Source organism: Synchiropus splendidus, chromosome 18 (assembly GCF_027744825.2).
Source record: "Synchiropus splendidus isolate RoL2022-P1 chromosome 18, RoL_Sspl_1.0, whole genome shotgun sequence".
Taxonomy (NCBI): domain Eukaryota; kingdom Metazoa; phylum Chordata; class Actinopteri; order Syngnathiformes; family Callionymidae; genus Synchiropus; species Synchiropus splendidus.
In genome coordinates this window covers 210,955-271,902 of record NC_071351.1, presented here as the reverse complement: position 1 = coordinate 271,902, position 60,948 = coordinate 210,955, and the positions used below count along the sequence as shown (strand labels likewise).

Genomic DNA, 60,948 nt, shown 5'->3' with positions numbered 1-60,948 from the left:
ACGGAGCTGGCCCTCAGCTGATGAGTTGAGGTCAGGCGTCACTTCCTGCTTGAGGGAATCCAGAGAATGTCAGTTCTGAGAACTCTGTTGTGGCACGGGAGACCATGCAGCCGCGGTTCTGACGGCGTGGGTCACGGCCAGAGACACACTCACGATCAGGAAGGACTCCAAGTTGAACTGAAGCCCTGCTGAACTCCACGGCTTGTGGTGGGCCTGCCACGGAGGTCCCACCATCACTGAGCCGCGATCGTCCCGCCTTGCAGTGTCACGGCTTTGAATGAGTCCCAGAGAAGGGACTGGAGGAGACCCCGGAGAGGAGATCTTCTCTGAGTGAGGTGATGATTGAACCCACATGAGAAGGTCCCGAGAGGCCAGGTGACCAGACAGCTGGTCACTCCAGCAACGTCTGGAGAGTGACAGATCACCAGCGAGCTGCGAGGACCACCCTCTCCTGGGCCCTGGGGCTGGGGCGTCTGAGTGCCCAGCGTTACATCTGAATGTGGAGACGCTGAAGGCTGAGCATGGAGGTCAGAACAGCAAGTGGTGGAAACCTCTGTCACGTTCTTGATCAACACAAAGGTTGGACCGTCCCTGGACTGATGTGGCTCCCACCTGCTCGGCTCCGCTCACAAACTGTGGTTGCTGAACCTCTATTTTGAGGTGTTTCACGATGCCAGTGGGGGAAATGCTCAAAGCAGAGAACACCAGGATGAGCTCCTCCAAGGTGAACCTGTCCTAGTCTGGGCCTCTGGTCTTCTGTGCCTCAGCTGTGTGAGTGTTAGCAGTCACCATGCCGGGAGCCGGGAGCCCCTCGGAAGTCCCTTCAGCTGAAGCCTTTGATGGCACAGCAGTGGGTTCGGACCTCTGACCTGAGCGACATGGCGGGATCCTCATCTCAAGTGTCACAGCGTCCTCACAAGGGTCTCTGATCAGAGCCCAGGTGGGTTTGATCTCTGAAGCGGGCCGCCACGTGTGATTGGGTTTCAGCTGTGTCGGGGTCACCAGACTCCTCCCCAGAGCTTCGGACACCCGCCCATGAGAGACATCCATCCTCCTCGGAAATGAAGTCCTCACTGGCCGCGGCGGGACACTTTGATGTGACGGTCCGATTGTTGCTCCGCTGAGCTGGAACCCCCCACGTGACCCTCCCCAGACCCTGGCGCTTTGAAGGGCCGTATTGTCGTGGCGGAGGTGAAATGCTTCTTTATTCTGTTGAAGATGAAGGACAGAGCCCCACGAGCCTGGACACAAAGGCCGTCTGTGAGAAGTGGAGGAGAGTCGTGAAACGCTCTCTGGAGGAGCAGCCAGGCATTTCAGGGAGAGAAGCGACGCAGCGCGCCTTTAAACCATGATCTGTGTGTGTGTGTGTCTGAGCCGCCTCCCAAACCAAAGCGGGACCCTGAAGTGTGACAGACACACGGGGAGAATGTCAGAGACACCAGTCACGTGATTGGCCCAGAGGATCTGTCGGGGAAGTCTGGAGGGCGTGGAGTCTCCCCGGCCCGCATCAGTGGAGAGTCCAGACTCGGAGGGGCAGCATGAGTGCTTCTGTGGCCGTCTACCGGAACATCTACACCGAGGATCGCTTCAAGCAGACCTACGGTGCCGCTGATGACGGCGCCGGGGAAAGGCTGCGGCTGCGGGACAGAGTGGCCGGGAGGTGCAGGTGCTCACGGAGAGCCTGGCTTCACTCGTTGAGGGACAGAATGCCCATCTTGGACTGGATGCCGAGGTACAGACTAAGGAAGTGGATTTTAGGAGACACAGTCGCGGGAGTGACGGTCGGGATTCTGCACATTCCTCAAGGTGAGTGGCACAGGTGAGGAGCACCGCCCCCCCCCTTTACATAACTGGGCTGTTTTGCTCTGGCGGTGTCCAGTCATGAGTGATTTCCAGAGGACCGGCTCGCATCAGAAATGGCTGTGAATGTTTGGCGACTCGATGAGTGACGGCTCACTCACCTGCAGGTATGGCCTTCGCTCTGCTCACGTCTGTCGCTCCCATCTTCGGCCTCTACACCTCCTTCTTCCCCGTCCTGCTCTACATGCTCTTCGGCACCGGGCGTCACGTGTCCACAGGTGAGCGCCACATATGGGCAGAACAGTGGGTGTGGAGCTCGGACTCAGGGTTGGGACCGCTTCGTCCATCAGTCACGACACCTTGAGAGAAGATCCGGTCCAGTTAGGGCACATTGGAAACTGTAACTGTCGTAAAAGACATGGATAACTACAAAACGTGACGGGGAAAAATCCAAAATACACACTTAAGTGACAAGGACAAAATGCCCCTAAAAAGATTCAATGTAAGCGAGGATATTAAGAAGTGTAAATATGCCATGAAAATATTTCATTTCATGTGCATTTAACTTGAATATAAATCGACATCACTGTGGACCAGATGTTCAAGATACACAAGGCAATTTATTTCAAGATATACTTTCAGTATTCCTTCAACGCATTTTGAGGAACAACATCACAAACACATCCGTTATGGTTTTAGTCTGACGCGAAACGGGCCATGAAAATACAGTCATCAGGCCGCATATAGCCCCCGGGCCGCACTTTGAGAAATCTGAGGCCCCGCCTCACCTGCGGCGCTCCTCTGACTCATGTGGAGATCTGGACCAGGCTCCTGGGCCGTGAGCACTGAGCTGGTTTCTCCACATGTGCTGCAGGGACCTTTGCAGTGCTCAGCCTGATGACGGGCTCGGTGGTGGAGCGGGTGGTTCCCATGCCAGCGGAAATGAACGCCAGTTCTCCTGAAGCCGCTGAACTGGAGGGCCAACGGATCGGCGTGGCCTCGGCAGTTGCTCTGCTCTCAGGGATCGTCATGGTGAGTCAGCTGCTCCGGTTCTGGGGATGTTCGGAGCCGACCTCGCTGTCTCCGTCTTCTCCAGCTCTGCATGTTCGGCCTCCAGCTGGGCTTCCTCTCCACTTACTTGTCAGAACCCATCGTCAAGGCTTTCACCAGCGCTGCCGCCTTCCACGTCACCATCTCTCAGCTCCAGAGCATGCTGGGATTGCGACTCCCTCGCCACACCGGCGCCTTCTCGCTCTTCAAGGTAGGGATCGAAGAAGACGCCTCGCCGCAGAGCCGCTGACCTGCTCACGTCTCTCGGCCAGACTCTGGCGTCCGTGATGGAGAATCTGTCTCACGCTAACATGGCTGAGCTGATGATTTCCTCGGTGTGTCTGGCGCTTCTGGTGCCAGTGAAGGAGGTCAACACGCGCTATCGGCGCCGGCTACGAACCCCGATCCCAGTTGAGATCCTCACGGTCAGTTCAGTGCAGTGGGGTGAGGGAGTCGCGATTCTGTCATGGTGAGAAAAGGTTCAGCTCGCTGAGGTCCGCCGGAGCCAGGAGCTCTTCTGAGTGCAGGACGTCGTTCTGAGCCAAGGCCTGAGTCCAGTCTCCTGGTGTCTGGCTTCCAGGTGATCATCGCCACCGGCGTCACGTACGCCTCCTCGCTGGACTCCTGCTACGACGTCGCCATCGTGGGACACATCCCGGCTGGGTTGGTTCGGAGTGCGAAAACCATCTGAGGAGGGCCTGACCCGCAGCAATGTCCTCTGTCCAGGTTTCCGACGCCTCGCCTTCCCGCCCTGAGTGTGGTCCCTGACATCGCTGGAGACACGGTCGCCATCACGTTTGTGGGTTACGCCGTTTCCGTCTCTCTGGCCATGATCTACGCCGACAAGCACGGTTACTCCATCCATCCCAACCAGGTCCAGCTCTAAACGTCAGGACAGGTCTTGATCCATGTCTTCTGAAATTGATACTCTGGTTCCAGGAGCTACTGGCTCATGGCATCTCCAACACCGTGTCGTCCTTCTTCACCTGCTTCCCGAGCTCGGCGACGCTGGCGACCACCAACATCCTGGAGAGCGCCGGCGGGCACACGCAGGTGAAGCTTCAGGAGGACCTCCAGAAAACATTCACGACATAAAGAGAGACTGAAATCTGTGTGGTGCTGTCACATCCTCAGTTGTCTGGCTTGTTCACCAGTCTGGTGGTTCTGGTCGTCTTGCTGCTGATCGGACCACTGTTCTACTTCCTTCCTAAGGTATGTTCTGAGGCAGCGCCTGAAGTGCAGCCTCAAACCTCAGCGGCTGTTTCATGTCCCCTACAGGCCGTCCTGGCGTGCATCAACGTCACCAGCCTGCGTCAGATGTTCCTGCAGTTCCAGGACCTGCCGGATCTCTGGAGGATCAGCAGGATGGACTTTGTGAGCGAGCCACACTCTGCGATTCTGCGTCCGCGAGAATCTCACCAGGTCTGCTGCAGATGGTCTGGGCGGTCACCTGGCTGTCGGTGGTGGTCCTCAACGTGGATCTGGGCCTGGCCATAGGAGTGGTCTTCTCCATGATGACAGTGGTCTGCAGAACTCAGAGGTGACTTGATGACTTGGCCAGATCAGTTTGGTTTGCAGCTGACTTCTGTGGCGACACCAGGGCCGGGTGTTCGGTTTTGGGCCGTGCCAGCAACACTGAGATCTACAGACCAGTGGAGAAGCACAGCAAGGTGAGGAACCACCAGCTCCCCATGAGTGAAGTCATGGTGGTGAGGACCGGCGACACCTCAAGGCTCTGACCTTGGCGCCCAACAGCTGGCAGATGTTCAGAGGTCTCCATGGAAACAGTCAGGAGCGTGAGACCGTCTCACTTTGGTCTCTGGGCTTGTAGTGCTACGAGGTTCCCGGGGTGAAGATCCTCATGTACCACGGCCCCATCTACTATGGCAACCGCGGATTCTTCAGGGAGGAGATGAGCCGCGTGCTTGGTCTGACGCCGGAGAAGATCTGCAGACGGGAGAAGACCCGCAGAGCCCTGCAGAAGCGGGAGCGAGAGTCAGCTGTCACCACAGTGGTAGGAATGGTAATGCAGGCCAGGTGACCCGCCGCTCTCACTCATGCGCTGGCTTCTCCTCAGGAGCGCGGCCTCGCCGACACGGCCCTCTCCTCAGGCCACCAGTTCTACAAGTCAGGTCTGTGGTCAGAAGGTTGGAGAAGCTGGCCCTGGTGACAGCATGACCTCTGCTCTTCCAGAACCGTCCGAGAGTGACGTCCCTATCGTGGTGATGGACTGCAGCAGCGTGATCTTTGTGGACGTGGCTGGAGCGCGACTCTTCATCCAGGTGAGCCACATCACGTGTCCACGTTGCTCAGGCTAATCCCGGGTTTGTGGTGTGGCTGCCGCAGATGTGCACCGAGTGTCAGAAAGTCGGCGTCCACGTCTACCTGGCCAACTGCAACGGTGACTCTCCTCCACTCCTCCGCTCTTTCTCTTGGTTCTCCACTAACACAAACCTGTGGCGACTCCTCCAGAGAGCGTCCTGAAGATCCTCACGTCCAGCGGCCTGATGCGCTGCATGAAGCCTCAGCACATCTTCGTCACGGTCCATGACGCCGTCGTGTTCATCCAGCAGCAGAAGGTGGCCAGCTTCCCGCAGCTGTGAGGCGTCGGTGAGTGACGCTGGTGTTTTCTGTGTTGCAGGAGAAGCTTCCGGAACAAACCGCTGTCTGGGTCTGATGCTGCCGCAGTGCCCATGAGCCAGCTGACACAACACTGGCTTCACTTCTGGCTTTGTAAATATGTGGTTCTCTTCAGCCCTGGTGCCTCCTCACACTTTGGTGTGATGATTATTGTTATTTAAACCAGTGTTTTCCAACCTCTCTCTGGCCACGGCGCCTTGGTTGACAGCACCACAGGAGCCTGGGCCAAAGCTCACTGGTGCTTCAAGTCCTGTAGAAACTCCCTGTTGACTGGTGAAACACTGCAGCTACTGACACTGGCTTGTTCTGTTGCCAGGCTGTTTGCACAAACACATGGCAGAAGATGTCTTTGTTTCCCATGTGTCCAGAAAGAGGCGGCAATATGGCTCAATAGATCATGCTTCATTGATGTGTTGACTGACTTGAAATCACTGTTTGGATGGGATCACTTCTCTTTTGCATGATGTGACTGTAGTTTCCAGACAAATCCTTGGCTTCTCTGCCTGAACTTGCTTCATAACAACAGTGATTCTTCCTCTCTTCTCATGGAGAGAAAGAATCATCTCCTCAACACCTTCTCACTGTCATGACTTCATGGCGTCATATCGCCGCCTCTGTCTCCGGACACATGAGGTGACGCCCCACACCTGACTCTCTCTCACCAGTTGGAAAACACTGGTTTAAACAGCTGTTTACAACAGCTGTTGCTTGAACCCAGAATAATAAAGAAAACCAGCCTAATCCTTGTCTTTCCTCTCAACATTCATTTCAAGTGCATTATTTGGATTTCAGTTTGAAATCACTGTTTCCATGGCTTCCCTTGAGAAGAATTCAAACACCTGTTGTTTCTCAGGTTGGAGGTTTGTCACATGACCCGGGGGTGCAGCAGTGTCCAGGTCTTCCCACCTCGACCTGCTAAATGTGGAGTGGGGTTCACAAGCAGGACAGCCCAGACAAAATCTCATTATTTCTCCGCTTATTCATTTCTGCGGCTCATGTTTCAAAGAGGCCTCCAGACGCTGGACCCTGAGGGGTTAGCTCTTTAAAGCTCCACCAGTGTTTCGCTAATTGGCAGGAAGTAGTCCACTTCAATTAGCAGATGATACCAAAGACTCTGGCCAAATGTTTACCACACACACACACACACGCGTGAACACACACTCCGAGGCCTACATTCCAAAAGTAAAGTCAGCAGCTCTGACTCACAGCCCTCCAGAAGTGGATCACGTCAGTCTGTGGGAGAAGGAGAAGGTTCACGGTGGAGCGCAGCCCAGGGAGCAGGACGCCGCCTCACACGCGTGGCCACAGTGATCTTCTCATGAAGGTCGACACTTCTTCTCCGTCCCTTTTCCTGCACACCATTCAGCCTCAGCGACCATCGTGATATATCTCACATGCTCCAGGACTGTTTTCTCCCTGGAGAACCCACACCTCCGCTGACATCTTTCACTCAGTCCTTCTTGCGCAGCGTCGGTTCATCCACGCATGTTTGGCTGTTTGATGCCCCCCTGTGGTTCAGCTGTGCAACAACAACAACAGCGTGTGTTCTCGAGTGTCAAGTCGGAAGTTCTCGCAGACGAGGGACATTTTTGGTATTTGGAGCAGGTGCTCGTGACATCACGTGATGACCTAGATTTGCCTTCATCTTCACTTCCACATATCTGTCTGACACCCGGTCAGCGTCAGGCCGCTTGCTTTCCGGCGCAGTGGTCGTTCGCGCCAGGAGCAAACACGTGACTGAGTCAGAAACGACGATATGAATATTGTTGGCTGCAGAACAACAGAGTACAAACCGGTCATAAACATCAAACTAAATCACCAGGCTATTTCCTGCGTTTTTAACAACCAGTTAATTATCCCAAAAGATTGTAATAAAACGGTTTCCATTCGTTATTTTCAGTCAGAGTGACAGAGACATCACTAGGGGGCAGCACCACACCTGCTCAAGTGTCAGTGGTCACTTGCACAGCTGGGATCCTGGTCCTCCTCCTCTTCCTCCTCCTCCTCTCCTCCTCCTCCTTCTCCTCTTCCTCCTTCTCCTCCTCCTCCTCTTCTTCCTCCTCCTCCTCGTCCTCTTCTTCCTCCTCCTCTCCTCCTCCTCTTCCTCCTCTTCTTCCTCTTCTCCTCTCCTCCTCCTCCTCTTCCTCTTCTTCCTCCTCCTCCTCCTCCTCCTCTTCCTCCTCCTCTTCCTCCTTCTCCTCCTCCTCTTCTTCCTCCTCCTCCTCGTCCTCTTCTTCCTCCTCCTCTCCTCCTCCTCTTCCTCCTCTCCTTCTCTTCTTCCTCTTCTCCTCTCCTCCTCCTCCTCTTCCTCTTCTTCCTCCTCCTCCTCCTCCTCTTCTTCCTCCTCCTCCTCTTCTTCCTCCTCTTCCTCCTCCTCCTCTTCTTCCTCCTCCTCCTTCTCCTCTTCCTCCTCCTCCTCTTCTTCCTCCTCCTCCTCCTCCTCTCCTCCTCTTCCTCCCCCTCCTCCCCCCCTTCCTCCTGTTCTTCCTCCTCCTCCTCCTCCTCTCCTCCTCCTCTTCCTCTTCCTCCTCCTCCTCCCCCTCTTCCTCCTGTTCTTCCTCCTCTCCTCCTCCTCCTCCTCCTCCTCTTCCTCTTCCTCCTCCTCCTCTTCCTCCTCCTCTTCTTCCTCCTCTTCCTCCTCCTCCTCTTCTTCCTCCTCCTCCTTCTCCTCTTCCTCCTCCTCCTCTTCTTCCTCCTCCTCCTCCTCCTCTCCTCCTCTTCCTCCTCCTCCTCCCCCCCTTCCTCCTGTTCTTCCTCCTCCTCCTCCTCCTCTTCCTCCTCCTCCTCCCCCTCTTCCTCCTGTTCTTCCTCCTCTCCTCCTCCTCTTCCTCCTCCTCCTCCTCCTCCTCCCCCTCTTCCTCCTGTTCTTCCTCCTCCTCCTCCTCTTCCTCCTCTCCTCCTCCTCTTCCTCTTCCTCCTCTCCTCCTCCTCTTCCTCTTCCTCCTCCTCTTCCTCCTCTCCTCCTCCTCTTCCTCTTCCTCCTCCTCCTCCTCCTCCTCACCAGCAGTTTCTCAGATGAACAATCTTTCCAAAGTAGTTCACTCATGCTTTCTTTTCCTTTTCTGTTAATTTGCTCAGCAAAGACAAAAATCGCGCTCATAGCAATAACGCTCTCTTGTTTATTTTTGTCACTCCTTCGGTACCTGTCAGTCGGATGATCAACAGAGATGGAGCCACTGAAGTGACACACAGAGGAAGGAGCTTTGCATCAGCAGTGTTTGTGCGGTAAACACAACTGAGCCGTCGACACACACACTCGTGATCACACACCTGACACACACACAGTCATGCAAACACACGCTCACACTGGACTCCCAGCTGCTGAGCGATTTCAGCCTGTGTCGGGTTCCTCCAGTGGCTCGGCCCTGGGTCCCAGCCGGTCCTTCCCCACACCTCCCTCCAATCCTGAGTTCAGGCTCAGTCAGGCGCCCTCTGCTGGTCAGTGTCTGGTCATGCACTTGAATCTGTTCTTGAAGTAGAAGACCTCATTGTGAAGGTCCCGGTCCGATTCGGAGGAGGAGTAGCGGAAAGAATCGTAGGCTCTCTGTGACTTGCTTTTGGTCCACGGCAGCTGGATCTTAGACGCGTGGTCGACGACGACGTCGCTGCAGGAGCCCACGTGGAGCGAGCCGAGCCCATCCACGAAGAACTCTGCAGAACCGGACCAGTCAGTTACAAGACAGTTTTGGATTCAGAACCCGCAGATCACTGAGCAGACATCTGGAGAGCAAGGTCTAGGCCACTGGAGGCCCGAGGCTGGCTCCGACCAGGGACCTGGAGAGTCACCATCACATGGCTGGTTTGCTCAGAACATGAAGGTGTGGAGGTGGAGACAGGTGACAAACAAGGCTCCTGTCTCTGAGGAGCTCTCACATCAACCCATCACCGCCAGAACAAGAACTCAGTGCTTCAGACACTCGGAGCTCCAAGTCACCGTCCATTCCAGCACTGAGAGGGAGCAGTTGGCCGGCTTTCATCTGAAACGGTGGCGACCAGTGTGCACCTACCGAGGTGGCCCCGGCGGGCCAGGCGAGGGTCAAAGCCCACCTGCTGCACCTTGTCCGTCCTGGCCATGAAGAAGTTGACGACGGCGTCGGCGACCACACAGTTGGGGAATCCATCGATGAGGTGGTGGTAACCCCTGCGGACGTGAAGACAGTCGCCCTCCAAGCCACCCTCCTCCACAGAGATGGTGTGACGGAAAGTTGTGGCGTAGCCAGTCACCTCTCGCACGGCGCCACCGACCTGCAGCGCCCCGAGACACAGGCAGTCGTCTCTGGAACACAGGAGGAGAAACGTGTCCGGACGTGCCGCTCACCAGGTCCAGCGAGGTCCTCTCCAGGATGTCCACCATCTTCTCCAGCTTGGTCTTGGCAGTGAAGAGGAAGTCGTCATCCACCCACAGAACATACTTGGTGGTTACCTGGGACACGGCCAAGTTTCTCCCGGCGAACCAGCCCTGCAGGCAGAAGATGGCATACCAGACATGATGAATCTGCAAGCCCGGGCAGAGTCCAGTCACAAGCAGGTTCTTGAGTGGAAGTGGAGATCGCTGGCTCTACAGAGAAGGAGCTCAGCAGCCCACTCCCACTCCCGTCGGCGTCTGCAGGTGGCCTTCCAGACTGACGCTGCATGTTGAGGCATTCGCCTTTGGGGTTCCAGGAGGTTGGGGGGTCATGTGTCACGATATAGAGCCTCAGTCACGGTCACCTGGACCGCGGAACTGTCAGGGGGCTGAGCTAAGAGAGCTGCTGATGCGCTCTCCCTGCGGGTGTCCCGGAACATTCCACCCTCCCAGCACCCAGATCTGGCGCCATGGGAGTGAGAACGGTTGCATGAAGACGTGAGCCAAAAACCCCACCATGACCCCTGGTGGTCTAAATGCCAGCTCCACTAGTGGGAAGTGAGACGCCACGGACTGCCGGACCCACACCGTCTGCGTCTCATCACCTTCCTGGGAGGCATGAAGAACTGCTCCACGCCGGCGCCACCCACTGGCTGCGGGTGCTCGTTGTCGTCTGCGATCACGATGCCGATGTGAGGGTAGAAGCGCCGCACGCTGGCGATCAGGCCGGCGAGTCTGTCGTAGCGCAGGAAGGTCTTGGTGGCGATGGTGACCAGAGCGCTGACGTTAGCCTCTGCAGGCGACACCCCACCCACAGTGACCTCACAAGTCTCGGAGCTCTGAGGCGTGCTGCTGTCAGACCTGGGTGGAGTCCAGAGTTGTAGAGTCTCGGGACCGCGTGGTGCCCCACTTTGATGGTGAAGAAGGAGCGGTGCCCTCTGCTGGAGAATTGCACTGCAGACAGAGAGCACAAGGTTGACACGAGCTGAGCCTCTGTCGCCCACCAACCTCCCCAAAACTGCCATGGAGCGTCTCTTTGATGCCGGAGAGCAACGCAATCCAGCAGGTCGCCTGACCTGCAGCAGATTTGCATGGTCGCAGATTTGACTGACGCCAGCGACACGACACATTTGCTTCTCAGCGCCATGCAAAACCCTCTCCTGCTTCTAAACAAACGACCGACCACATGTTGCCGTCTGGACCTCAACACAGCGCAGCTCCGCTCCAAGTGCCTGCGGGATGCCCCCACACAGCTCCACCGACCCTCGGCCAGAGCCCTGACCTTCCAAGTGGCCTCCTCACCAGTGTCGGCTGTGCGGGGATGGAACTGCGTGTTGGTGTAGGCCACAAACTGGAGCTGCCTGTTCAGAGCCTCCTGAGAAGAACTTGAGACGGTGATGGACTTCTGCCCGAGTCCTTCGAGCGAGACCCCGTCCACCGTGGCTGCCACATCAAAGGTCCCCAAGGACGCCGTCAGAGACACCTGTCCACAGGGCACCTCAATCACTTCTTCTGAGAAGGCTTCAGTCCAGAGCTAGGATTACCGAGTGGTTGGAGCCGGTCTTCTCCTGAAGGCCCAGACCTGCCCGGATCACAGAGTCAGTCCGAGCAGAGATGACGAGCCGCATTGGAGGTGCTCACCTGGCACCAGGATGGTTTTCAGGGGCCGCACCTCCACGCCCTGGGTGGGGAACTGAAGGGGGCTGTTGGCCTGGGCCACCAGCAGCAGGTCAGCTGGACTGAAGCCCCTGCTCAGACAGACAGACAGACAGGTGTGTCGCTTCTGAGGGGAACGCCTCAGTGATTCAGGGCGGGGTGGGATGCTTGAGTGAGATGGCTGCGCCCCCTACCTCCTCCGGAAACTGCTGTGCTCCTGAGCCCGGAGCCTCTCCACACTCTCGGGGTCGGGATGCGACTCCAGGAAGGCCAGCCTGAAGTCCTTCACTGTCAGGCGCGGGAAGACCAGGTTGGAGAGCGGCAGGCGGAAGCTGTCCTGCTCAGCCAGACACTCACACCTGTTGGTCGCCAGGCGACTGCAGAAACACACACGCTGGCTCTCTCTCTCTCTGGGGAAACTGGGGGGGCGCAACTCACCAGGAGACCTCCTTCCTCAGCCGATACGGGACGTGCTCCACTGCACGGATGCTCTGGAGCAGGCTCCCCAGCTGCACGCTCTCCTCCACAGTCCTCGGCGTCAGGTCAACCGGCGGGCCGGGCGGCGGACTCCGTCTTGTGCAGAGAGCCAGCAGGAGCAGGGCGCTCGCCACCATCAGGACCAGCCGCGTCTTGTAGGGAACACGCATCTGGGCAGGGAGGGAGCGTCTGATGAAACAGGCCAGGCTTTAGCAAACACAGCAGCTTCAGAGGAAGCCGCTGGCGCAGAGCACCAAACGTTTTTCCCCAGGAACAAAAGTGAACGCAGAAAGAAACTACGCCACCCGAGGTGCTTGCAACATGGCGCAGAATGAAAAGTTCCAGACCCACAAAGACACAGCCCCCTCTGTTCAGGGTGTCATCGATGTGTGAAGGAGAAGCCCTGGAACATCTGCTCAGCTCTGACAACTCAAGACGACCGAGGCTGCACCGCCGGAGGAGCAGGAAGTTGAACCTTTAAAAACCCGCCGACCCAAACTACCCCAGGAGTCAGGTTCAGTAGGACAGCACTTCATCAGCACCTTCTTCAGAAGCTTCATCTCAAGTCAGTCCTTGTCACCTGCCAAACCTTCAGCTCCCTTCCTTCAGGAAGCCTGGCTCTGCTTTGAAAGTATCCAGGGTCACTGGAGGCCAAAGATTTGCCCAGACGTGCTGTGATCCTGCTGCTCACCCGGGTCACAAGAGGAGCCTCCGAGAGCTTCAGAGACAGGGCGTCTCACCCGGCGCGGCAGAGAGGTGAGTCGCGCTGGAGGTGCAGCTGCTTCCTGCTGAGCTCCTCTGTTTACTCTGCTGATGTGGGAATGGGGAGGAGGAACCCAGGGGCACCGGAGCCAGGAAACGTCTTCTCACAAAGCTATGGATCCATGAAGACTTGCCTTTTGGCCAGTCACAACTTGCTTCTGGAGCATGGCCAGCTTCACGTCACCCTCAGCTGCTGCTCTCAGGTGAAGTAGGGAGCGCGTCGACAGCTGCCCCCCTCGAGCGTCCACCGCTGCGGCCAGGGTCCCACGGCACGCCAAGCTTCAGGGGGAGGAGAAGAAGAGAGGGGAGGAGACGCAGTGATGCATGCGCAGAGACTCAGGAGTCAGCAAGGTCTGGAGACTGAAGGTGTCATTGGGAGGAAGGTGCGAAAGGAGTGGCTCAGCGTTCGGGAGGACAGATGCCAGGACAGGTGTGCCAGCTTCACATTCCATCGCAGCAAACCCTCCATCCTGGTCATTCAGTGTGGAGAGCCAGTGTACACACCTCAACATGGCACGTGCGTGGGTATGAACGGCCTCTGTGACGTCACGATGACGGACTGAGCCGTGAGAGCCGGATCAGATGACGTCATCGAACAGAGGGAAACCTCCATCTGCAGTGTAAGGCTGACACCTAGCGGCTGGGTTGGGTGGTGCAACGCTCCTCTTCCGGAACACACACGGATCGAGATAAGAACCACAACCACATTGTTTCAACAACATTCCCAGCGACAGCAGAAATTAGAATGAATCATTCACGTTCATCGATCGCTGCGCATCAGGTGTCGCTGACGTCACCGGCCACCCGCCAATCAGTGAGGCGGATTTCCGGTGTCCTGCGGTCCACCTGATGACCGGATCATCTCCACCTGCCGGCCTCCGCCTCGGCTCACACTCAGACGGGAGTCGGACCCGCGCGCTCGTGCTGTCCAGCCGCGTCGGCGCAGAGCAGGTGAGAGAGACGGAGCCACCTGTCTGCAGACGGGAGACGCTGAAGTGCTCAGTCCTGGTCTGACCAGCCTTCGCTCGTCTCTTCCTCCTCTGACGGGCCGTGTGCTTCTGGTGCAGCGGCATGGCGGGCCTGACCTCCAGCTGGGCTTTCTGTCTGGGCTTTGTTTGCGGCCTCTGCTGCCTCCGCATCCTGCTGAACCAGCTGTGGTTCGAGAGGAGCTACTCTCTTCCGACCGAGGCGCAGGGGAGGGTCGCCGGGGCAACGGCTTCACCGGCCGCCTGGAGGCGCCACGGAGCCGCGCTCCTCAACACGCGGCGTCCTCACCGTGCAGGTACCTGACCGCTCCTCCTCCTCCTCCTCCTCGGGTGTTAAGGCCGTGCAGATACGCTCCTCGACCTGTTTGATCTCGGGGCCCACCTTTCCCAGAACAAAACTGAAGGAATTGAACTGATTCATGGCTCTTGGTTTCATTGGTCAACAACAACCATATTTAATCCACTCGCATGGAAACAAAGCCAAACCTCGTGAAATGACATGAAACCGTGTGATATTTGTCATGGAAAAGTCCAACCCGCAACAGAACCAGGTGCCAGTCATGTTCGTCAAATTGACTGAAGAAAAACACAGTTGAAGGTTGCAAACTGCTGAGAAAATTGGAAAAACGGAATCAAATTCTCAATAAATATATCACAAAATCCGAATATTTTACACCAAAGGAGGTATAAGTAAAGTGTCAATCAAAGTTTTTCAAAACTGCATCAACAGCTGCTTTCATAAACAGTTTTTACTGTTTGGTGGGTGGGGGGCATCACTTTCTTTATCAGGAACATCTCCATAGTTGATCACAGATTTGCAGCTGTCCTTTCAATGCAGTGACACCCGACTGCCTCCATTCGTGCCGCACCTGAGTGTCTCACGGGGGCCGAAGGTGACAAACAAAAGAACTCTCACAGACCCTGTAGGAGGCGTTGTTCGTGATTTTTACTGAAGCTCAGCTGCTCCAAGCCGTCGTCATGGAGACCAGATGGGTGTGTTCCCGGAGGTCGGCCCTCTCCTCGTCACACTTACTTCTCCCCCGATGGTCGAGCCCAGTCCGTCGCCGCCGCTCTGACAGTCGATGCACATGTTCTGGCCCTGAGTGACAGCTGGGTGGATTGGTGTCGCTGGGTCCCCAAAGAGGGTGTGGAGGTGGAGACGTGTGGCTTCCTGACAGACGCTAATGACGGGAGAGTCATTACCACCAGGGAGAAAATGAGAGGCTTCATTGGTGGAAATTCAGGAGAGCAATAATCCAATCAAGTCAGCAGGACGACAGCAGCTCGCCTCAAGCGGCGCCGCAACACGGACAGCCGTATGAGAACAGGCTGGCACAGGCACAGATGCAGTTCACAGTGTCACGCTCACCTGTCAATCATCCACAGACCCACGCTGGTCGCCATGGTTACTGATGATGATGATGGTGTTTGTTCTGCACCTGAAGAGCTCAGGTTTATGATTCCATCTGCGCTCTGTCGCGGACCACTAGCCCTGCTAGCTAAACGCCACCCCTGGGTTCAGCAGAGAAGCCTCCAGCCCTTGTGCTCTCTGTCCAGGCGAGGACAGTCGGCTCGCGGACGCCCTGTACCAGAAGGTCCGCGTCCTGTGCTGGGTGATGACCGGGCCCTATAACCTCAACACCAAAGCCCGGCACGTCAGGGCCACCTGGACCCGACATTGCAACCTGGTGGTTTTCATGAGCTCGGTGGAGGACCCAGACTTCCCCGCGGTGGGTCTGGGCACGAAGGAGGGCCGTGACCAACTCTACTGGAAGACCATCCGGGCCTTCCACTACGTCCACCAGCACCACCTCAACCAAGCCGACTGGTTCCTGAAGGCGGACGATGACACTTTTGTGGTGGTGGACAACCTGCGCTGGCTGCTGTCCAACCACACGCCGGAGGAAGCGCTTTACTTTGGCAAGCGCTTCAGGCCGTACACCAAGCAGGGCTTCATGAGCGGAGGGGCCGGCTACGTGCTCAGCAAGGAAGCCCTGCGGAGGTTCGTGGAAGGTTTCCGGACCCAAGTCTGCACTCACACCAGCCCCGTGGAGGACCTGGCCCTCGGCCAGTGTCTGGAGAAGATGGGCGTTCTGGCTGGAGACTCCAGAGACACGCTGCAGAGAGAGACCTTCCACCCGTTTGTTCCAGAGCACCATCTGACGGGGAGGTTCCTCAAGAGCTTCTGGTACTGGAGCTACTGCTACTACCCCATCGTGGAGGTGAGTTGAATGTGCCAGGATGACTGGAAGGGCGGGCGGGCCAGTTGTAGTGTGGGACGCAGAGAGGCTCCTGGTGGACGTCTGCGTTGAGAACCTCGTGACGTCTCTCGTCCAAAATCAGCCGCTGCTCTGGCATTAGCATGCAGACGCTACACGGCCGTTCCCTCCACGCCGAGCGTTCACGAAGCGTCCTGAAGGGGATGATTGCCCCCCCGACAGTCTTCCGCCAACAAAGGGAAAATTGGTCCATTTGTCTCGATGCGAACGCGTGTAGTGTTTTGCAATTAAAATGAGACGGCTTCATTAGCGATGCCGTTCCTCTTTGGAAGGCGGAAAACAACGCGACGGCAAAAGTCCAGCCTCCATCCATGTTTCCACGTGCAGGTCAGGGGGGCGGCTGACTCCTCGTAGACCCGGGAAAGGTCGAGGCGATGGGGTCGGGAGCGGTCGGTGCCAACCGGAACCTTCAGGCCACCGGGGCTCGGTCGGTCGGTCGGGCCGGGCCGCCGCTCAGGGACGAGCTGACGCCACGTCTGACATTGTCCCCCTCCCTCAGGGTCCGCAGTGCTGCTCCGACCTGGCTGTGTCCTTCCACTACGTGGAGCCAGAACTCATGTACACGCTCCAGTACCTCACCTACCACCTGAGGGCGTATGGGTATCGGCCTCGGTACCGCCCGCCTCTGCGCCGTGACCTCGACCCTCAACCCACTGCGCGGCGTCCAAACCTAGCTGGGACGGTCTCCGACCTGACAGAAAGGCAGAACCCTGTCGAGAACACAACCAGAGGAGCTGCAGTTCAGATCAGGTCCGGCCGGGATTAAACCTTTAATCCCCAGCTGGATTTAGCTGCAGATTTCTCCGGATCAGCCCTGCGCCAGGAGGCCGGGACCCCATGACAGAAGGTTGGACCGATGAAGTCCCTTTGTGAACCTTATTCCATCCAGAACTGCTCGGAGCTTCTCCTTTGCTCATTCATTCCAATAAACCTTCCTGCTGCTTTCATTTGTCTCACGTGAGGTGGGTCTGTGTCAGCTGAGAAACGGAGGCAAGCTTCACAATCAGAGCCATGTTTCTAGAAAATGGTTTATTTTCAACGACGACGCACAACAAGGTGAGAGAGCAACGGGCGGCTTCTGGCAGTCGGGAGGCTCTTCTAGAGGCCCTGCAGGAACCTGGAGCAGAGCGGAGGCTTGAGCGAGGCCCTGCTGTGGTCAGGGCTGCCTCACCTGAGTCGGCACCTGTTGAGGTAGACGCTTGGCCTCTGGGCCGCCTGGCTCCTCCAGGAGGCTTGGTCTGGGGACGGTCGCACCATGACACGCGGGTCACCTGCGTCGGAGCTCCTCCTCCCCATCAGGCCCACGAAGATGTCGTGCATTTCCCCTGAACACCAGAAACACGCTTGTTTTGTTTGTCATGTCACTGCTGTTGGGGAGGAAAAGAGCCTCACGTTTCTCTGGGGTCTCCACGTCCTCGGCGTCTGTCAACACAAGCGTGAGAAGTGAGCTGCTCGTGCGTGCGCGCGCGCGCGCGAGCGAGCGGGGTGTGGCTCAGCTGTGTGTGTGCGTGTCACGGTGGCACCTCCCGCTCCAGTGTTGCCCTGTGAGCACCACTGACCTGAGCTTCTTCGTCCCATCAGACCCACGAAGCTGTCGTAGTCCAGGTCGCTGTACCTCTTCAGGATGAGCCGCTGCAGCGGGTTCAGGCGCTCCTGCCACACACACACACACACGCGCGCGCTCGTGTTTATGGCCGTCCTTGTGGGGACGTGGTGAGGACCTCTCATTGCCATCAGCCTCTCCCTCTCAGCCTAACCCTCCAAAACACATGGCTGACCTGAACCAGGACTCTGGACTTATCATGAACCCTCAGACTGTGGCTTGAGCTGGTGGGCTCCAGGTTGCGGGGTCACCTACGTCTGAGGAGGCTCTGCGTGGCTCCTCACATCTGCTCCAGACGCTCCCGAGTGTCACCTGCAGCAGCAGCAGCAGCAGCAGCAGCGGCGGCGAGCTCTTCATGGTGTCTGCAGACACACAGCCGTCAGTCTCCTGCTCGCCACCAACAGGACGGGTGACCTTTGACCTCCCTCTTGGTCTCTCGCCTCTGAATCTGAACAATCGTTTGAAAAAATACCTCCTCATTGAAGTTCAATTCCGTGACTTAATATTGTGTTTTGGTGGCCGGCTGTGAGTTTACGGGCGGCTCCTGTAACAAGGTTGAGCACAGCCGCCGTCATTTCTCCACCAAACACCAGCGATGACATCAACCTGAGGCGGAGCAGCGCCGCCCGCCCGCCTGCCCGGCTCTCATGGAGGGAAGGAGTCCCAGCACGGCCAGTGGAGCATGTCACCTTTGGTCACCCTGGGCAGGCCAGCAGGTGTCAGCAGAGAGCAGCGATAGCCGCTGCTTCTGCAGCGCAACAAAGATGGTGTCTGTGCAACCCGACCATACTGAATTGTTGGGTCTCGGATAAATGATCCGACCGCCACACAGCTTGTCTGAATGAACACATGGAGGCGCTGTCAGGGATGTTCAGCTGATGTTTGCCGGAGCGCTGTGGCCCCCGTGCTGCCGCGGCGACCCACGCACGGCAGCGAAGAGTCAACCTGGTCTTCACCACACGCAGATGAAGAGATGGTGGAAGCACAGAAGCTCTGTGGGTCAAACACTGTGCCGACACTCCTGAGTGGTGCAGCACACACGAGCGGGCGAGCAGAGGCTGTCATCACCTACCTGGTGGCTGTGCGTCCGGCGCTCTCTCTGACGCTTCCTCTGGTTCTGCCGCTCCGGTTCAGAGTGTGTGGGGGGGTGGAGGCTGCCAATAAATAACTGCTGGAGAGGTAGCAGACGCCAATCAGCTGCTGGATCGTAGGAGGAGACTGTGGAGACTCATCTCTGATGGAGCCTTTCAGCCCTCCTCCACTTCACTGACATCACACACACACACACACACAGTTGTTTGGCTATTTTGGTGAGGATGTGTCGCTGTCATCACCCTTTCCCCAGCCTCTAAACCCTCACCTTCACCAGGACCCAGATGTTTCGACACCTTCAAACGTGTGTGAGAGAGAGAGAGAGAGAGCGTGGAGCTGGTCACTGTCAGCACTGACCTTCTGTCTCACTCACCATGTGCACGGTGCCATCTCATCTCTCTCATCCCGGGGCAGTACCCTGCAGATGTGGGCCTCAGAACCAACAGCTGATACAGGAGGGGGAGGTGGGGGGGGAGTCATGTGACGGAGCTGGAGACGCCACATAAATCACATCGCTACATTATTGATGAGTGTTTTTTAATCAAAGCCTGGAGTGAAGGGAGGGGGAAGGAGGGAGGAGGGGGGCGCTGGCCAGTCCTCACCTGACGACAGATGAGTCGTGACAGAGACCTGCTGCCTCAAGTGCTTCAGTGTGACAGCAGCAGGGTGAGATGTGCCCCCCCCCATCACTCCCAACACCACATCATCCTTCCATCATCCACATTGTAACTCAAAGTTGATCTGTCCTTCTCCCCACCTCCCTATCAGAACCCTCCCCACCTCCCCACCCTCCCTATCAGAACCCTCCCCACCTCCCCACCTCCCTATCAGACCCCTCCCCACCTCCCCACCCTCCCTATCAGAACCCTCCCCACCTCCCCACCTCCCTATCAGAACCCTCCCCACCTCCCCACCCTCCCTATCAGAACCCTCCCCACCTCCCCACCTCCCTATCAGACCCCTCCCCACCCTCCCTATCAGACCCCTCCCCACCCTCCCTATCAGACCCCTCCCCACCCTCCCCACCTCCCTATCAGAACCCTCCCCACCTCCCCACCCTCCCTATCAGAACCCTCCCCACCTCCCCACCTCCCTATCAGACCCCTCCCCACCCTCCCTATCAGACCCCTCCCCACCCTCCCTATCAGACCCCTCCCCACCCTCCCTATCAGACCCCTCCCCACCTCCCCACCTCCCTATCAGACCCCTCCCCACCTCCATATCAGACCCCTCCCCACCCTCCCTATCAGACCCCTCCCCACCCTCCCTATCAGACCCCTCCCCACCCTCCCTATCAGACCCCTCCCCACCCTCCCTATCAGACCCCTCCCCACCTCCCCACCTCCTTATCAGACCCCTCCCCACCTCCATATCAGACCCCTCCCCACCCTCCCTATCAGACCCCTCCCCACCCTCCCCACCTCCCTATCAGAACCCTCCCCACCTCCCCACCCTCCCTATCAGACCCCTCCCCACCTCCCCACCTCCCTATCAGACCCCTCCCCACCTCCCTATCAGAACCCTCCCCACCTCCCTATCAGACCCCTCCCACCTCCCTATCAGACCCCTCCCCACCTCCCTATCAGACCCCTCCCACCTCCCTATCAGACCCCTCCCACCTCCCTATCAGACCCCTCCCCACCCTCCCCACCCTCCCTATCAGACCCCTCCCCACCTCCCTATCAGACCCCTCCCCACCTCCCTATCAGACCCCTCCCCACCTCCCTATCAGACCCCTCCCCACCTCCCTATCAGAACCCTCCCCACCTCCCCACCTCCCTATCAGACCCCTCCCCACCTCCCTATCAGACCCCTCCCCACCTCCCTATCAGACCCCTCCCACCTCCCTATCAGACCCCTCCCACCTCCCTATCAGACCCCTCCCCACCCTCCCCACCCTCCCTATCAGACCCCTCCCCACCCTCCCGATCAGACCCCTCCCCCCCTCCCCACCCTCCCTATCAGACCCCTCCCCACCTCCCTATCAGACCCCTCCCCACCTCCCTATTAGCCCCTCCCCACCTCCCTATCAGACCCCTCCCCACCCTCCCCACCTCCCTATCAGAACCCTCCCCACCTCCCCACCCTCCCGATCAGACCCCTCCCCCCCTCCCCACCCTCCCTATCAGACCCCTCCCCACCTCCCTATCAGACCCCTCCCCACCTCCCTATTAGCCCCTCCCCACCTCCCTATCAGACCCCTCCCCACCCTCCCTATCAGACCCCTCCCCACCCTCCCTATCAGACCCCTCCCCACCTCCCTATTAGCCCCTCCCCACCTCCCTATCAGACCCCTCCCCACCCTCCCCACCTCCCTATCAGAACCCTCCCCACCTCCCTATCAGACCCCTCCCACCTCCCTATCAGACCCCTCCCCACCCTCCCCACCCTCCCTATCAGAACCCTCCCCACCCTCCCTATCAGACCCCTCCCCACCTCCCTATCAGACCCCTCCCCACCTCCCTATCAGAACCCTCCCCACCTCCCCACCCTCCCTATCAGACCCCTCCCCACCTCCCCACCTCCCTATCAGACCCCTCCCCACCTCCCTATCAGAACCCTCCCCACCTCCCTATCAGACCCCTCCCACCTCCCTATCAGACCCCTCCCCACCTCCCTATCAGACCCCTCCCACCTCCCTATCAGACCCCTCCCACCTCCCTATCAGACCCCTCCCCACCCTCCCCACCCTCCCTATCAGACCCCTCCCCACCTCCCTATCAGACCCCTCCCCACCTCCCTATCAGACCCCTCCCCACCTCCCTATCAGACCCCTCCCCACCTCCCTATCAGAACCCTCCCCACCTCCCCACCTCCCTATCAGACCCCTCCCCACCTCCCTATCAGACCCCTCCCACCTCCCTATCAGACCCCTCCCACCTCCCTATCAGACCCCTCCCCACCCTCCCCACCCTCCCTATCAGACCCCTCCCCACCCTCCCGATCAGACCCCTCCCCCCCTCCCCACCCTCCCTATCAGACCCCTCCCCACCTCCCTATCAGACCCCTCCCCACCTCCCTATTAGCCCCTCCCCACCTCCCTATCAGACCCCTCCCCACCCTCCCCACCTCCCTATCAGAACCCTCCCCACCTCCCCACCCTCCCGATCAGACCCCTCCCCCCCTCCCCACCCTCCCTATCAGACCCCTCCCCACCTCCCTATCAGACCCCTCCCCACCTCCCTATTAGCCCCTCCCCACCTCCCTATCAGACCCCTCCCCACCCTCCCTATCAGACCCCTCCCCACCCTCCCTATCAGACCCCTCCCCACCTCCCTATTAGCCCCTCCCCACCTCCCTATCAGACCCCTCCCCACCCTCCCCACCTCCCTATCAGAACCCTCCCCACCTCCCTATCAGACCCCTCCCACCTCCCTATCAGACCCCTCCCCACCCTCCCCACCCTCCCTATCAGAACCCTCCCCACCCTCCCTATCAGACCCCTCCCCACCTCCCTATCAGACCCCTCCCCACCCTCCCTATCAGAACCCTCCCCACCTCCCCACCTCCCTATCAGACCCCTCCCCACCTCCCTATCAGACCCCTCCCCACCTCCCCACCTCCCTATCAGACCCCTCCCACGTCCCTATCAGACCCCTCCCACCTCCCTATCAGACCCCTCCCCACCCTCCCCACCCTCCCTATCAGACCCCTCCCCACCCTCCCGATCAGACCCCTCCCCCCCTCCCCACCCTCCCTATCAGACCCCTCCCCACCTCCCTATCAGACCCCTCCCCACCCTCCCTATCAGACCCCTCCCCACCCTCCCCACCTCCCTATCAGACCCCTCCCCACCCTCCCCACCTCCCTATCAGACCCCTCCCCACCTCCCTATCAGACCCCTCCCCACCCTCCCTATCAGACCCCTCCCCACCCTCCCCACCTCCCTATTAGCCCCTCCCCACCTCCCTATCAGAACCCTCCCCACCTCCCTATTAGCCCCTCCCCACCTCCCTATCAGAACCCTCCCCACCTCCCTATCAGACCCCTCCCCACCCTCCCTATCAGAACCCTCCCCACCTCCCTATCAGACCCCTCCCCACCTCCCTATCAGAACCCTCCCCACCTCCCCACCTCCCTATCAGACCCCTCCCCACCTCCCTATCAGACCCCTCCCCGCCTCCCTATCAGACCCCTCCCCGCCTCCCTATCAGACCCCTCCCCGCCTCCCTATCAGACCCCTCCCCACCCTCCCTATCAGACCCCTCCCCGCCTCCCTATCAGACCCCTCCCCACCTCCCTATCAGACCCCTCCCCACCTCCCTATCAGAACCCTCCCCACCCTCCCTATCAGACCCCTCCCCACCTCCCTATTAGCCCCTCCCCACCTCCCTATCAGACCCCTCCCCACCTCCCTATCAGAACCCTCCCCACCTCCCCACCTCCCTATCAGAACCCTCCCCACCTCCCCACCTCCCTATCAGAACCCTCCCCACCTCCCTATCAGACCCCTCCCACCTCCCTATCAGACCCCTCCCCACCCTCCCTATCAGACCCCTCCCCACCTCCCTATCAGACCCCTCCCCACCCTCCCTATCAGACCCCTCCCCACCTCCCCACCCTCCCTATCAGACCCCTCCCCACCCTCCCGATCAGACCCCTCCCCCCCTCCCCACCCTCCCTATCAGACCCCTCCCCACCCTCCCGATCAGACCCCTCCCCCCCTCCCCACCCTCCCTATCAGACCCCTCCCCACCTCCCTATCAGACCCCTCCCCACCTCCCTATCAGAACCCTCCCCACCTCCCCACCTCCCTATCAGACCCCTCCCCACCTCCCTATCAGACCCCTCCCCGCCTCCCTATCAGACCCCTCCCCGCCTCCCTATCAGACCCCTCCCCACCCTCCCTATCAGAACCCTCCCCGCCTCCCTATCAGACCCCTCCCCACCTCCCTATCAGACCCCTCCCCACCCTCCCTATCAGACCCCTCCCCGCCTCCCTATCAGACCCCTCCCCACCTCCCTATCAGACCCCTCCCCACCCTCCCTATCAGACCCCTCCCCGCCTCCCTATCAGACCCCTCCCCACCTCCCTATCAGACCCCTCCCCACCTCCCTATCAGAACCCTCCCCGCCTCCCTATCAGACCCCTCCCCACCTCCCTATCAGACCCCTCCCCGCCTCCCTATCAGACCCCTCCCCACCTCCCTATCAGAACCCTCCCCACCTCCCCACCTCCCTATCAGAACCCTCCCCACCTCCCCACCTCCCTATCAGAACCCTCCCCACCTCCCTATCAGACCCCTCCCACCTCCCTATCAGACCCCTCCCCACCCTCCCTATCAGACCCCTCCCCACCTCCCTATCAGACCCCTCCCACCTCCCTATCAGACCCCTCCCCACCCTCCCTATCAGAACCCTCCCCACCTCCCTATCAGACCCCTCCCACCTCCCTATCAGACCCCTCCCCACCCTCCCCACCCTCCCTATCAGAACCCTCCCCACCTCCCCACCTCCCTATCAGACCCCTCCCCACCCTCCCCACCCTCCCTATCAGAACCCTCCCCACCTCCCCACCTCCCTATCAGACCCCTCCCCACCCTCCCTATCAGACCCCTCCCCACCTCCCTATCAGACCCCTCCCCACCTCCCCACCTCCCTATCAGAACCCTCCCCACCTCCCTATCAGACCCCTCCCACCTCCCTATCAGACCCCTCCCCACCCTCCCCACCCTCCCTATCAGAACCCTCCCCACCTCCCCACCTCCCTATCAGACCCCTCCCCACCCTCCCTATCACACCCCTCCCCACCTCCCTATCAGACCCCTCCCCACCTCCCTATCAGAACCCCCACACCTCCCCATCATCATCCCTCCATCCTCCCTCTATCCTGCATCTTCCAACATCCCCCATCTTCCCATCACACCCAACACCACACTATCTATCCATGGTCTATTTGTCTCTCCACCTGTCTGTCTCTATCTGTCCCCATCTTCCCATCACGCCCAACATCACTATCCATCCATCCATCCATCCATCTCTTATCCATCCATTATCCATAGATCTCTTATCCATCCATCCATCTCTTATCTATCCATCCGTCCATCCTCTGGTCGCCTGTCTGAGACATGCAGCATAGCTTCTTCATTTCAGAGAGAGAGGTATAGGAGGAGGTGGGGGCACTCTGCCTCAGACCCTGATCTTCTCAGCCTCTCTCTCGTGACCATATTGACTCAGGAGAGCAGATTTGTTTTTTGGAGAACACAGATCACTTTGTGGCGCCATGTTGGCGCGATGAGTCCCATCAGACGCTGAGTGCTGAGTGACTGCTGGAGTCCTGAGTCACTCCAATCTGCATGATGTTGGACGATTGTGCTGCGCTCGGCTGCTCGGCTCTTCACGCTGCGTTTGTCTTCACTCTTGGACTCCACAGTGTGTCATTAGCCTTCTCAGCTCGCACTCATCGCCGTCTGAATCCTGATCGCAACATCAATCCAGTCGGACCGCTTTTAACTGTGAATTTTTGAGCTGTGTCATTCTTCCTACGTCTCATCTCTCTGGTGTGAGGCTGCTCTGCGGGGTCAGAGGAGTCGCCTCCTGGCTCAGTGAAAGAGCTCACGTCTTCAACGTTGCAACTCAATCAGGAGAATCAAAAGCACACACGCAAAAGATAAGAGTGGCAGGGGGCCCAGGAGGACGTGGACGGTGAAGAGGCGTGGTGACAGATGAAAACAGCCAACAGAACACTGGCAGTGTCGCCTCATAACAGGGGTGCCAGCCATGACTGATGGCTGCCTGCCACCATGGAAGCAATATAGGACATTTCTTGGAGGGGATGCAAGCGTCGAGTTGGTCGCGCTGCCGTGAATAATGAGTTTCATTTACTCGTCTCTGGTGACTCAAGTGGTCACAACGCCAGCAGAAGCCTTTGGCTTCCGCTCTCAAGTGGAGGATGATGATGGACCAGTGTGTGTGTGTTAATATACTTGTGTCTTTGACTAGACGCTGATCTTATGAGTGTGATCCAAAGAGAAAGCCATGAGAAGAACTGGATCACCATCAGTGGGTTTGGTTCAGCGGTGTTGAAGTTGCCGCCTGGTGGTGCGAGGATGTCAGCCGCCTCCCTCTCCTCTGATGGCGGTCATGAGCGACTCTGACACCTGCTTGCCATGGTTACCAGCCGCCCATGACGCTGAGCAGAGTGCAAAGCAGCGCGAGCCGGCGTCCCGTCAGAGTTGGCCCCCAGCTCCAGCACTTCCCCCACCTGTGAGAGAGTCCGGGCCGACAGACGGCCAGCGCTAACCTGGTTAGCGTCGACAATCTCTCGATTACGGGCAGCAGAGTGGATTACAAATGTGGCGAGCGGGTGAAAGGAGCGCCTTATCTGGCGCTGTGACGGCTTTATTAGCGTGATCTGGTTATCGCCGCGGACGGACAGGAAGCGGAGTTTCTCTGGAGAAACGCCTGGTTGTGTTGGACGGAGCGGCCGCGCGCTGCGAGTCAGAGCCGCGGCGCCGTCACTCCCTGCTAATGAATAACCCCCGACTGGCCCTGGAGAGAGCTGTCACCGGCCGCGCTTCCTTCCGTCCCAGCCTCCGAGCCTAATGAGAGGTGGCAGCCATCTTTCACATCCGCGTCCCAGCATCAAACATCAGCGCCGCCTTCCCCGCATGTCGGCGTTTTCGTCACGTCCCGGAGCGCCGGCGGCCTCCTGCTGCAGACTGAAATAGAAGGAGTCCGTGGCGGAGCTCAGCCCAGCGGGCGGCCACGCCAGAGAGGAGCGCTCGCTGCTCGCATGACCAGGACTGAGCCAAGTTGGTCACAAACCAGAGCCCTTTGACACTCCTGTCTGTGGACATTTGTTGTTCTTGTGAGGACATTTTGGCTTGTCCTCACAATGTTGAAACGTCAGGAGTTGATTTATAATTGGGTGCAAGTGTGGTCCAGAGTCCGGGTTCAGCTTGGCCATGTCTTTTGGAGGGTTGAGTAAAGGGTGAGAGGCTGGGGAAAGGGCATGAGGCAGTGAGAGACCTCACAATGTCCCCACAGGGACAGCAACAGTAACGCGTGTGTGTGTCAGTTCAAGTGCTCCTCTGCTGAAGTGTGGGGCGGACACGGACCCGGAGACACGGAGGTGAGTCAGCACGGGACCTGTCCTGGGAAGAGGATGGGCTTCTCTGCCGCTAAAGCAGCGAGTCTGAGGGAGCGGTGCAGGTCACCACCTTCTCCTCACTCCACCTTCACTTCATGTGTCATTCGGCTCAGGCCTCCGGCAGACCTGGAGGACGTCACTGCCGAGCTGTTTGCAGTCTGAGGTCATGACCTCTGATGACCTGGCCGGCCGTCCGTCATGTGCTGGAGCGGTTGTGCCAGGCCCCGCCCCCTCGCTGATCTCCACAGTGTTGCAGGACGTTTAAAAGCTCTCAAAGCTCCAGCACGTGAATATTAAACAGATGATTCTTGTTTTGCTTTCAAACTTCAACCTGCCAATTCCGCCCCGCTGCAGCGCGCCGGTCAACGCTTTTAGTCAAAAGGAGGAGGGAGTGGTAGAATTGGAAGTGTGGAGCCCACAGTCGGACGTGCTGCGAACACCAACTGGAGCGGTGGCGCTGGCGTGTGGACGCTGTGGACGGAGCTCCGCGCTCAGCTCAGCCATCCGTGTGTGTGTCTTGTTTCCACTGCTTGTTTAACTTCTTCCATCAGCGACTGGTGGACTCCAAGGTTTCAATCTCCTGGAGTGCGAAAATGCTGCGCGGCGTTCACAACACTCTCCTCCTCTTCAGATTCCATTTGCAGACATGAGTCCCACACTCACTGCTGGCTCTCCTCACGAGAGGCTCCTGGCGGCTGGGCTCGGCTCTGTGGCGGAATTGAAGGTATTTGGAGGGAAGACTGAAAACCCATTTGAGCAGCAAAGAAAACGATTTTTTTTCTGAGAGATTAAGGGCGAGCGCGCCGTGACCCCGGTGGTCAGAACTGGGGAGAACTGTGGGAGCGTCCACTCTGAACCCCGGACCACCTGGAGGCCTGACAAGAACCTGACGCTCAGACTCGGAGTCATGACGTCCACCCGGGTCTCAACTGCTCTGACTCAACCGGCCCGACTCACCAGTCCACAGTGGAACAAACATGCCGTGATGTAATTCTGCATATCAACGAAGTGATGATGCTCCTCCTCAAATATTTATCAGCGTGAACGTTTCATGCCCTCAGGGGGCCGCAGCAGCGCTTCCTCTCCGTGTCATGAACTGAGCTGGGAATCCAGACTGACGTGAGGGTTCGGCTCAGAACTGCATGTTCCGGATCAGTCGTCCGCTGGCGGCGCTGATGCGCGTGCAGAGACGACTTGTGAAGGCTTCTTCCGCTCATGAAGCCCCAGACCTGAACCGACAGAGTCCAGTCCAGGTCCGCTCATGAAGCCCCAGACCTGAACCGACAGAGTCCAGTCCAGGTCCAAGGTCCGCTCATGAAGCCCCAGACCTGAACCAACAGAGTCCAGTCCAGGTCCAAGGTCCGCTCATGAAGCCCCAGACCTGAACCGACAGAGTCCAGTCCAGGTCCGCTCATGAAGCCCCAGACCTGAACCAACAGAGTCCAGTCCAGGTCCAAGGTCCGCTCATGAAGCCCCAGACCTGAACCGACAGAGTCCAGTCCAGGTCCGCTCATGAAGCCCCAGACCTGAACCAACAGAGTCCAGTCCAGGTCCAAGGTCCGCTCATGAAGCCCCAGACCTGAACCGACAGAGTCCAGTCCAGGTCCGCTCATGAAGCCCCAGACCTGAACCAACAGAGTCCAGTCCAGGTCCAAGGTCCGCTCATGAAGCCCCAGACCTGAACCGACAGAGTCCAGTCCAGGTCCGCTCATGAAGCCCCAGACCTGAACCAACAGAGTCCAGTCCAGGTCCAAGGTCCGCTCATGAAGCCCCAGACCTGAACCGACAGAGTCCAGTCCAGGTCCAAGGTCCGCTCATGAAGCCCCAGACCTGAACCAACAGAGTCCAGTCCAGGTCCAAGGTCCGCTCATGAAGCCCCAGACCTGAACCGACAGAGTCCAGTCCAGGTCCGCTCATGAAGCCCCAGACCTGAACCAACAGAGTCCAGTCCAGGTCCGCTCATGATGGGAAGCCTGGCAGACCAGACCGTGTTCAGAGGGGAATAAAAGTGAATGAAGGAACCGCGGGAAAGTTCTGTCCTTCTGAGATGGCACCTGCTCCGTGAGTCATTCAGCCTTCCGATAGTTTGTTCAGCATTCGCTGGCACAGAGCGACTGTTCTCAAGCCATCGCTGGTGAGCGGATACAGAGCAAAGAATCTGATCTCAACTGCATGTTTTAGTCTCCACTCAGCGCCAGCTCTTTCATCTGGCTTCTGCTTTCTAATTTAAAAATGTAGAGGGCGAGCGACGCATGGGATTTAGCATCAGATATAACACACACACACACACACACACACACATATATCATTGAATGAGATCAAAATGAAGGTTGACGTCATGACCAGGGCCAGTGGGAGCAAGTGTGGCCCCGGACACAAGACTGCAGTCATTGAAGATTTCAAGTCTTACACCAAAAAACAACAACACAGCAAGAAAGTGTCGAAACACAAACTCTTGAATCTGCAACTGTCCATGCACCGCAGCCCAGCGCACCCCTCCGGAACATGAGCTCAGCATTTGTCCCTGCTGCAGACCTGGAGGCACATATGTGCAAAACAGTCTTCAGCCCAAGAGGGAGCGGGTGATCTGGCCGTCCTTTTCTGAGAGACAGTTGTGCGCCTCAGCCGCCTGGGTGCCTGACTGCAGAGCTGCGTCTGAGGCTGTGTTTGACGAGAGCGCCACCCAGCGGCCAGCACAGTCAGGTTTTGCTCGTGCGCATGAGACTTGAGTTGCAACGAGGCCGACACCGCGGAGGCTGTGCGCTACAGTTGGGAGTGATGTCCCGTCCTCCTCTGTGACGCCTCAGCGTCAGAAGCACTTGACTCATCCCGAGGGCCGACTCATGACAAGTTAGAGCAAACAATCAAATAAAAGCGCCTGAGTGAGGCAGTTCAAGATGTGATGAGGGTGAGACGGGGGGCGCCGTTGAACTGCAGGGTGAAGAACGTGGGAGGGCTCCTTCATGAGCTTGGCTTCCGTCTGAACACGTGAGCCAGGGTTCTGACAGGCCAGCCAAAGAACACACCGGCGCTCCTTTTGTTTTTCATGTGTGGAACCAGCAGGTCAAAGAGAAGGTCACAAGGTGCTTTCCAAGAAGGTGTTCAGTTTTCTGAGCAGATAGATCCGCCGGTGGCACCTCCTGAGGCAGAAGATGGTGCCCAGATATCTGTGCTCCTCAACCACCTCCACTGGCTTCCCACGGATGGTGGTGGTGACAGCAGCAGCCAGCTCCCTCCGCCTGTTGGAGAAGCTCACCACCATCATCTCCTTGGTTTTGCTGAGGTTCAACTCCAGTTTGGAGCTGTCACACCATTCCACGAACCACTGCAGAACGGGGCCATGATGCTGCGACGGGCCAGACAGCAGTGACAGGAGGACCGTATCGTCAGCAGCGTGGACACTGGGGTGAGCCAGTGGAGGTGGAGCGGAGCACGGAGAGGATGTTGTTGACTTGAACCTTCTGGGTCCTGTTGGTCAGGATCCGCGGGATCAGCTGGTCATCCAGGTGGAAGTGGACGCTCAGCTTGGCGGCCAGGAGGTGAGGCTGCAGCGTGTTGAAGGCCCATGAGAAGTCAGCCGGGCGGAGGAGTCAGGAAGCTCTGGGTGTTTGTGGAGCAGGTCCATGGTGAAGACCTTTGCGTCAGGGGGTCTGTGACTCTGATGATGTGCTGTTCAGTGCCCACCACTAGAGGTCAGTGAAGCGCGCCTGGTCGTGCCCTTCAATGAGAAGCCACAGGGATTTCGCTTGGTTTTATTGACATTTATTTCTTCCATTCGCAGTCTTCTCCAGGAACAGCATTGTGAACCATGAAGTGTTTTGTTTTTTCTTTTAAATGACATTGATAATGTTCACGTACATCTTATTGCAGTCAACAAGAACAGCCAGGATGTGCCGGGTATTGCTACGGTTCACCCCACAAACTCTTTGTACCCCGGCACGGAAATTGAAAAATAACTTTATTGGCAAGACGAAATAACCTGTCCGCCTCTCCAGAGGCTGAGGGTAGAATAAGGCTAAAGGCCTGTGGCCCAAACACAGCTAGCATGACTCCTGGGACCCTCACGTGGGCCTCCTGTGTGTGTGTGTGTGTGTGTGTGTCTGGGAAGAACCACAGTGAGTGAGGACGACGGCTGCTGACGGCACCACATCAGGTCGGGAGGTGGATGGACCCACACCCAAGTCTCCAACACACAGCTCCATCCTTGAGTCAGGCCACTTGAAATCCGCCCCCTGTCAGGAAGACGCGGGCGACACACACCAACACAGAACCAAAGAACAGCACAGAAACAAGGAACGCACGCTGGTGAGAAGGTCGGCCGACAGTCGCTCCGCCGGAACACAAAGAGACGGACCGGACTGAACCCTGATCCCCAAAATGACATTGCTTTAATGGTTCAGCCCACGCATCGTCCTCGACCCTCTGCTGAGAGGACTGGAAGCAGCCCACCCCCCGGCACCGGCTGGGCGAGCAAGAACATGAGGTACTGAGGACCGGGGCCCGGTGAGAGGGAGGCCCTGGAAGAAGTGTGGACTGAGCTCTCCTTCAACTCCCCATGGAAGAACAGAAAAGTGCAGACCACATGAGGGCGCTGTGACGCCGAGCCACCTGCACACGGAGTACTCGAAAGAAACCGAAGACATTTTAGCGAGTTGCGTCTCCGTGAGAGGAGACGCCGGACGTCCGTTCAAAGTGACTGTTTCAAGTTGCGAGCGAGTTGGTTCTGCTGCTGGTCCAGGTCCACTTCTCAGTGTCCGCGTCAAACAAAGTGCTCACCAGACTTGGTGGAGGAAAACAAATCCTGGTGTGTTACATGGCTTTCAGTTGAGGAAGAGGAAGTGACTGACGACGACTCGTCCCTGTTTCTCTCCCAACACTGCTGTCTGTCTTCAGCCGCCCTGAGCTCCTCCAGGACGACACATCCGGGTGCTCGAAGTCCAACTCCCGTCTGCCCGCTCCACGTGAACGATAGCAGGAGCCGGGACTGAAGCCAGTCTGTGTTGAGGTTCTGCTGACTCATCACATCTGCCGAACTGAGCTCGTGAAATCCCATGAGCCCCAGGACCTGTGACGTCCACGAGGAGAGCGTTTCATGGGGAAGTGCGCTGAAGAAGCGCCGCCACCCTCAGGAGTGACGGCCCAGCTCCACCTCATGATTTAACTTTGACCTTTCAACCCGCCAGCTGGACGTGTATCTCTCCTTCACCGGCAGCTACAGACCCGCCGCCTCCTTTGATGGTGATGGAGGCGGGCACGCTCGCCTCAGGCGTTGTCCCCATGTGTCTGCTCGCCGCCCACCTGTTCACCCAGCCACGTTGGCGCTGGCCTCACCTCTCGGGGACTGATGAGAGAACACCATCCCCCCAGGTCTTTGTGTTGTGCCAGCAGCCTCCATCTTGTTCCTGTCAGCAGAAGTTCCAGCAAGAACTTCCACCGCTGGCCACGTCTGTCACGGAGGTGGGGAACGCAGCGTGGCGGCGGAGCGGCTTGTGCCCACGTTGGGTTGGAGATTCAGGATGAGAGGAAGATCGATCCACGCTGACAGGAGGAGAAAAGCACGCTGGCTGAGAAGGTTCTGCCGAGGCCCCCCTTGAGACAATGCATAAAGATCCTCCACCCGCGACCTGGTCTGGAGATGGAGGGAGAGTCTCATGTAAAGGGACAAACGACACGCACATATTCTACTGGTCTCAGTCTTCAGATGCCAACGTTTGCTTCACAGTGTGCTTCTGCAGCAGTGTCAGTATGGGGAGAAGAGGATGGGACCATGTGTGGTGCGGATGGGCCCGGGGGCAGGCCTCAGGATGGCGTGGCTGAGGGGGGGCCCCGTCAGCAGGTGCGGGTGCGGGTGGTGCGCTGGAGCTGCAGCCCGCAGGGCCAGCTGGTTGGAGGACGCTGCGGCCGCCATCGCCGCGGCGACGGCCAGCGGGCTGGGCAGCAGGCCGGCGCCCAGAGCTTTGGTCAGGTCCTTGGAGAAGGTCAAGGTGGACTACAAGAGAGCGGAGACAGGGTTGGAACCAGAAGGAGAGCCGGGAGTTCAGATCCAGAGAGGACTGGCTTCAAGGCAGGCAGCACCTGATGTCAGACTTACCGCCAGGTCGGCGCTTCTGTGCTTCTTGTGTCTGCTCAGGAGGGGGTTGGGTTTTCCCGCCACGCCATCCCGGTGCCTGCGACTTGATATGTGCTGGAGGACAAGGGCCAAACATGAGCTGGGCGCAGAAGGTCACCCCACACCACAAGACTGCTGCCCCACCTGTTTGAGTTGCTGCTCAGAGTTGACCCGCACGTTGCAGATCTCACAGTGGAAGGTTCTTTCCTGAGTGTTGGGGTCCAGTGGGCCCCCTCCCTGCTCCCCGCTGGGTTTGGGGCCCAGTCGGGGGTAAGCCTTGATGGGGCCGAGTCCGCTCCGGGCCTCCAGGATGGTCTTGTGTTTGGTCCCTGCACACACACGCACGCACACACACGCAGGCGTCAGCGACGTGGTTCCACCCGTTCAGAGACCCAGTGCGTTTGACATGTTTCGCTTTGATATCATATGCAGAGTGACTCATGCGGCCAGTTTGACTGAGACGAGCCACATGAAGCGATACTCCTGACTGAGCTTGTGCCGGTCCAGGACCTTGAGTCTGGCGCCCAGAGTGCTCTCTGTCTGAAAGGCGCCTTCACGTCATCGGGACACTCGGGCCAGTGCGTTGTTGTTGTAGTTCCCCTGCTGACCAGCAGAGGTCAGCCCTTCGCTTCCTGCGTGGCAGGATAACGGTCGATGGGCAGCTGTCAGTCAGGATGACGACGTCACCATCTGGAAAGCGAGCTTCCGTCCTCCACACCATCATTGACAGATGATGGACCTGAACAAATGGAGGCAAGACCAGGAGCGCAAGCAGCTCTGTGGGACGCGTTTGAGTCACAGACAGAAGAGCTGGCTGTGAGCGGTTTGTCCCGCAGGGGCCCGTCTGCTGCTCTGGTGACGCTGTGACTCAACCTTGACTCCTTCTGCTGGAAGCCAAGGGCGGCGAGTGAGGACTTGAGGTCCAGACCAGCCCGCCTCGTGTCAGTGGAAGCCTGCTCCTCACCAGCGGGAGGCATTGCGTAACCAAGCCGGGGCGCCACGCCGCTCGCGTCTGAGCCGCACATGCTGCTGATTCTGGAAGCCTCTCGCATGCACAGCTCGCCTCCTGACACAGATTCAAACTGATGGATTTCATCTGCCGACCCGGGGAGCCGAGTGTTGTGTTGCAGAGGTGCGCGCTTCTGTGTGTACCCACCTTTGTTATGGGCCTCCAGCTGGGACAAGGAGTTGACGGCCACCTTGCACAGCGAGCAGTACAGCAGCTTCTTGGCTTTGTCCTCCTCAGTCTCGGCGGTAGAGGAGCCACTGGAGGCTGCTGGAGGGGCATTGCTTCCTGACTGTTCGGAGCTGCCGCCGCCCGGAGAGGCGGGTGCTGGGGGGACCACTGTGGACAACACGGAGGGAGCGGGCGAGTCCATGGGTGGGGTGGGCGGCGTGGTCAGAGATGGGAGGGGCCCCGGGGCCAGCAGCGTGTCGTTCAACTGTGACAGAGGGGGCAGATCATCTGCAGAGGAAAACGGAGAGAATGAATGTTCAATACAATGTGGAAAAGGAGAAACAGATTTCAGCCGTCAGGGAGGAGCCAGAAGCAGAACTTTGCACAGATGCTGACAGCAGATGTGCTGACCGTCCACTCGCCATCAATGAAAGAACAGCAAGATAAAAGCCGAACCACAGGCTCTGAACGTCAGTCAGCTCAACACAAGCCAGAAGGTCTGCTCCTCGGGCTCCTTACACTCGGCGCTTCCGTGGTGGAGCCGCCTTTCGTTTGCTTCTGCCAGTGAAAGGTCGGGCTGCCACGAGTTGACGTGTGGACGGTTTGAACTGGTGTGGTGTGGGCTGCTCCCGGGCCGGAGCTTCTCTCCAGGCACCTGCTGCTGCTGCTCCGGCCTCTTTTGGCCCAAACGTCCACGCTCCCCCAGCCCCCTCGCTCTCTCTCTCTGTGCGTGTGCAACATGCTCCGACATATAAACACACATGTTCCCGATTAGCCGCTCGCGCACAACTCTGGTATTCGCCAACAGAGGGAGTGTCTGAATCAGACATTTGGGTGGGGAACCCCCGGCCCGCCCATGACCTCCTCTGCAGACCTTGCTCTTCACTTTCATCCACAGTTTCCCACTTTCAAGGTCCAGATCTGAAGAAACGTTCTTCGACATCTCAACCGGACAGTGATGTAATAAAGTGATCAGCGTTTCCACTCCTCTTTCTGGGCCAAAATAAAATTCCAGTCTTCCTCTGCTGCGGAGCCAAACAGATGTTGCTCGCGAGGCGAGTGGATTTTGCTCACACTGGGCTGGCACAGCGGCTCGCGCTCGGAGCAGCTGCTGAAACCAGAGCGCTTGGACCCGGCGACACGTGGCACTGAGTAGTGACACCTGCCGGACATGAAAGGTCCCTGCAGGCCACCCACTGGGCTGACGCTCACTTGACATGAACGTGAAGAGGAGGTGACTGAGGATCCTTGAGGACTTGTTTTTACAAATTGTATTTAAAAAAAAGTTTTTTTTCCAGTGTTTTTCAATGATCTAAGCGCAATGATAGCTTGACATTGATTTGAATTGGAGTGGAAGAAGACTGAAATACATGACACACCAAGACATTGACAAGGAGCCGTGACATCACATTGTTTCAGCAGTTGCGCTTCCTCAGAAACGCGGTGGCGTGACTGTCTTAAAGCAGTAGGCGCACCCATATTGTGGGACCCCTCCCTCGCACTGACCGTGCTCACTAGCATGAGCCATTTTGGAATGTTTGAGCTCTGCTCAAGACCCGCCGCAGTTCCTGCAGCTAGTCCCCTCAGACTGTGGCGACGACCGGGTCAGCAATGGGACGATAACTGGATCCAGATGTCGTAGTGGTCCAGTGTTGCAGCAGCGCGGCCCATGATCCTCCTCAGGATATTAAAGCTATGTGCGATACGCAGCTGGAGAGGGAGCGCTCCACCAGAGCGGCTGTCTGAGAGGCAGCAAAGTTCTGGCCAAACGTCCGGCCCGTTGTTGGCATTGTGTGGCTGAAGCACGTGACTCTTGCCTCTGGAGTCCTGTCGGCTGCTGCGATCTGGAGCGTTTACAGGAGGAAGAGCTCGCGGCAACAGCTGCAGCTTCCTCCTCAAGACTCTCAATATCTCTCTTGTACAAGTCTGTCGCTCATGTATCAGGGCAGTATCAAGACGAGCCAACTTCTGATTCCAACTCAGAAAAGTGAGACCGTGGCGGGGCGCTCTCCTGACTGTGCTGCTGAGCAGGTCAGTGTAGCGCCCAGCCTTGAAAGATTCATGGGCCGCGAGACTCAGCCAAACCTCATTCATAATGCAGACGGGCTTCTCCTCTCATCCAGTCTGGCCCGGATCCCAACTCTGAGTCACAGAAACATGAGGGCTGTTTTCCTCAGAAATGCTGTGTTTTCCTGACCTCAGGCTGCAAACATTTCCTCGGGAAATTTCATTTACTGTTCGGCAGGGAGTAAAACCGAAATGACGACAACCACAAGGGTCAGCTGGCACTCGTGCAACACACCTGTCTTAGTGAGGACTGTCATGGACAGAACCCTCTCCCCAGCCTCTCACCCAAAAACTAGCCATCTAAAACATAACCTTTACGCTGCGACAAACCACAACCCCAACATAACAACCCACTGATTTCATACTTTAACCCTCGAATGAGGCTTAACAAAGGGAAAAACGTCCATTAAAAATCCATCCAGGTTCTCAGACAAATGGAAACAGGAGAACACACACAGAAACCGAGAGCCATGGGTGCAGTTGGCCCCTTGTGTCTCAAGGGAGGGGGTGGTGTCACGGCGGGGCGAGAGGAGAGGGCGTGTCCAGCAGCAAACCGTCTGAGCCACCCACATTCCAGGCCAAGAGCCCATCTCTAATCCCGACACGCTAAAAGGCCAGCGAGCCCACACCACAGATACATAAAACCCCACCACCCGCCAGGTGGGTGAGCCATGAAAGAGGCTTAGACGGATGACCTTTGCTGTTTGAGACTGCCGTCTTTATGACCACCACCGCAGCTGGGTGCATCTGATCGTTGGATGAGAGGCGATCAGAGCTAAGCTGCAGCAACGCTGCATCCCACCCAACATCCCTCCAACTCTCCGTGACTCCGGCGTCACTATAAAAAGACCCGTAAAGTCACTGCCTCTGCGCAGGTCAGTCCGGGGTCGTGACAGTCCTGTCATCGCCTGGAAAGAGAAGACCTGTTGCTGAGAGTGAACTGGACTGCAAGTTCATTTAAATAGGATTTTTTCACATTTGATCTCATCACAAGAAAAACCTGAATCCAGTTGTTGTTTCCACTTGGCTTTGCTTGAAATGTCCCCGGAACAGGGCAGTGCGGGTCGGCCTGGTGTTTCAGACTTGACTCTGAGGGAGAGCTGCAGTGCAGGGAGCAAGAAGAAGCGCAGCCTCCTTCCTCCACAACAGACTCAGCCGGAAGTGAAGTGAAAGGACGATGTGCTCGCCATGAGTGGTCAACACAACCAAGTGTGACTGAGGAAAAACTGAGCTCATCACGCCCAGGATTATTGTCGGATCCAAAGCGGCTCAGACTGGCACGGTCGCTCAAAACCACCTTCATCAGAGGTGATCCCTCGCAGGGACATCCAGTCATCTGCACCACAGTCACGGAGGATGGAGAGAAAATCTTCAGCGTTGTGTGTCCAGAGTGGTCTGGATGTGGCGCCTGTGCTTTCCTGAGTGACTGTGTCCCTGTGGAGACTGGTTCACTCCATGGTGCTGCCTGACTCCAGAGTGTTACACTGCGTGTGACATGTTCGCTCAGGTCACGCGTAAAGACGGCGTGTCACTGGCTCGCGTGCTGTGTTTTGGTTCCTGCACATCCAGTGTTGGAGCCTATGTTGCGGTGACAGATGTGTCAGAGGTGTGAGGATGCTAACGTTAGCCTGGATGCTAGCCCACTGTTGTTTGTTCAGGAGAAATCCAAACCTACTGTTGAACACCCATGTTGTATTGTTCATGTTGTGGGACACGGTGGAGCATGTGGCTGGCTGACGTGTGACACCAGAGAAAGGGAAGAGTGGTCCTGGCTACTAACATGCCCCTGTTGTCCTGTCCAACATTGTCAAGTCCTGTGGTCTCCTGGACATCTCTCCACACTTCATCTTCCCACTTGGTTTCAAGTCAGCTCCGGAGCTCCCTGGGTTTGAAGGGGTCATGTGATCAAGTGGTGAACGGCCAGTGAGGAGACACGCCACACTGAGCCCAGTGTCGGGGGAGAGATGGGACACAGCCTTCTAAACCTTCTATTCTAAAGTCATCAGGACTAATGTACCAGGCCAGATGGCTCAGAACAAAAACCAGAACCAAATAAAGCTATTGTCCTCTGAGATCATCTGTGTTATTTCCACAATTTTACATCTCATTTCCTCTCATCCCAGAAAAACATGGCACTGATTGTTTGTCTGACCAGCGAAAGCTCTTCCCTGCCGTCTCACCTTTGCTGGGTTCACAGTCAGAACCAGAACCAGGAGCAGCAGGAGGGGACGGCGAGGCGGCGGGGGTGACCGTCGGAGGCCTGTCCCCCTCCTGCGGGCGACTCTTGGACGTCTCCATGCCTTTCACTCGCCGGGCGTGACGGTTCCCTTTGTAGTGGGCTTCAGCCTGACTCTGAGGAGGAGTGGCAGAGGAGACATGTTTACAGCACGCCGCGCTCACACACGTTGCTCTCATCACATCTTACATATCTCGGGAGAGCGGCGCCACAGACAGCCGGGAGCTTACTCTGGACGGATCAATGGATCACGCCAATGGGACTCATTCTTCCAGAAAGAAGCGTCCCCCTATATTTAAATAATGACCCCTCCGCTGTGACAGGCGCCGCTAACCTAGCGTCCCGCCGGAAGGTTCTCCTCTCCTCAGTCAGATTTGAGGAGTTCCCCATCTATGGCGGGAAGCTGCTCATTCAAACCAGCAGAGCTCCGACTTTATCTGGCTCCAGCCTTCCTCAGTCATTGAGCCTGGACGACATGCAGACAGGAGGTAAACTGAGGATCAGGGCTGGCTCAACCACACATGACCGCTAAGCCTTTGTCACACATGCCGTGGCCGTGTGCGCCGCGCTCCTCAGGAGACCCTTTTCCTCCGTCAGCAAACCTCCACAGTCTGCTGTGATCGTGACGCTCCACCAGAAGGCTCATGAGGCAAAATGCATTCCACATTCCTTCTGGCAAGTATGGAGGCCATTTATCGCAGTGTTTGTTGAGGAGTAAACAACAGTGGCCAGTGGCTAACTGCTGGGTGAGTGACTGGCCAAACATCCGTGTGTGGCGTGAGTCTTTCTTTCGGCTTCTTTCCTCCCGCCTCGCTGCTGCTGATCATCCAGGACCTCTGGTGCATCTCCATGTGGTGGAGCAGTGTAGCCCTCCGCCAGACTGTGAGGGACGAGGGCACCGGCCTGCACCGGTTGTCAGGTGCGTCTCATGCCGAGGACAAGCCCCAAATGTCACTGACAACCTGCGTAACGTCAGGTCTCACTGAATTACAGCTTCAGTGTTTCTCTTCGGCATGAGGGCCCCTCACAACAGTCACAGTTTATAATGTGGCCCTTCGGGAACCTGAAGTGACAAACCCACTCCAGGGTCCAGCAGGAATCTGTGCTTTGAAACATTTGGACAAATGGTGTGGTGGTACGGAGGTCATGTGATGCACTGACGGTGCTGGTTGCTTCCATCACAGCAGTGAGCTTGCGACCGTCCGTCACCAGCAGACGGCGCGTGTTTATCAGAGAGGAGGAGAAAATGAGGAAGGATATCAGGGACGGGGATCCGCTCGTCCTTGCCGCAGTGGTGAGGTGACGGTCAACGCAGCGCAGCTCAGTGTGACGTCATGAATGCAGCAGCGTGGAGGTTGTTCTGCATGAATACTATTGGCTCCATCCCTCCCCCCCCCACTTTATTCCCCTCCAAATCTCCTCTCTGCCTTCTTCCCAAGATGCACTGGGGCTGTCGGAGCTGACGCTAATCTATCTGCCCTTGACAAATGCATCCTATAATAAGTAGCAGCAGGCCATTTTAGCTATTTCCACACTGTAAAGAATGCAGCGCTGGGTGAGGGAGTGGGGGAAGGGGCGGCCATCAGATGAATGGTGCCACGTGAGGACCTCGATGTCATGTTCAAGGTGGTGCTGCTGCAGAACCTTCCCTCTCGACAGACATGAGAAGCCAACTAGGACCCCCACTTGCCCCCCCTCTCTTGCTGACGGTTCCCAACGGAGGCTCATCTTCAGCTTCCAAAAGACCAAGGACCGGTTTGCTCCTCTCCAGCCATGGCTCTTCTCAAGTTCTCGACACGAGCCTGGCCATCCACCTGAGACTCAGGGTGGCGCGACGGCCTTTCTGCTTTCACTACTTGCATGTAGAGCCAGGACAGTCCGCCCTGGACTCAGGGTTGACCACTGCAGAAGGCGAATTTTCGGGATTGCCGATGACTGACGCACGAGCCGAGTCTGAGCTCCGTGTTCCCTGCTGAAATCTCTCCACAGTCAGCTGCTCTGGGAGACGTTCTTGTGTGCAGTGAGCTCGCAGAGCTGCAAAAATGAAGCCATTTAGCATGCGAACGCTCAGCAGAATGCACCCGCAGACAAAAACGGAGACGTGCGGTATCGAGGAGTCAGTTGGAACCAAAGCAGACGTAAATAGAGTGGAGCGGCGGTGTTCGATGACCAAACGTAAAAGGAGCGCGAGGCTGAGAGACGCTCGAGCGAGGCATCGCAGCATGTGAACGTTTCCCTTCCCAAACACAGTGTGTGTCCTCCTCTCCGAGGTTGGACTTCAGACGTCTGTCCTACGTTACCTGTTTATTTACGCTCCAAGAGCAAGTACATACTGTTTGGATTTAAGGGTTTCATAAATGTCAAATCCTGACATTGTTGCTAATTGTTGTCCCGACTTCCTTCTGACCCACGACCTCTAACACTCTTCTCTAATTAATGCAGATCAACCCTAATGGTGAAAAAAAACTGCAAACTCAGCTCAGGTATCGGGTCGGCGGAATATGGGTATCGGCAGATGTATCGGGTCGGAAGTAAAACATGTGGCTCGGTGCACCCCTCTCCTCTCCTCTCCCTCCTGACCGCACCAGCACCGGGGCTGGAGCTCCGCCCTCTGCGTGTGTGCGTGCGTGCGTGCGTGCGTGCACGTGTGTGTGTCTGTCAGTGACAGCTCTGAGAAGCATCCAATACTGAGATGACTTTTAATGCTGCGTCTGATCACAGCAAATCCATGACCAGATCTCAGGAATGTTTGTTGACAAACGTAAACACACTCCACAACTGTGCGTCATGGTGAACATCGTGGGTTTTCTTTATCTGTGAGTAATGTTGAATTGAAAACCTCAATACGGACCAGGAGACTGAGCGCCAGTCCAGGCTCAGTGCGCCATGATGGTGCGATACTTCACTCTGGTATCGGCCCAGTATCGGTCGACACCTCAAGGATTCGGCATCGGGCCCATAAGAGGCGGATTGGTGCATCCCGAGTTATTAGGAGAACCAAGACATCTGCCAAGACAAAGTCTCAACATCCACTTCCGGGCCCTGCAGTGGTACAGGCGGAGGGAGAAGCTCTACCTCTGAGTTGAAGCGGATCTGGCAGACGTTGCAGGAGATGACCGGCCGCTTGGTCTTGATGAGTGGAACTCCGAAGGTGTGGTTGATCACGGCCTTCTGGACCGGGTCCATCTGAAACAGGGAGACGGACTAAGACTCTGGCTGAGCACAAGTCTTGGTGAACTTCAAACTCTTGGAAACAACAGTTTACAAGATGGTGGGTTAGTACAGTCTTCGATGTAAATACACCAGCGTGTGGCGCTGTCCAGGTCTTGCCTGAGACCTTTGGAACAGTCAGCACTCTTAGCCTGAGTTGTGGAGGAGAGCGAGACGCCAGCAACATCACACACAGGACGGACTTGACAAACATGCCTGAAAAAGTGTTGACTTGAACGCGTGAATCCTCCCGAGCTGAACAGAGGCGATATTTACACAGAGTGTGCTTCTGCGGTTGGGGATCTGACGATCGTGAAGATGAAGAGGTGCACATGACAGCCTGGAACTTGTCAGCTGGCTTCTCCACTGGCAACAGACGACCCAACGACGGCCGGAGACGCCGGCTCCACACTCAGTCTCTGACAGATGACTCCCGGTCCCTTTGCTGGGGACCTTGTCGTCATGACCTTGAATCTTTCCTGCAGTAGTGTCGTCTCATGGCTGGGCTCTTGTCCAACACAGAGCAGGCCACCATGGTCTCAGACCTCTGCTTGCTGCTCCTCATCCCAACAGCATGAAAGTGGAAAAGCTTGTGCCATCAAAAGTTCTTTCACCATCATGTCCAGTTTCTCACATCTCTGGGGTCTTCAGACACCCAGTACCATCTGACCCTTCCCCGAATGTCCTCTCCACGGCCTCTACTGCATCTCAGAGGGGGTTGCACGCAGCGGGACATCTGGGACGAGGAAAAAGAATGTCCAGCAAGCCGGGGCCTCTTTCTCTCTGGCTGCATTCCAATTCCCTCCCGCTTTTGACCTGGCCTTCTCAATCCATCTTCCCCTCTCTCCCGCACTTTCTCGCTCACTTGCCTTGCAGACGGAGTCCCTCATCCCCTCGCTCTCCCTCTCTGTCCCGTCCTGTCACCGGTCCTCCCCCTCCGATTCATTCTTGCTCTGTTTACTCTGTTTCTATGGAATTTCTGTCTCACATGGTGCCAGCAGTTACAGTCAGGGCCCTCCGCTGCTGAAGGCCGAACTCTGTCCCGCCATGGCGTGCTTCATTCCCTGAATACGCTGAAGGAGGCAGTCGCCACGCTGACGCTGCGAATGAAACCGTTTCAAGTCTGTAGGTGTGTGGGGGGCACCCGATGTTGAGCCACCTGATGGCTGTTCCTTCCTTTAGTCTTTGCTCTGACCTTTCCTCTCACTCCGAGTCAATCTAAGATAAGATCTAAGATCGAGGCCGTCATTCAGTGGCACTGCACTTGGGCACTAGAACGGTGGTGCAGAGTTCCTGGCCAGTGAAGGAGGGGCCCTGAGAATGAGTCGCTGGAGAGGAAGGTTTGGTCGTGCCAGGCTCGTGACCTCTGGAAGCTTTTGAGGGCTCTGTCAGTGGCTCTTTCTCTGTGGTTTCAAAGGTCACACAGAGAAACCTAGGAATATCTGTAACCTTCCTGATGGTTCCGCTGTAAATAACTGGGGTGCAGCTCGGCGTTTCAAGCAGCGGTTGTGCTGGAGCGTGCGCGCATCAAGCGCTTCAGTCCGGATCAGCTCTGATCCCGCCAGTTGATTCAGCTGTCCTGCTGCCAACAAGGCTGTCTCGCGCCCTGATCATGTGGCCTGCCACCCAAACTCATGACATCTGAGCCCAAAGCCCTCCTCTCTTTCGGACTGATGCCTCTCCATGGGGAGCTTCTCTCTCAAGGTTCTCACCCCTCAAACAACCCCACACTCTCACCTGCCGTCTGTCTGGCTTCACCACGTCTGTAACACCTCTTGTTGCCTTCTTTCTTAAATATTTAGCGGCCTGTAAGCTGAGCTGTTGGCTGTAGATGAACTGGAACTCTACTCCTTTAGAAAGCTGATGCCGGTGAAACTGCAAACCTGAGAGCATGACGTGAACCGGCTGTGCTCCCGGCCCTTTTGGCCTCGCTCCAGATGGAATCCAGTGGAGGACCCGGTCTGACATCTCCAGACCAGCACATCACACGTGGCTGCGGTTCGGTCAGTGGTCGTAATGTTCACCCACAACACCCTCATCTTTCCACCTGTTCCGTTTCCCCCTGAAGATCTCTCACCGTCTTCTCCTGGCTGTGGCTGAATGTCTGCAGCTGCATGGCGAGCGCGTGGCCGGACGAGCGCGTCTCGCTGTGAGTGACGCTCCGTGATGGACTCTCCTCACCCGTCCGGTCCTCTCTGTGCTGGTCCATCCAGACTTGAAGACCGCCTGTGGCTACCGAGGCATGGTCTGCGCCGAGTTTTGGGTCAATCCTCACTGACACATCACTCCTCGAGCTCCTTCAGCCGAATGGTCTTCTCTCTGTCTGCGTCTCCCTTCTCTCCTCCCCTTCTCACTCTCTCCCCTCCTCCTCATGCACGTTTGAGCACGCCACTCCCCTCCTCCGTGACTGTCCGGCACTCTGATGTGTGGATGTGAGCAGAGCCGTTCTTCACGACAGAACAGAGCAGGAGTCTGTAGCTGAAGGTGTTGCATGACAGACCGTCCTCTCAGGAGGAGGTGACTTCCCCGACTGCAGTGTGTGTGTGTGTGTCAGAACTAACTGCGAACTCATCCTTATCAAACGCTGGAATCATGTTAAGGTGCCATTCAAGCTGCAGAGCAGCGATGTCCTGCCAGATCTGCTGACTCAGCATCAGTATGACGTGAGGAGGAGCTGCTGTCGTGAGTGACACTTCACTTGACGTGGAGGTCCACACTGTCACCAAAAGCCCTGCTCAAACCTTCAGCTGAGGTGCTTTGGTCTGACAACAAAGTTCAACGGTGGCTCCATCTGCTGGTCGTGGACTGCTGGGAGCATCTGTCCCATGGGCGGGAGACAAACCACCGTCCCCGGCCTGTGACAGCTCGCGCTCTTCTTGACGACAGGGACTTGTTGAGGAGTGGCTCTGGCCGCCCGTCGCTCCAGCACCAGCAGTGGCTCCCTCTTTGACACGAGCTGCTGGAACCGTGGTCATTCTTATTTTACATGGCTTCGTTTGTGTTTTGTGTGTTCGTTTGTTTGTCATTCCTATTGAGTATTGAAGCTGAACACTGTCGTTAGATTTAGTCTGTTGCTTTGTGCTCACGTGCGTTCTGGCGTGACGGCATCCATGGCGAGGCAACATTTGCATTTCCGGGCCACACTGGCGTCGAGTCGAAGCCAGGGTCCAGGTGACAAGACCAGACAAGACCGCTGCTGTCGTGTTTGTGTTGGCTTTTCTGTTTCGTTTTCACGGTGAATTGGCAGAATAAGCTTCAAATGAATCAGTGGCTGGAAGCAGACTCTGGAATTGTGGAGGCAACATCTCAGACAAATGAGTCCCGTCCAGGAGTCGCTCAGTCCCGCACACGTGGACATCTGCTCGTGGAGCTGCAGCGCCGCTGCTGTGGTGGCGCTGAACTAGATAATGTCACGCGCTCATGGCTACATTCAAGAATGGCAGGTTGCAATGATTTGATGTTGATGCAACGCTGCAGACAGATGTGTGTGGCCCAGATGCTCCCTCTCACTGGATGAGTGGAGCCTTCTGTTTTCAGGGTTCAGCATGTTGCATATGCTTGTGCTCTCGCAGAACAGCCGCTGGTGTGTGAGCACTCACTGCGTTGAAGTTGTGGAAGAGGCTCATGCTGTGAGGTGGAGGAGGCGGAGCGCTCTCCATGGGGAACTGCAGGAACGGCTTCATGTCCAAGTGTGGCTGCATCACCGTGGGGGTCCGCAAGAAGGTCGGCACCGCTGCCCCCGTGCGATTAATGCCTCCTGGACAGAGAGGAGAAGACAAGGTGTTAGAGCACGTGCGGCGGTCTGCTCAGGGATTCGGTGGCCAGCTGGAGAGAGCAAATGTGTGCCGGTGCTCTCTCCCCAGCTGGATGTGAGGTTTGATGCTAACTCTGTTTCCTTCTCACTAAGAAGTGGAGGAGATTCATCTTCCTGTCTTCAGCTTCTCCTCCTGCTTCATTCCTTCATGTCTGTGCACAGTCAGGAATGTGCTGAAGGAAGAGGCCTGTGTGGCGCGACTGAAACGGTTTTCAGTCCAAACTTACATGAAGCGTGCTGCTGCGCATCAGTCTTCAGTTACAGGAGTCCTGATTCTGGAAGCACCCCCCTCCTCCCTGCCTTGCAGCGGCCTCCTGGTCCGCCTCTGTCAGGGCGACGCACCACACGACGCAGCACTTCTCAGGTTGAGCCTCGTAACATCCTCGCTCATTTGTGTGACTCTTTAGACGCCCCAAATTCTAATCCAAAAGTGTTGAGGAGCAAGCCTGTGCTGATGCCAGCTGTCTGCTCCTCTGCTGCCGAGCGCCAGAAGGTGGAGACCACGGCACCTTTCCTCCCCAGAGCCGCTTCTCAGCGGCCGTTCTCTTCCTCACAACCGAAACACTGAATATTCAAAGCAGCCACTGGTGTGAGCACTCGCGATGCCAGCAGGGTTCAGAAGCAGCGGCTGTTTCTTCCCTCCTCTGAAAGGATTCAGTCAGGTTTGGCTGCAGTTCTTTTGACCTCAGGAGGTCAGTTATGGTACTGGTCGGTGGGAGGAGCCCACCAGACGCGCGGAGGCTTCAAGTCGCAAGCTCATGAGCTGCAGTGACAGAACAATGGCATGTGTGCACGGTGGAGATAAATCAACTGCAGCTGGCCACGTTTGCGCCGCGGCGCCTGTTAATTCCCTCTCTACATCTGTGCGTGTGTGTGTGTGTGCGCTCGTCGGTCACAGAGCGTCTGCAGGAGGACGTGTGGAATCACAGCAAATGTCAGGTTTAAATGTCGGCATTCCAGCGAAACCTGGTCGGCCCGCGGAGCGGCGGGGTGCCTGGGCGCCATCCTGCCTGAGCCAGCGCCACTTCCTGTGGTCGGCACCTTTGGCACCATCCAGTTAGAGCCTGGGTAATGGGACTGAACAGCACCATCTGCTGTGATTTTAATCCTTCAAACGCTATTTAGCAGGCAAGTCATGCATTTTATATTGCGCTTCGTTCTGGTGTTAGTAAAAGCGAGGCTGAAATCAAAACTTCAATTTTAAACCGAACGAGATTGGACTGTTCTTCTCAGTGCCCCTCCCCCCCAAAATCGACACCTTCACAAAAAGAATGGCTTCAATCAAGTCCATTTCCAACCTGCTCAGGAGACACACGCTGAGTTCCGTCTGACTGCAGAAGAGAGGAGCACATGATCAGGTCGTAGAGTTGTCAAGCAACAATCAGTTTGTTGTGATGGAGGCGCGTCCTGTCACGTGCTGGCACCAAACTAAACTGGGCTGAGAAAACATTTTCACGTCGGGAGGTATTGGAGCAGGCCGTCGGCTGGACAATGGCGGCGAGAGACAAGCGCTCACAGATGTGCCAGAGATGTTGGCAGCTCCAGCCAGCCGCCGCGCCGGAGCACGTGATCGGGGAGACATGCCCCCGTCTAGTGGAGATCTGTGCCAGCTGGTCCGAGGAGCAGGGCATGGGCATGTGCGCGTGTGGACGCTGGAGGAGCTCCTGAGCTCCAAAGCTTGTGTGACCTCTAGATGGGTGGAGTGTTGCAGCTGGGCTCTCGCTCACTGCTCATCTGTCACCATGTGTCGACCCAGCTCATCTTCCCTCCCCGGATCACCTTTGGATCGGCTCGCCGCGCAGCCTTCAGAGACAGCCAATTCATCTCATCGGCAGGCAGCAGGGGGACGAGCGGTATTGCGCTCCTGTCCACAGGGACACACAGCGAGACCCACTTGTCTCAGGAGAGCACAACCTCCAGATGAGTGAACAGCTTCTGATGCCTCTTCGCTGCTGGAGGTCGTTCAGACGGCTTCAATGTCCAAGCGTTGAGGAGGAGGGGTTTGTGTCACTGGCGTTCCCTCCGATATATCTCTGTGGCCTTCAGAACTTAAAAGCGTGTCTGCGCCAGAAGCCCCAAATGAAGAAGTTCACGTGCAGCTCTGTGCGTTGACAGGTGAAGTTGAAATGCTGCACGCAGGAAAACATGCGACTCCTAACTGGTGCTCAGAGAGAGGAGCCGTCACGCCGCGGTCCTTTCCTCTGTTTCAGCTGGTGAACTTGACACGGGGCGCGCGCGCGCACGTGTGTGTGTTTTGGAGCTTGAGAGCTGCTGTTGAACCTCAGCGAGTTCAGACGTGTGTTTATGTCTGAGGGTGGCAGTTACGGAGCTCTGAAATGAGAGTGCGTCTCTCAGCGCTGCTCTCGTACCTACATTAAAGTGAAGTCATCGTCAGACTTTTACAGACGCACTGATTTGATGCCCCCCGAGAGGCTGTTGACAGAGACTGTCATCAGGTCATGGGACGTACTGGAGCTGAGCTTGCTCAACAACTATTGGGGGTTTCTATTTCCCACGTTTATTCTCGCCATCTCTGAGTCAAATGACTCTTCCTTCCTTCCTTTTAAATGGGTTTGTTCCCCCCACATCTTAATGGGCTGTGTGATATGATCGTGGGATCTGAACACCTGAGTCACGGCCCGCTGCTGGTCCCCTGACCGTGTCCTGCGTGTCCAGTGTGTTTGAGCTCGGAGCTCACAGGTCGACAGGTGCGCACATCCGTCTGGAGGTTTTCACCAGCTTATCGTCGCTGATGTGATCTGACATATTCAGTTTTGCGGCTGCTGTGTGTGCGTGCGTGCGTGCTGTGGAGTCGTGTCAGACGTGCTGATGAGTATCTGCTCTTCATGTCGGTACCTGCAGCTGACGGCGTCTCCGCCCGCATCACAGAACATTCCAACACACATTTATCTCATTATGTCTGACGGACAAATCATTTTGTCGGCGCACGCACGTGCACGCGCATGTGGGTGAAGAGGTCGGCCATGAAAGAGTGAAAGCTGTCAGCTGTGACTGGAGGGAACCGCCACGAAGCCCAGGCTCCCAGCAGGGTCAGAAGGTCGCCACGGTGACCAGAATCAACACAAACACGCTCGGCACAAAAGCCACTCCCTCGGCGAGGAGGCGTCGCCACAGTGACCTGAACTTTATCTGGTGGTTTGTTTCTCCACACATGTGTGGAAACATGCTCAAGTACAAGGGTTCTTCACCTTTTTGATCTCAGGAATAGAGGAGATAGAACTGATTCATGACTCTGGATTTCATTGTAAATTAAATGTAAACAAACCAAAACCTTGTCAAATGACATGAAACCATGCGGTCATTGCACCTATTTGTCATCAAAAAGTCCAACCAGCAGGAGAACCAAGTCATGTTCATCAGATTTACTAAAAAAAAGAGACAGAGGAAAAACACACTTGATGCAAACTGTTGCTGACAAAATTGGAAAAAAATGAAGAAAAAAAATTATAAATATAATAAAAACATGTCTAAATATCATAAAATAAGAATTCTATATTTCATTTAAACTCCAAAGACGATATAAGTCAAATGTAAATGAATGTATCGCCATAAAATGAATTTTCAAAACCGCTTCAACAGTGGCTTACATGAACAGTTTTTACTGTTGGGGGGGGCAGAAGTTCATGACCAGAACTCCTCCATAGATGTGCAGCTGTCAGGTCAGTTCACTGACTCACTACTGCCACCACACGTGGCTCATGGGTTCAAACTGAGCGTCTCACGGCCCAGAGGTGTCAAACAAAAACACTGTGAGCCCCGGCCCGTCCATGGGCCCCGGCCCGTCCATGGGCCCCGGCCCGACCATGGGCCCCGGCCCGACCATGGGCCCCGGCCCGACCATGGGCCCCGGCCCGTCCATGGGCCCCGGCCCGTCCATGGGCCCCGGCCCGACCATGGGCCCCGGCCCGTCCATGGGCCCCTGCTTCAGTATGGTTTCACTAAATTGGACAGGTGACTCTCAGCCCTCGAGCTCTTCTCTGCCTCCTCTTGTTCCCCTGCTCTCACACACCCGGGTGGGACAATGGCGGGAGCACTGTTCCCAGACTCCTCCCAGATCCCGGCGCCCTCAGGCGTGGAATTCGATCACTTGCCTGCGCGGAGGAAGCGACAAGGCCGGGTGATTCTGCTGCAGATAAGAGCCAGCACAGATGGGAGAGGTGTCACTGTGGCCGACTTGGTGAATATGCAGTCCGGACGTCCTCTAACACGCTGCCCCGGCCACATCCTGGGGCAACTGCAACCTAATCTCTGCAAGTGCCCGGGGCAGGACGGGGCAGGACGGGAGGTCTCTGATGTCACATCGCACTGTGGTTTCAACCAGCGCGGCTGCGTTGTGGTGCCACACAGACTCCACACCAGTCCAGTCCTGGTTTTGGGTCGTCGTGACGCTGTGGCTGTGACAAGCCGAGCCGCCGCTGTCCCCTCCGCCGCCCCCCCGCTGGCCGACAAAGGCTGACCCTCATTAGCATGAGGGAGAAGTGTGTTCATGTGTGAGCCACTGACTGACAGTTCCGGTCATCTGTGTAATGGGTGTCGCTGTGCTCACTGGAGGGAGACGGGGGAGTGAGTTGGAGGCTGCGGAGGTGAATCAATCGGTCAGTGTGATGATCCTCCCTCCCGTTTGTTATCATCAGCTGTTGTCATCAACGTGTTCTTCATGGTCCTCAAGACACTGTGTGTGTGTGTGCGCGCGCAGGTGTGGCCGTGCTTTGCCACACCTGTCTTGACAAGCCACCTACTCGAGAGGACATCTGGCCTGTCCTCACAAGGCAGAGGTGGGCAACTTCATGAGGGGCCCACGTTATACACTGGGACTGTGGCCAGGGGCCGAGACCAAAAGAAGAAGAGGTGGAGTAGAGAAAAAAATCTGTACGGTGCAGGAAATAACACTGACAAGTGTGGCTGCATGACGTCTATGACTGTCAGTTTATTTTCAGATTGGAATTGTCAATGAATCCATATGTGAAGATGACTGAAGTAGTAAGTAAGAGTGAACGTGACAGTATGGCAGCAAGCTGGATGGTCATTTAAGGGTTAAAATTGAAAGCCATTGCAGGTCAAACTCAATTCAATAAAGGGTGGAAAAAGAGAAAAGAGGGAAACATCAATGTCCAACAAGAAACAGAAACCAAACATTTCTTCCCTTTGCCCGGCTCTGGTTTCCAGGGTTTAAACACCAGCTTTTATGACCATTGACTCCAGGTTTGGTTGGAGTCCTGGTGAGGTGAGAGGTGCTCACAGAGACAGCAAAACCAACGTGTGCGTGTGCCGCGACACGTCGCATGACGAGCATGCTCCGGCGCAGCAGCGCGAGCAGGTCGGGAATATGAATGTGCTCAAAGCGATAAAGGTGACTACGTCGTGTCGCGTGGAAGCACGGAGGAGGACCAGAGCCTGGGGGCCACAAGCAGGCAGAGGCTGCGCGGCTGCTACGATGGCGCTCCCGTCAGCTCAAATCCGTGTTTGATCGTGACCCAACAGAACCTCCCTCCCTCCCTCCTGGAGTGTGACGTGTCACATGGAGGTCAAAGTAAACCTAGCTGTCCGGCTGAGGTCTTCAAAAGAGCGACAGTCTGTGTGGAGCGGAGCGCAACAAAGATCACTGACGGCCCCACACACTCTCTCATCGATTCCACTTTCCGCTGAAAGCTTGATGGGATCAAAAACAATAAGTGTTGTTAAAGAGCAGGAAGAAGAACCACAGCACGAACGATGAACCTGGAACCTTTGGCTGTCTCACGAATCCTGACCATTGCCATGTGAGTGAAACGGAGCGGAGGGTCAGGAAGATTCCTCCTGCTGCTGCTGCACGACCTGACAAACTCTATTTGTCATGTACTCAGGTTTAAGATATTTGACTTTTGTGAATAAGTTAGGATAAACATGACTTCATTTTGTAAAACGTTAAAGACAAGGAGTCTTATTTAAGCATCATCATCATCATCATCATCAGCAAGCATCGTCTTGTTTCGACATAGATAATGGATGGTGCAGTTTCTCAGTTGCAATCGAAGAGCTCCGTCAAAAAGCTGCATGCGCATCACACTTGAACCTTGGGAACCTTCAGGCTGTGTAAAGCTGCACTGTTGAACAGGGAATGTATGCCTCTGGTCCATGTGCAGTCCCCACACAGAAGAAAGTCCCGCAGAGCAAGAGAGGAATCCCTGGTGTCTTGACAAGCTGGCTGGCTGTAAAGTGTGCTGAGGACCGCACCGCGCCGCTCGCTCGGCAGGTCCCTCACACCTGGTCACACGTCGCTCCAAGAAGGAAGTACGACACTCTCGGGGCGTTTACAAAGGAGCACCTGTTTCTGTGTTTCCCTGGGATTAGCTGGCTACCAACGTGCACACACACACACACTGTGAGCCAGATTGATGTTTGTTTGACTCAACAAAGACTCTCACACTAAACACATGATCCACTGGCCACTAATCACTGACACAATAGATGTTGATCCTCAGTGACGGAGGGTTGTGTCTCTCTCCAGGTTCCTTCACCTTTTCCGGAGTCAGGGGTTCGAGGGTTCGTCTATCAGTTGAAATGAAGTGGAAGTTTGACTCTCAGCTTGGAAGGGAGCCTAGCTAAGACCATGGCGGGGTGAAGGAGAGACCAGTGCAGCGCCGGGACTTGTTCTGCACCATCTCCTGCCACATCGGCATCATTCACCAGCCTCTCCTGCAGTGACGTCATCATCCTTCACCGTGTTGTATTGAAGCAAAATGACCACCACTTTTGGAGCTGCGCCTCTGCTGTGATGTTGCAGGGCCAGATTCACTCAGGAGTGTGAAAGTCCTGCCTCCTGGTCGTGTAACTGAGCCGCAGCGACTGTGCAGAAGGGAGATTCGCAGGACAATGCTCTGTTCATGGTGGCAGTTTTCTGGTTGTGGGCCCACTTCTGCGAGTGCCGCAGCGTCCTGCTGTGAAGGTCACCCTCCCTGCAGCGACGGTGTGTCAGACCGCACAGTCAGGCAGAATATGATATCACCCCTGGGGCTGAACACAGGCACATGGCTGGTTCTGCTGGTCAACATCTGCCCTCGTGTCTGCTGAGCTAACCAACCTGCATGGACAGATGCGCCATGTTGCTGCTGCTGACTTTGGCGGAATGACGCCAGGCCCCGGAATTGGTTGCTGTTAAGATAACAGGATGTGAGCTCATCTCCACCTGTTAGTGGGTCTGGTCTGACGTTGCGTTTGTCTCGAACAGGGGTGCCCGTCGCATTGAGTCGCGTGACACTGAAAACTCCAAGTCGCTGTGAAAATCGCAAGCCTGTATTCAGAACATGGCTGAAGGGCGCGCGCATGAAGGAGCAGCAGCTTCCCGCTGGAGAGCGTCGGTGCCCTGCCTTGTTGACCGTGAGCACTGTAACGGCACAGTGAGACGGCGCTGACGTGTTCAAGGCTTCTCCCACTCGGGACCAGACATCGTCCTTTGAAAGAGTCGGATGACATGCGGCCCTTCGCCTCCTCCTGAGGTTCGACAAAACAATGATCCAACTGATAAGTCGTCATGTTTCTGTCGCGTCCGTTTTAGCCAGTCCTGGTTCAAGAGCAAATACAACACATTTTTGTTTCTTCTTTTCGCTTATCAATGAGTATTTCCCTCCAGGTTGGTTGAAAGAAAATCCCAAAGACACATATCTACCGTATATATCCTTGCTTCCATTGAATGTTTCTACTGTCTTCAACCAGCAATCTCAGACTACGGTGGCCTACTGAGGACAGAAAAGCTAGTGATTTCAGGATTTCGCCTTCAAATGTGTATTTTCACTTCCTTTCACGAGCAAGCTGCAGCAGTTGACTTGCCATATTGTCCGTGTCACCTATTTTCTATATAGTCACGATAAATCACCTCCCGTTAAATGCAGGTCCGTGCAGGGACCGGTACCACAGTGAAGGTATCGGTATTGGAACTGGTGCCGAACACTACTGCTCCAGGCCCAGTCCCAGTTCAAGCGATGATGTAACGACAGGATCTTGAGGGGAAAACCACGCAGCCAAGTGGCCGACTCGTGGGCCGTCCACGCGACTCGATAGAAGACCTCCATGTGGCTGTGCTGGGATTTCACAGATAAATACTGCGGCTCCCTGATGTTCCGCTCTGATGAACAAACGCACCTCCGGCAGCCGAAGAGCCCTGGTGAGCAACAAGCGACTCCGATGAATCGGAGGCACGATTGTGATCCTGCGTCGCTTCACGACGGCTTCAAACAGCCTCCATCAGGGAGGCTAGTGGGGGGGGGGATGTTATCCTCCCGAATTGCTGCAGTGAGGTCACTCCTGGAGTCACCGAGCCGTGTCTCTGTCCAGAGTCACGCCAGCATTTAGAGGTCGTGCCCACACGGAGATCATCCTCTGCTGGCTCAGCACTCGGCTGGCTGGCCTGACATTGTCGCCCACCGTGGCGTCTCGGGGCGAGGCGTGGTGACGGGAAGAGGGGCTGCACAACAACAGCAACGGCGCACATGAATGAGGACAAGCATCCGGATCTTTACTGCGGCTTGTTCTCCCCGCCGCCTGCAGTAGAGGATTGGAGCGTGAGAGGTGCCGCTACCCTGCCGGAGTGTGGCTTGCTGCAGCGGCCACAGGTTAGAGAGAGAGAGAGAGAGGGGGAGAGGAGGGGGAGACAGCGAGAGAGAGAGAGAGAGAGAGAGAGAGAGGGAGAGAGAGAGGGGGGAGAGAGAGAGAGAGGAGAGAGAGAGAAAGAGAGAGGGAGAGAGAGGGAGAGAGAGGAGAGAGGGAGAGAGAGAGAGGGAGAGAGAGGGGGCAAGAGAGGGAGAGAGAGGGAGAGAGAGGAGAGAGGGAGAGAGAGAGAGGGAGAGAGAGGGGGCAAGAGAGGGAGAGAGAGGGGGGGAGAGACAGAGAGAGGGGGAGAGAGAGGGGGCAAGCGAGGGAGAGGGAGAGAGAGAGAGAGAAAGAGGAGAGAGGGAGAGAGGGAGGGAGAGAGAGGGAGAGAGAAGGAAGGCACAGACTCCCGCTGGTTAATCCTCTAAATGAAGATTTGCGATGCGCAGACCTGCACACACACCTGCTGCTGGACACACTCCGCCAACGTTGGGAAGAGAAAGAAGTCTTCCCATGAAGTGGTGGAAGGTGGCCCTCCACTTAATTGTTTCTGTGTTCACACCAGCGCAACCAGTCAAGCTCTGCTACCTCAACACCACACTGTCCCGTACAGCCTTCTGATCTACACCTGAGGCAGCCGGCTGATCCGGCCCGCGGCAGGGGGAGGCGCGCTGCAGGTCCCAGCAGAACCCACCCCTCCCCCCGCTGCTGTGGGGGCGTGCCACACAGAGGCAGGTGTGCATACCAGCGCTGGCCAATCGGAGAGTTCCTGCGAGGAGTTCCCGCTCCTCCTGCTGCAGGCGAGGAAGTCTGGGCCGCGGAGGCGTCCTGGCTTCACCTGGGATCACTTTCTCAACCTGCAGCAGCTTCCCCTGAGCTGGACCTGGACAGGCCATCTGGAGATCTGAAGCTGTCCAACCTGGTGACCGCAGGAGTCCTCTTCCCTGCTGTTGTCTTCAGCCACATCTCATCACTCCCCCTCTTTTCCTCTGTACTGCCTCGTGGTTTACCCCCCCACTGCTTCCTCCTCATCCATCAGCATTCTTCTCAAGTGTCCTCCTCCTAATCCTCTTCATCCTTCTTCTCTCTCCATCTCACATGTCCTTCTCCTCATCCACCTTCTCACCACCACTCACTCTCTGGCTTTCCTCCTGCTCTTTGTCCTCCTCCCTGAGATTTGACCTTGCAGCTTCCCAAGGAGAACGGCTCCGTCTCCACAGCGCTCTGATTCTGCGCCTCCAAAGACGTTCCTCCTCTGCTCCCCTCTCGGAGCACAGAAATAGAGCGAGCATGATTAATGCAACATCCACCGCCAGCCAATGTTAGCTGTGCTCCAGCGTTCATGCTCGGCTGCCGTTTTGGGGAGATTGTTTTTTCGCCTCCGACTCAGCAACTGACTTATCACTTAATTGATCAGCCAAACGTTTGACCTCTGTGTTTGAGGAGGAAAGCTGCGGCTGGAGGACTTGTGTTTACTCACGCTAACCTTCATCTCAGGCGTCCTCATCCTCACGTCCGTGCCCTCGGAAGTCAAGCGGCGCTGGGTGACTGCGCTGTGGCGACAAGCCGCCAGGACTGGAGAGCGGTTGTGACGCCAATAGTTCAAGTCAGAAAAAGGTTGGTCAGGCAGGATGCAAGACAGGAGGAGCTTCTGGAGGCGCTCCTGCTGAGGTGGGAAACCTCAACACAAGTGGCGTCCGCTGGAGTGAGCACCAGCGTGTGCCAGGTGACCCACTCCCTAATTGCACGCAGGTGTGGCTTCAGAGACTCGCAGGTGTCGGCGCCAGAGTGTGACGCCGCACGCACACTCTCTGCTTCCTTGTCAGCGGGAGAGGAACCTGCACGCTTGATATCCGGGTGGCTCAGCATCGGCTCCCCGCTAAGCCCCCGTCCAATAAGAGGCCGATTCAACAGAGTCTCTTTCAGGCGTATTGACAACCTGCTGACACTCACCGCGGCAGCGCTGGCGAAAGACAGAAGCTGCGGAGTGACCTGCCTGCACGCCTGTTCTTCGGAAACACACGCAGAAACACACAACACAGACCGAACTGGGACACTGGCACGTGTTCAAGGCCACAGAGGGGCCTTCAGAGCCACTGCTCTTGCAGTTAGACTAGAAGAAGTTGAAGGGAACTCAAGGAATCTTGGGCAACAAACGCCGTAGCCCTCAGCGAAACATGCCGCTTGTTAAGGACGAGTCATTACACCATCGCTCTGACATGAACAGGAGCCGCAGAGGCTGAAAAATGTTGGGTGACCTCAAGCAGTCAGACAGACAGCTCAGCAGAGAGAGAGAGCTGATGGAGACAGATGAGGTCAGAGAGCGCGGCCATACATAAAGACAAAGAGACAGACGATCCTCAGCCAGGAGGTCACAAGCCGACTCCCGCCGACACCACGGATCAGGGCTGAAGCTGTCACAGAAGGGTTCTGAAGCTGGCCGGCAGATGCTTCGGTAGCAAGCGCTCGCTGCGCCCTGAGGGTTTCGCTAATCCAACGTGGCACTGATGAAGAGAGTCCTCGGCATCAACGAGGGCGTCACAGCGTAGCTTCACCTGTCTGCTCTCATGAGTCAGGTACTGGACTGACACCGAGCTTTTGGAGACGTTCTCACTCACGACGGTGTGTCGCGGCTGACATCACTTCCTGTTTCTGCTTCCATCGCCCTTCCCCCCCGTCTCTGGGTTCTGTTGCTTGAGCAGGCTCCAGGTGCCGGTCTGGAACGCTGCCCGTGGAAATCTCAAGAGATAAACAGCAGAAGGTCACCGCTGCCAAGTGCTACCATGTGCCAGATCCCAGTCCTGGCCCTGACCCAACATCCTGGTCAAGGCTTTGGGTCCGACCTGGAATTGATACCCAAAATACATGGGAAGATCTCAGCAGGAACTCACTGAAGAAAGACACCAGCGTGGACCAGAGCCCTTGACCTCAGTGTGACCTCTGAGTGGAGGTAGCTCAGGACCGGCGGAACATTCTCTCTAACACCAGCAGCAATGGCCGGATCAAACCAGATCATGGAGTCATTGGCTTTCTGCGTGAACACTCAAAAACAAGTGCCTCCTCTCGGAACACAGGGAAGGTCACTGAGGGTCGGTCATTCGTTGAACACAGTTCTGAGCAGATCTGAGATCGACGACGGAAGCACGTCGTCTTGAAGGTCATTTCAGTGACATGAAGCTGTGTGTGCGTGTGTAGCGCAGTATAGCATCATCAGTTTCTCACATCCGCTGAAGAACCTGATCCAGAGTGAGCAGCTCACCTGGTCTGCTGAAAATGATCTTCATCAAACGCTGGAGCCGCGGTGCCCCGCGCTGCCTCTGCCAGAGACCAAATCCACCTCTCCGGCTGCTCAAGCCTGGTTGGTTTGAGTTGCCATGCTCTTGAGCGCAACAGACTTTGATCTGAGACAGGGTCACGTCTCACTTCCACCTGTCTGCTGCTGGCCTGGTACTGACCACTGCGCCATCAGCAGGGACTTCTCTCACAGTCTTCACCAGGAAGAGTGAAGCCCTGGAGGCTGGAGCCACTTCATAATGAACACCGAACATCAGACCCACGTAGATAGTCACCGAGACGTTGGTGAACGCTGGTTAAACAGAGCAGCGCCAGGTGAGTATTCTGGTTCCCAGCTGCCACTTTCTGTGTCCCGACATCCTGGGCAACATCAGGTGATCTGTTGCACTCTCGCTAGCTATTTATAAAGTTTGTGCGCACAGATTAGCGCGGATTGTGTGTTTTGGCAGGTCAGATTCTCCTCCAGATTAACAGGCCGTCTAGACCGGCTTTAAAGCGGCGTGTGTCCCCCGCCTTCCGGTCAGCGGTTCAGACTGGATGTGAAGGCGTCTAAACGTCATTTGCAGTGCGGCTTGCAAGACACGACTTGTCGGGCTGCTGGATGAGGCGCGAGCGAGCGCTGCCGTCAGGTGACCAGACTGGGTCGCACGTGGATGGCGTGCTGACGCTGCGCCGCGCTGCGCTGCGATCAGCATGCAGAGAGACGCAGGCGAGCAGCTGCAGCCCAGCGAGCCGGACCTTCACCGTGTTGACAAACCGCCGGCTGATCCGGACGACGCCGGAATGCTAAACCCCCTCTTTTCATCTGACGACGACGGCTCTGACACATCTGCAGCGTGAAGGTGGATGGAGGTCACGTGACCTCCAGACTCTTTGACCTCAGCTGGCGACCCCGTGATACCGAATTACCGTAATTGCGGCAGACAACCGAAGTGACAGATGTCAGTCAGCGTGCAACTGCTCCTGGCGTCTCAGTGGCACACATGACTACAGCGCAAGCGGTGACTCACCCAGAATCATCGTGGACGTCCAGGGGGTGCTCAGGTCCGTGTTGCCCCCCCCCCCTCTTTCACCGTCGGCTGCAAAATAGCTCCTAACTCTTGTAGCAGAGTTCCAGTGGCGAGGGACGACGGCGTCTGCTCATGCTCTTCTCCAGGTAGAGTGTGAAAGCCAGAGAGCAAGAGGAGGAGGAGGAGGAGGGAGGAGTGAGAGGCAGTGTGTGTGGGGGGCGTCCTGTGCTTCAGCAGTTGTGGTTCAGGTAAGCCTGAGGACAGCGCGTCGCTGGGTGGGTGTTGCAAAGGCGAGGGCGGGAGAGAGAGAGAGACGTGTGGCAGCCAATCACAGCTGGAGGCAGCCGAGCTCTACACAGCACCCAGGAACGGGGCACGAATGGAAGCTCCTGCATCCCCAGCAGTGGCATCACACCACAAATGATGTCTCCGCATCTCCTCGGAATCCTGCCTGTCCCCCCCCCCCACCACCCCTGTGCGTCTCCCCCCTCATGGATGGAGTCGCATCGACACATCTGTTCATTATCGTTCATCGGATTAACCTCTAATCTCATCCACCTTTCACGTTCTCCACAACCTGTCCAGCTTCTCCTCTGCCGCCACATTCCTCCCCGACTGAGGAGTGGAATCTGAATCTGAGAGGAGGGGGAGGAGACGAAATGGGAGAGAAAAAAAGTGGATGGAATAGAAAGCGACGAAGCGGAGGAGGCGGTGGAGGGAGGAGGGAGAGATTAAAGTCAACTGACAGTGGGATGAAGCGACAAGGGGAGAGGGGTGAGGGGGGGAGACAGCCACAAGGATGGAATGCAGGCCTCACAGAAGCCAGGAGGTGGAATTGAACCAGCAACTGGGACTGTCCAGCGGGCTACATGAAACGTCCTGTCGCTCGCTCTCATCTTCATCCTCTCTCTCGCCCTCACACTCATCTTCATCCTCTCTCTCACCCTCACACTCATCTTCATCCTCTCTCTCACCCTCACACTCATCTTCATCCTCTCTCTCTCTCACACTCACACTCATCTTCATCCTCTCTCTCACCCTCACACTCATCTTCATCCTCTCTCTCTCTCTCGCACACTCATCTTCATCCTCTCTCGGTCACACTCATCTTCATCCTCTCTCTCTCCCTCACACTCATCTTCATCCTCTCTCTCACACTCATCTTCATCCTCTCTCTCTCACCCTCACCTTCATCCTCTCTCTCTCCCTCACACTCATCTTCATCCTCTCTCTCACGCTCATCTTCATCCTCTCTCTCACACTCATCTTCATCCTCTCTCTCACACTCATTTTCATCCTCTCTCTCACACTCATCTTCATCCTCTCTCTCTCACCCTCACCTTCATCCTCTCTCTCACCCTCACACTCATCTTCATCCTCTCTCTCTCACCCTCACCTTCATCCTCTCTCTCTCCCTCACACTCATCTTCATCCTCTCTCTCTCTCACACTCACACTCATCTTCATCCTCTCTCTCACCCTCACACTCATCTTCATCCTCTCTCTCTCTCTCGCACACTCATCTTCATCCTCTCTCGGTCACACTCATCTTCATCCTCTCTCTCTCCCTCACACTCATCTTCATCCTCTCTCTCACACTCATCTTCATCCTCTCTCTCACGCTCATCTTCATCCTCTCTCTCACACTCATCTTCATCCTCTCTCTCACACTCATTTTCATCCTCTCTCTCACACTCATCTTCATCCTCTCTCTCTCACCCTCACCTTCATCCTCTCTCTCACCCTCACACTCATCTTCATCCTCTCTCTCTCACCCTCACCTTCATCCTCTCTCTCTCACTCTCACACTCATCTTCATCCTCTCTCTCTCACCCTCACCTTCATCCTCTCTCTCTCCCTCACACTCATCTTCATCCTCTCTCTCACACTCATCTTCATCCTCTCTCTCACGCTCATCTTCATCCTCTCTCTCACACTCATCTTCATCCTCTCTCTCACACTCATTTTCATCCTCTCTCTCACACTCATCTTCATCCTCTCTCTCTCACCCTCACCTTCATCCTCTCTCTCACCCTCACACTCATCTTCATCCTCTCCCTCACACTCATCTTCATCCTCTCTCTCTCGCCCTCATCTTCATCCTCTCTCTCTCACACTCATCTTCATCCTCTCTCTCACCCTCACACTCATCTTCATCCTCTCTCTCTCTCGCACACTCATCTTCATCCTCTCTCTCACCCTCATCTTCATCCTCTCTCTCTCCCTCACACTCATCTTCATCCTCTCTCTCACACTCATCTTCATCCTCTCTCTCTCACCCTCACCTTCATCCTCTCTCTCACCCTCACACTCATCTTCATCCTCTCTCTCTCACCCTCACACTCATCTTCATCCTCTCTCTCTCACCCTCACACTCATCTTCATCCTCTCTCTCACCCTCACACTCATCTTCATCCTCTCTCGCTCTCACACTCATCTTCATCCTCTCTCTCTCGCCCTCACACTCATCTTCATCCTCTCTCTCTCGCCCTCACACTCATCTTCATCCTCTCTCTCTCTCACACTCATCTTCATCCTCTCTCTCACCCTCACACTCATCTTCATCCTCTCTCTCTCTCTCTCTCGCACACTCATCTTCATCCTCTCTCTCTCACACTCATCTTCATCCTCTCTCTCTCCCTCACACTCATCTTCATCCTCTCT

At 56.6% G+C, this 60,948-nt stretch overlaps 5 protein-coding genes across 14 annotated transcripts; 2 read left to right on the top strand and 3 right to left on the bottom strand.

Annotated features, from left to right (window-relative positions):
- The first annotated feature begins 578 nt into the window (after positions 1-578).
- Positions 579-6,177, top strand: slc26a10 (solute carrier family 26 member 10). Its single transcript, XM_053849901.1, has 18 exons — positions 579-1,806; positions 1,968-2,078; positions 2,675-2,832; positions 2,897-3,061; positions 3,123-3,275; positions 3,431-3,513; positions 3,577-3,724; positions 3,790-3,903; positions 3,985-4,062; positions 4,129-4,224; positions 4,284-4,390; positions 4,451-4,520; positions 4,682-4,864; positions 4,928-4,982; positions 5,044-5,132; positions 5,197-5,251; positions 5,323-5,429; positions 5,492-6,177. The coding sequence occupies exons 1-18, from the start codon at positions 1,539-1,541 to the stop codon at positions 5,525-5,527; spliced, it is 2,076 nt and encodes a 691-aa protein (XP_053705876.1). The 5' UTR covers positions 579-1,538; the 3' UTR covers positions 5,528-6,177.
- Positions 6,178-8,610: 2,433 nt separating this feature from the next.
- On the bottom strand, positions 8,611-12,771 carry b4galnt1a (beta-1,4-N-acetyl-galactosaminyl transferase 1a). Of its 5 annotated transcripts, none has more exons than XM_053849693.1 (10): positions 12,660-12,771; positions 11,930-12,138; positions 11,686-11,868; positions 11,477-11,583; positions 11,380-11,417; positions 11,138-11,318; positions 10,697-10,789; positions 10,441-10,628; positions 9,538-9,949; positions 8,611-9,141 (listed from the first exon to the last, which is right to left on the bottom strand). In XM_053849693.1, exons 2-10 carry the CDS (start codon positions 12,136-12,138, stop codon positions 8,930-8,932), a joined length of 1,623 nt encoding a protein of 540 aa, XP_053705668.1. In that variant the 5' UTR covers positions 12,660-12,771; the 3' UTR covers positions 8,611-8,929. The 5 variants fall into 5 exon arrangements, with proteins under 5 accessions (XP_053705668.1, XP_053705667.1, XP_053705669.1 ...); XM_053849692.1 differs by having other exon boundaries at positions 11,930-12,157; positions 12,660-12,727; XM_053849694.1 differs by lacking the exon at positions 12,660-12,771 and having other exon boundaries at positions 9,498-9,735; positions 9,809-9,949; positions 11,930-12,508.
- Positions 12,772-13,563: 792 nt separating this feature from the next.
- c1galt1la (core 1 synthase, glycoprotein-N-acetylgalactosamine 3-beta-galactosyltransferase 1, like a) lies at positions 13,564-16,876 on the top strand. Its single transcript, XM_053849621.1, has 4 exons — positions 13,564-13,681; positions 13,798-14,012; positions 15,274-15,938; positions 16,495-16,876. Exons 2-4 carry the CDS (start codon positions 13,802-13,804, stop codon positions 16,759-16,761), a joined length of 1,143 nt encoding a protein of 380 aa, XP_053705596.1. The 5' UTR covers positions 13,564-13,681; positions 13,798-13,801; the 3' UTR covers positions 16,762-16,876.
- A 137-nt stretch (positions 16,877-17,013) lies between these two features.
- On the bottom strand, positions 17,014-18,933 carry tac3a (tachykinin precursor 3a). Of its 3 annotated transcripts, XM_053849625.1 has the most exons (6): positions 18,671-18,933; positions 17,854-17,960; positions 17,555-17,648; positions 17,388-17,417; positions 17,167-17,320; positions 17,014-17,112 (listed from the first exon to the last, which is right to left on the bottom strand). In XM_053849625.1, the coding sequence occupies exons 2-6, from the start codon at positions 17,953-17,955 to the stop codon at positions 17,094-17,096; spliced, it is 399 nt and encodes a 132-aa protein (XP_053705600.1). In that variant the 5' UTR covers positions 17,956-17,960; positions 18,671-18,933; the 3' UTR covers positions 17,014-17,093. The 3 variants fall into 3 exon arrangements, with proteins under 3 accessions (XP_053705600.1, XP_053705597.1, XP_053705598.1); XM_053849622.1 differs by lacking the exon at positions 18,671-18,933 and having other exon boundaries at positions 17,854-18,129; XM_053849623.1 differs by lacking the exon at positions 18,671-18,933 and having other exon boundaries at positions 17,058-17,112; positions 17,179-17,320; positions 17,854-18,129.
- Positions 18,934-30,474: 11,541 nt separating this feature from the next.
- znf385a (zinc finger protein 385A) lies at positions 30,475-58,606 on the bottom strand. Of its 4 annotated transcripts, none has more exons than XM_053848830.1 (8): positions 57,241-58,262; positions 45,181-45,338; positions 41,447-41,557; positions 38,316-38,487; positions 34,048-34,356; positions 33,036-33,220; positions 32,874-32,966; positions 30,477-32,771 (listed from the first exon to the last, which is right to left on the bottom strand). In XM_053848830.1, the coding sequence occupies exons 1-8, from the start codon at positions 57,263-57,265 to the stop codon at positions 32,523-32,525; spliced, it is 1,302 nt and encodes a 433-aa protein (XP_053704805.1). In that variant the 5' UTR covers positions 57,266-58,262; the 3' UTR covers positions 30,477-32,522. The 4 variants fall into 4 exon arrangements, with proteins under 4 accessions (XP_053704807.1, XP_053704805.1, XP_053704808.1 ...); XM_053848831.1 differs by lacking the exon at positions 57,241-58,262 and adding an exon at positions 58,286-58,605 and having other exon boundaries at positions 30,478-32,771; XM_053848832.1 differs by lacking the exons at positions 45,181-45,338; positions 57,241-58,262 and adding an exon at positions 43,659-45,162 and having other exon boundaries at positions 30,475-32,771.
- Positions 58,607-60,948: the final 2,342 nt, after the last annotated feature.

What these genes read in the sequence shown, in the direction of transcription:
- slc26a10 (XM_053849901.1), top strand. Translation starts at nt 1,539, where the DNA reads ATGAGTGCTTCTGTGGCCGTCTACCGGAACATCTACACCGAGGATCGC. An exon ending in GAGCGCGACTCTTCATCCAG is followed by an intron (nt 5,133 to 5,196) that starts GTGAGCCACATC and finishes TGGCTGCCGCAG; the next exon opens with ATGTGCACCGAGTGTCAGAA. An exon ending in TGTTCATCCAGCAGCAGAAG is followed by an intron (nt 5,430 to 5,491) that starts GTGGCCAGCTTC and finishes TCTGTGTTGCAG; the next exon opens with GAGAAGCTTCCGGAACAAAC.
- b4galnt1a (XM_053849693.1), bottom strand. Translation starts at nt 12,138, where the DNA reads ATGCGTGTTCCCTACAAGACGCGGCTGGTCCTGATGGTGGCGAGCGCC. An exon ending in GAAAACCATCCTGGTGCCAG is followed by an intron (nt 11,418 to 11,476) that starts GTGAGCACCTCC and finishes TGATCCGGGCAG; the next exon opens with GTCTGGGCCTTCAGGAGAAG. An exon ending in AGACCGGCTCCAACCACTCG is followed by an intron (nt 11,319 to 11,379) that starts GTAATCCTAGCT and finishes CCCTGTGGACAG; the next exon opens with GTGTCTCTGACGGCGTCCTT.
- c1galt1la (XM_053849621.1), top strand. Translation starts at nt 13,802, where the DNA reads ATGGCGGGCCTGACCTCCAGCTGGGCTTTCTGTCTGGGCTTTGTTTGC. An exon ending in GCGGCGTCCTCACCGTGCAG is followed by an intron (nt 14,013 to 15,273) that starts GTACCTGACCGC and finishes CTCTCTGTCCAG; the next exon opens with GCGAGGACAGTCGGCTCGCG. An exon ending in GCTACTACCCCATCGTGGAG is followed by an intron (nt 15,939 to 16,494) that starts GTGAGTTGAATG and finishes CCCCTCCCTCAG; the next exon opens with GGTCCGCAGTGCTGCTCCGA.
- tac3a (XM_053849622.1), bottom strand. Translation starts at nt 18,078, where the DNA reads ATGAGGAGGTATTTTTTCAAACGATTGTTCAGATTCAGAGGCGAGAGA. An exon ending in CACGCAGAGCCTCCTCAGAC is followed by an intron (nt 17,649 to 17,853) that starts GTAGGTGACCCC and finishes TGTGTGTGGCAG; the next exon opens with GAGCGCCTGAACCCGCTGCA. An exon ending in GATGGGACGAAGAAGCTCAG is followed by an intron (nt 17,418 to 17,554) that starts GTCAGTGGTGCT and finishes TTGTGTTGACAG; the next exon opens with ACGCCGAGGACGTGGAGACC.
- znf385a (XM_053848830.1), bottom strand. Translation starts at nt 57,265, where the DNA reads ATGAAGATCATTTTCAGCAGACCAG. An exon ending in GATCATTTTCAGCAGACCAG is followed by an intron (nt 45,339 to 57,240) that starts GTGAGCTGCTCA and finishes CTCTCTGTCCAG; the next exon opens with GAGGCATTAATCGCACGGGG. An exon ending in CTGAGCAGCAACTCAAACAG is followed by an intron (nt 32,967 to 33,035) that starts GTGGGGCAGCAG and finishes CTTGTCCTCCAG; the next exon opens with CACATATCAAGTCGCAGGCA.